The sequence below is a fragment of the Quercus robur genome, chromosome 4, assembly GCF_932294415.1.
Source record: "Quercus robur chromosome 4, dhQueRobu3.1, whole genome shotgun sequence".
Taxonomy (NCBI): Eukaryota; Viridiplantae; Streptophyta; class Magnoliopsida; order Fagales; family Fagaceae; genus Quercus; species Quercus robur.
In genome coordinates, this window is record NC_065537.1 from 66,232,192 (window position 1) to 66,304,280 (window position 72,089).

General features: G+C 37.2%; 1 protein-coding gene, 1 long non-coding RNA gene and 1 pseudogene across 17 annotated transcripts; 2 read left to right on the forward strand and 1 right to left on the reverse strand.

Moving 5' to 3' along the window:
* Positions 1-12,898: 12,898 nt before the first annotated feature.
* Positions 12,899-18,191, reverse strand: LOC126723413 (protein ACCELERATED CELL DEATH 6-like). 3 transcript variants are annotated; one of them, XM_050426802.1, is made up of 6 exons: positions 17,400-18,191; positions 16,934-17,177; positions 15,508-16,317; positions 15,365-15,412; positions 14,183-14,727; positions 12,899-13,808 (listed from the first exon to the last, which is right to left on the reverse strand). In XM_050426802.1, the coding sequence occupies exons 1-6, from the start codon at positions 17,610-17,612 to the stop codon at positions 13,143-13,145; spliced, it is 2,526 nt and encodes an 841-aa protein (XP_050282759.1). In that variant the 5' UTR covers positions 17,613-18,191; the 3' UTR covers positions 12,899-13,142. The 3 variants fall into 3 exon arrangements, with proteins under 3 accessions (XP_050282759.1, XP_050282757.1, XP_050282758.1); XM_050426800.1 differs by having other exon boundaries at positions 17,289-18,191; XM_050426801.1 differs by lacking the exon at positions 15,365-15,412 and having other exon boundaries at positions 17,289-18,191.
* An 18,283-nt stretch (positions 18,192-36,474) lies between these two features.
* LOC126723414 (uncharacterized) lies at positions 36,475-41,001 on the forward strand. 14 transcript variants are annotated; one of them, XR_007654276.1, is made up of 5 exons: positions 36,485-36,865; positions 37,716-37,871; positions 38,010-38,527; positions 38,830-38,879; positions 38,959-40,369. It is a non-coding gene; the product is annotated as an uncharacterized LOC126723414 (long non-coding RNA). The 14 variants fall into 14 exon arrangements; XR_007654280.1 differs by having other exon boundaries at positions 36,487-36,865; positions 37,716-38,527; positions 38,959-39,202; positions 39,845-40,369; XR_007654282.1 differs by having other exon boundaries at positions 36,487-36,865; positions 37,716-38,527; positions 38,959-39,025; positions 39,115-40,369.
* Positions 41,002-49,287: 8,286 nt separating this feature from the next.
* LOC126722422 (wall-associated receptor kinase 2-like) lies at positions 49,288-61,991 on the forward strand (annotated as a pseudogene).
* The last annotated feature ends 10,098 nt before the right edge of the window (positions 61,992-72,089 follow it).

Genomic DNA, 72,089 nt, shown 5'->3' on the forward strand with positions numbered 1-72,089 from the left:
ACTCTTTTGGCAGTTGACTAGATTCTATTATTTCTTCTTTTGCAGCTTGCTTGGACCTGCTACAACTTCTATCAGTCAACACCAACAAAATTGGCTGGGGAGAATTATTTCCTTCATTCTGGGTAGGTGAGTTATCCCTATTCTTGTGATATACAATGTTTTTGTCTTTGTGTGTGTCTTACATTACATCCATAAATACCTGTTTTAGGACATGGCTGTGGGCTTCTACATAAGTAAATGAATGCACTTTGGATGTTTGTTGTTAGAATCCCCTTGATCTCCCATTATTTGATATTTACTTATACTATTTTTGGACTGTTCTTCTTGTCTAGTTTCTGACAGTTCTTAGCAAGTCACTTCTTGAAAAGTTTTGGTATCATTCTCTCTTTTTCAGAAACTTGAGGGCACCCATAATGGCTGAAATGTTCAATTGTACTAGCTGATAACTTCTTGCTTTGGAGATGATGATGAAAAATAAAATGTATCAAAACTTTTAACTCTTGGACAAATTTGGTCTTTGTACAAAGTGTGGTTGTTGATATCTTTCCTCTTAAACAATAATTGACATATTGGCAGTTTGTTTGCGGTCCCTAATCTGTTAATTTATAGGTTTGAGTTTAGAAATCAAAGAAAGTGTAATTGTAGCGATATACCACTTTTGCTATACATCAATATCATAGCATATCATCTCAATTGTGAATTTTTGTGTGTATATATATATATTGTGCTTGATTGTGGGTTTTTTTTTTTTTTAATAAAATAAAAACTTATTTTGATGGTCAAGAGACCCTTTAAATAACATTCTTTATCAAGGGTTGTAAATATAAATCTTTTAAACCTTAGTAAAATGTTATTTAAGGGTCTCTTCGACGGTATATGTTTCAAAGGTTATCAAGGGTCAATTGGACTCTCAAAATAACATTTTTCAAGGTTTTTTAATACTTTTTTTAAGGGTTTTGACCCTTGAAAAAGTCAGATTTGTTGTAGTGTTAGTAGATTTATTTGATGAGTGGATTTATAGTTTTTACAATGGTGACTATCTAAGTGGTGAAGATTTTGGGGTTTTGACTTTTTAATGTGAAATGGATGGTGAATATAATTTTTATCGATTATTTGGACTTAGTTAAAGATTCAAATTGTTTGTCTTGGAGGATATTATGATTTTTGGTATCATGGATCTCTTGTTGATGTGGTGTAAACTTTGTGGCAAGTACATTTGACGTGTTGAGGTTTTGATGTTAGAGATAATACCTTGAATGATTTATGAGTGTAAATTGGAGTCTATGCCTTGTGAATTAAATTGTTGAGAAATTTTGGAAGTGGAATACATTACTTGTGAGGTTAAATACTAGGCTTGCCTAATTAATTGGTTATTTGGCAATTCCTAATTTGCAGCTAGATACAATTTCAAGCTTTATGCTTATAATGATAGGTTTGCTTGATATTGTTTAGATTCTTGCTAATCTCCTTTGGAGTTTGGAGAATTAGGTTTTTGTGGGCTGTGAGGTTAGTTGATTTTTAATGGGATTTTTGGAAAATGACCATATTGCATAAAACATTGTTTTTGGGTTAAACACATTTTGAAAAATTGTTTATGGAAACTATATTTTCCTAGAAAGCTTTATGTTGTAACTTTAATGTATGTGATTATTTGTGAAAATGGCATCATATTTGGTAATGCATATGGGGAAATGCATGATTTGTTAGCTTGGAGAAGATAAGCATCTTTTATAAAATTCTTGGGAATAGATTTTGTGGATTTATTGCATTATTTGCAAATTCTAAAGATGCTTTATCTTGGCTTGTATTATTTGGGAAATTTATGCAAAATATCTATGACAAGAAATGGTTTTGAGGACTTTAAGAATATTGTGGATATTTGGTTGTTGCAATATTTTATAAAACTGCTTGGGAGTGAACTGTGTATTTTAAATGCATTAACTTGTGAGGTTTGATGTGGTTTTGCCATTGTTCCTTGATATTGGTGACTGCCCCGTCTTTGTCACGATCAGGGGCGTAGTTAGGAATTTTTACATGAGGGGGCCAATTCGAACCATGAAGGTTGAAATCGATGACGATGAGTATCATCGTTATATGTATAGTCTATATTTTTAGGTTGATATGGACCTTCTTTGAGATAAGCTCTTTGGATTTCATCTTGTTTATTGATAGGAAATTCACATATTTGTTTATGTGATCCTGAATCACGATCTATCTCTTCAGATTGAATTCTTGAACATTTGGAGGGGTCAGGGTGTTCATCAGGCATTGAAGTATCAACATTTATTTCTACAGCCACAGGTGTCCTAATTTTTGAATTGCTAACATCTTTTTTCTTAAAGAATGCATCAATTGTTTTTTGTTTGCTCATAATTCTTTTAGCTTTAAGAATATGACTCAAAAATTAACCTGAAAAGAAGTTTAAAAAATAAAATTTTAATTAGAAATTTTTACTTAGTTATATGGATGTTATTCATACTCAAGAAAAAACAAAATTTCCACTATAATTTAAACATACAATCCATTTTTAATACGACTTTAATTAATAATAAGCCCTCAAATAAAAACAAAAATTAAACACCCAAGTATTGGTACACAACATAAACCAAACAATTTAACAACACCCACAGCCACATCCACAGCCATATGATATCTAACTAATCAAAAATAGGTAATTAATCAAAACAATTTTATCTTAGAAACTTTGTCTTCACAAAGTGCAAAGATGGGTCACCCGTGTGACAATGCCTACTGCCTCTGCCTGACTGCCTCCAACTTTAGATCTTCTCTTCAAGACTCATCACAAATAATCTCCCGATGCCTTCAATCATGTATTTCTCTAAAAATCTATGAAAATATAAAGAGCATATGAATATTTAGGTGTAGATAGTTGAGAAAATAAAAATAAAAATAAAAAAGACACTAAAAAGAGATGAATGTCTAATGCTTAAGAAAGAGAAGAAAACTCACCAGTCACCAAGTTCCAAAACTAAACCTGATGAAGAAAGAAAAAATTGGTCATGAATTTTTTTTTTTTTTTTTTTTCGAATTGTGAGTACAGAGGACTGGAGTTTTCGGGGCTGGTAGGTAGGCAACGGTACCAGTGGAAATGAAAGTGTATCAAAGAAAACAAAACAAAAGAATAAGAAGTAAAAAAAGGGATTCCGTGGGTCAGTGGGTGGATTTTTTGAGATGAAGAAAAAGTGAAGTTTTGTTTTTTGTGTTTGGACTTGACGGGCCAGCTTGTTTTATTTGGAGTACATAAGGTGATAAGGCCTAAAACTAAAGCCAGGCTTGGGAGAATATTTGAGCTGGGCTTGGGAGAATAGTTGAGAGTGGGCCATGGGGGAGTCGGCTGTCCAATATTGGGGGGGGCCTAATTTTTTTTTTCTATCTACTCTAATGGAGAAAAAAAAAAAAAAAATTTGCAGGGGTCGGGACCCCCCAAGCCACTATGTGGCTCCGCCCCTGGTGACGATGTCTGTGTGACGACCCCGTCTGTGTAACAACTCGTCTGTGTGATGACCCGTTTGTGTGACGACCCCATCTGTATAACGATCTAGTTTGTGTGACAACCTTGTCATGTGGCCTTGGGTGAGGTTTCTAGTTTTAAAATGGTATTGGGTATTTTATGGTTCACATTGACTAATATGTAGTTTCATAGTTATTTTGTGAAGTTTGGTGTTACATCATTTCTATCATTCTTTTCATGTTGTTAATGAAGTTAATTTTGCATAAATTAAATGAAAATTCCCAAATTATAGCATGTTTTGTGAAATGCTCATTATCATGAGACTTACGTTTCCCACACCCTCATTAATTATGCTACTTATTAGGCTCTGTCTCATTCCATCCTTTCACAAACTTTTTCAAAGTAGGCAATGATCATTTTGAGAGTTTTTATGGCTAGCAGTAGTTAGACTAACTACTGATGGAGGCTGGACTTTTATGATGTGATCTTTAGATGTTGTACAACTTAGAGAAAGCTTGACTCATTCTTTTGTATCTAATAGTAGTGGTGATGACTTTATTCCCATTGATGGGACAAGCTGATGATGTGTAATTATATTTATTCAGACCCTCACTTGTTTGTGGCTAATGATCCTTGTAATTATCGCACGTATAGAGCTCTGACTTATTTTGGGAGTATATTTAACGAAATTATTATGAATATTCTTGATGTTGGTACTTGGTATGGACTATTTGGATTGATTTGTCAAAAAGGAAAAATATACAGGTACCTTTGCGTTGTATTTCTCATGCTTTGGACCCTTTGGGTTTGGAGCATGACAAAAGCTTATTGGACTAAGTATGAAAAATGCAAGGAAGTTATCCAGGATATATGGAATATTTTCTCAAGTACACAATCAACTATTGTGCTAGTTGAAGGTCTAAAAGAATGCGAAGCTGGTTTAGCTGGATGAAATTGAATAGATGTTAGCTACTATCCTCGAAAAATTCAAGAGAAAAGGAAAACCCTCCAAGCTTTGATTCAAAAGAACAGGGATGGCAGTAGGGGATTAGAAATAGATGGGCTTTGTAAAAAAATTTGTTGGGTTAAAATGAATTGCCCCTTTGCAAATTAATTAATTACCCAAGTTAATTAATTAGTCAAATTACATGCAATTCAATTACTTGCAATGGCGTGGTAGTACAAACAAATCACCAAATAACTAAATACAGCGGAAAATAAATTTGACACAGGTAATTTGTTTATGAATAGGGAAAACTACCAAGGCAAAACTCCACTAGGTGAATTTAAGGTCACCACTCCCGATGGCGTCGTAGCACAAACAAATCACCAAATAACTAAATGCAATGGAAAATAAATTTGACACAGGTAATTTGTTTATGAATGGGGAAAACTACCAAGGCAAAACCCCACTAGGTGAATTTAAGGTCACCACTTTTGAGAATCCACTATTATCAATCATAAGCGGTTATAAGTATAAGGAATCCCAATACCCAATATCAACCTATAGTTGAGCCCTTACTCCAATACCCAATTGGACTTGTATTGTAACGGTAATCTCTCCGTTCAACGAACGAATCCTAGTTAGACTAACACACCAACTTGAGGAAGATGTTGGCTGCAAAGTTCTTCAATTCATCAACAATGAAGATCAGGAAGCTCCTTGGTCAAAACCTTTGGCATAAAGATGCAGTAACTTCTACAGAGATAATGATGAACTAAAGTAATTTCTGCCTCCTGTCACAATATGCATGTATATTCTTTTGCATCACCTTACATCCTTGTGATGGCTCTTAAAATAATCCTTATATATGTCCAGGGTTATGAGAAAAGAAACCCTACACAAATACTCATGGATATGTGTGTAATCAGATTTGGAAAACCTGATTTCGTAATTCTCAACAGATACAGCCTCTGTCGAGCTTTAATAGTAATTCTCGATAGAAAGGATTCTTTTAAGATTTTTGTTGAGCTTTAATGACCAAACTTCCTCCACTTGTTTATTGGCCAGACTTGCATGGTTTCAATGCTTAACTTGAACACTTATTTCTTGAAGTACTAAACGCATCTTAGATCTATCCAATAACAAGTAAAATGTGTTTTGTTAAAGAATTAGCCAATTACATAAATATGTCCCTAATAATCTCTCCCTTTGGCAATCCGTGACAAAACCACAACAAAACAAATAATCATGAGAGAAGACTTAAATCACTAAACTCATAACCACTTGTTGAATTACAAAATAAATCTAACCCTAACAAAAACTCTTGAAAAACTTTGCAAGAAGAGAATTCATGGCATGGTAGACTTTCACAACCTGTCTTTCTGAAGTACTTAAACAAAACTCATCAAGGCATCATGTGTGAAACAGAAATAAAAATTGCATACATAAAGAAACATGTGTATAAAGAGAGAAAAGAAACAACATATGTAGAGATAGGTGAGAAAAACATACATCATCATACATATGAAAAATAGAGTACAATGTATGTCATAAATAAATAGTCACAAGACCGGTATACAAGAGGCTAATGTATAAAGAAAAGAAAAGTACATAAGAACCTCACTACATCCCTCAAAAAAGTATACACACTCCCCCTATCAAAAAAAGGTTCTATACTAACTCTCACCTTACATACAAGACTACTCTTAACCCAAAACTACTCCCCCTTTTTGTCACGAATGACAAAGGGCAAGTCACTGAGAGATCATCAACTCGTCATCACTGGAAGAGCATCATCATCCTCATCATCACCAGCATCATCATCCTCATCTGCCGAAGCCTTTATAGAAGGAGATGGAGAAGGAGCAAAATCACTAAGGCAAGCCTGTTGACGGGCGATGCGACCGACTCGAGTGTTTATCTGACACATCTTATTGGTGAGATAGTCAAGACGACCACCAAAGTCAGCCACCATCCGCTAAAGCTACACCATGATGGCCTACAGGGTCACACCAACTACCGAAGAAGAGGTACGAATAGTAGTAGGATCAATCGTCTCCATTCGTGGCCGCTTCGGTCGAAGTTGGGCCTCACTCCGTTGAACAGAATCGGCACTGATGGCACCCATGGTGGTGAAGTAAGAAGAGCCAAGAATGGGGATGGAGAAGTGTCGAAGGATTCGCGTAATAGTCAAAGGAAAGATGAGTTTATCACGTGTAGCCGTATCTAAATACACATCTAGAATAGATGTGCTGAAGTGAGAAGGGAAGTCAATAGAGAGGTCCTCAAGAAGAGACAAAAGAAAGTGAGCACGAGGCTCAGTAATGGAGTTATAGGGAGACAACAGAGTAAAAGTAAAAGTCATCACCATGTTAAGGAACCTTGGGCCTTTGGCAAAAGCTCGAGCATAGGGTGTTTAGCTTACCACCCCATATGGAAGGAGTCTCACAGAAGTGAGAAAGAAGCTCGTCTTTGGACACAATCCAAAGACATTCATAGCCGAGGTAGTCAGGATGCGCTACCCTTGAAACGTGTAGTACCACGGATATAAGATCCGGGGTAACTATGATACGTGTACTTCGGAATGCAGTAGCAAACTAAGGTATAGAGGTATCAATATCGTGTATATTGGAGTAAAACTCCTATATAAACACAATGGGACACCTCAAGGGTCTCTCAAGAAGATATTCCCAACCCTAAGTCCAAATGACAATGGGGAAAATCCCGACAGGATAACCTAGTGTTCCGGATGAACGCCACATTTCTGGAAGTTCTCTAAGAAGTCCTTTCAGGCCTTCCCATTATGGAACAGAACTTGGACGGGAGGGATGAGATCAGAGGAAGAAGACTCGGAACCTTGAAGAGGATTCCGAGCTGGAGTGGATTTACGCGCTTTGGGTGCCATAGCGCAGTCTATGAGAGAGAGAGAGAGAGAGAGAGAGAGAGAGAGAGAAAGAACAGAACACATCACAAACCAGAATTAGGAATGAAAGGAAAATACATATGCATGAAAAATGCATGAATATGTGTCATGCAAAATTTAAATGCATCATGGATAGAACCCAATCCAAACCTACCAACACACAATCAACAAAAATCAATCACACATCTAAAATGCATGAAACATTGTTATAATGCAATTAGAATGCAATGCATGAGCATATAACATTAAAACAAAAACACCCAACCCAAAAATTTCACAAAAATCTCAAAAACCCCAAAAATTTTCAAAAACCCCTAAACCTAGGTAAAAAAAATGCATGAATTCATGTAAAAAGAGGGTTTAAGAACACTTACCAAGTGATTGAGGCTTGATCTAGGCCGAAAATCTCGTGGGTAGAGAGATTTTAGAGAGAGAAGAGTGTTTGGGGTGAGAGAGAATTGAAATCTATCGAGGGAGAATGAGAAAAGTGAATCTGAAATTGCGCCTCAGCTATAAATATAAAGCACAACTCAATGGATCAAGGTATCTATCAAGATTTGTCGAGTACTAAATCTCAACAGAAATGAATCTGTCGACGGCAAAAATCACCTCAATGGATCGAGAATCTATTGAGAAGCTATTGGGCAGACAAAGAGCTCAGAAAATTGGCTCAATGGATCGAAGAAGCCATCGAGAATCTATCGAGAAGAATGAAGCTATTTCCATAATCTCATTGATTTTCTCTGGACTTATTATTTGGAATTTATGAAACTATATTTAATTCTAGCTATATAAATGAAGAAAATATTGAAAAAGAAAATGTTTTATGAAAATGAAAACAGAATGAACAAAAACATACTTCAACAATAAATTTCTTAATTAGAGAACATAAGAATATTCGACCTTCTATTTAAAAAAAAAAAAAAAAAAAAAAAAAAAACTATGTCTATAATATTTTCACAACAAATTTTAAGTAGCAGATTGTTATTGACTGTTATAGGTGGGCAAAAAATAATTTAAGTTGTGAATTTAAATTATGATAAAAACTTACCACCTATGATTTATTGTAAAAATGTTTTTAAAACATTGTAGTTAGAGCACTTCTCTAAAAAAAAATAGAAAATGTAAGAAATTAAGAGTAGGTCGAGATTTAAAAATTAGGTGATATTATGTTAATTAAGGTTGAGAAAGAGTTTAAAAAAAAAAAATTAAGGTTGAGAAAGGGAGTACTCTAAGATGAAATAATCTAAAAGGAAAACATTGAAAAAAAACTTCTAAGCTATTAAAGTGTTAATTTAAAAAGAAAACATAACGTGATTTACGTCACAACAATATAATAAATTTTCTTTTTCTTTTATGGTATGGGTAAACATTGGAATCTTATTTATTTAGAGAAATGCTACGTTCACAACAAATTCTAAGTAGTAAATTGTTACTAATTCTAACTTGAACTCATCACTTAAATTACCTTTTTGTCCATTAATAGCAATTAGAAACCAATGACAACCTGCTTTTTATGATTTGTTGTGAAAATGTTGTAAACGTAGCATTTCTCTATTTTTGAAGATTAATATATTAAAACTTAGAGTAATGCTACAGTCACAAACTATTTTACAATATTTGTACAAATTGTTGATGTGACGAATTCTTACTGGTTCTCATTTGAGCCCACCACTAACATCATGATAATAGACTAAAAATTCTCGCATAATTTTACTAAAACCTATTTGGTTGCTTCCATAATAATAATAATGGTAAGGACTAGAATCATGGCCCAAGCCTACTTAAAACAGTATGACTTAGTACAACAAGTCCAAAATAATAGATTTGTAAGAGAATGAGTTTTATGAGCCAAATACAATGCAAAGCAAGTACAAACTTAAGAATAATTGGGCTAGCAATATTAACATAAATGCAAGAGATGCAAATTTAGTATAAAAATCTTCCTCAAGCAAGTCCAAGAAGGAGTTGTTCATTAAAGATCAACGTGGTTGCTTTTACAATGAGATTCTATATTATTTGCCCCCTCTCTCTCTCTCTTCATATCAGATGTCTATCCCCTATTTATGTGGGGATCTTTTCCTTATACAGTTCCCTCTGTTGCATCTCAGCCCTCCACCTGTATGATTTAGGGAAACCATTTGGATGCTTTTCCCATCAAGACCCTTCTGAACGTGGTAGAAAGGGCTGTGAGCTGTGAAGTCACTGTTTAGGTGTCTTTTCCTCATAAATGTAGTTAATTCAGTTGGTGCAGTGCATTAAATGTGAAGGTGGCAGTCACCTTCCCAGATATTTCCTCATTTCATTGCTTACACGACTCTATTGTCTTACCTGAAGATTTACTTTCCGGTGTGGGCAATTACTTAAAGTATTCCCGACCTGTCTTTGTTCCTCAGGATCCTCGGTCGGTGGACTAGTTCACCCTTTCTCCTCAGAACTCTTATCCACGTGTCAGATTTTGGTTCACGCATATGTGGCTCTTTATTCATCCTCAGACAGAGCCCATGGCCCAAAAATGTGCTTGGATCATTTACTTCCATTATAGCCCCTCAAAACTCCACTCATTCCCGTTTTAGAGAAGATGGGGTTTTGACTACATTCAGCAATTCTCACACGTTTTGGGAGTGTTCACACGTGGTGTGTCTTTTTGCTTGCTCTGCGCGCGTCCCTGACGCTTCGGCATTCGCAACGCTCCATTTATTGCTTAGTACAACGCTATGTCTCCTACGTTCTACAACGCGATGAAGATCCAACAGTGGAGATCTTTTATAGGGTTTTGAGCGGGAGTTTTCCCGCTCATCTTTTCTCCCTATATAAGAGGTGGGGGGGGGGGGGGACCATTTTTCCCATTTTTCTCAACCTTCAATCTTTCAAAGAAGCGGTCCGAGGTGCTTTGTAAGTGTCTTTTGGTTTTTACGTAGCTCTTAGAGTTCTTTCTTCTCCTTTTTTTTCTTTATTACCTTTCTTAGTGAAATTGGTAGATTTCTTAGATTAGTTGACACGCCCAAGAAGATGCAAGCTTTTAAAGTCAAATACAACATTCCTACTGGGGTAGAATTAGAACACTGCCACTTAGGGGAGTGGCATACCTAAAGACCAAAAGGTGTCATGGTTATACCTATGATTGCCTTTATAGAAGGCGGGATGCAGATCCCCATGGGTAAAGTCACAAGGGATTTTTTAATTTTCTATAGGCTCTGTCCGACTTAGTGCTCTCCCAATTTAGGATACTAGGTAGTGTAGACATGTCAAACCATAAGATGGGAGTTAATCTTACCCATCACGACGTCAATTGGGTGTATAATTGCCAAAACCTCAAGGGCATGGGATACTACTTTAAAACCAAGGTTCCCTCAGTCAGGCTGATCTCCTGCCTTCCTGAATCCAATAAGGGCATGGACAAGAACTTTTTGATCGTCTCTGGAGAATGGCACAATGTCTTATATTGTCTTACACGAAACGGGGAACCAGATGGGATATTCAATAGGCATGAGCTATTCATCTTACCCCATTCGGTTCTAGCGTGTCATTTCGTCCATTTTTTTGTTATTTGTCTTCTAGCCTTTTACTCACTCTTGACTTCTCTTTTCTTTTGTTGTTGACAAACTATTCACTACCCCGAACCTTAATTTAGTGAACCAAGAAGATCATAAAAGAATTTTAAAGTCTAGGATCTTCTTGCACAAGGACGGCCAGTTGTGAGCTGCCTACATTGTTCTCGGGTACACTCCTATCTCCTTCAGTTTCTAGTCACTCAAGTACATGATTAAGACTAAGGATCCTAAACTGGTTCAAATCAACGTTGCTACTCTTGGGTTTGTTGCTGGTCCCTCCCCCCTGAAGGGTACCCACAATGTTGCCCTAACTGATCATCAAGTAGCTGAAATTCTTTAAGCCAAGGAAGATTTTATTCTGTCAGAGGAGGAGTGAGAAGAAACCATCTGTGAGCCAGTTTCTACTATTCCTGAAGAGGATTTCAGCGTGTTTAACCAACTTGAGCTTGCCAAATCTTCAGCTACTAGCTTAAGGCCTCAATCTACAATTGAAGTGAACAGTGACAAAGGAACCACTGATATACCCAAAACCATAGTATGTAGTTTCATGTTGAGATATTTTGAGAAATATATACTTATGTTGCTTCACGTTGAGATATTTCGAAGAAGCTTTGTGTTATGTTGTTTCAAGCATTTTTGTCATGCCATTACTGAAATATATTTTTTAGAAAGCAAATTGAAATTCCCAAAGTATAACATGTTTTGTAAGATGCTCATTATTATTATACTTGCATTTCCCCCACCCCCATTAATTATGCTACTTACTGGGCTTTAGCTCATTCCACTCTTTTACAGTTTTACAGATAAATTAGCTACACATTGGGAATGAAGCTTATCTTATTGGTGGTGATTGGTGTTTTATGCTGAATTGGGAGACTGACATTATTATTGGTTGGTGATTAGACCTGGTTGTTTTTAAGGAATTAGTAGTTAATTCTATTAGAAGTTGGGCTCTCTTGAGTTTTGTTAGCCCAAGAATTATGTTGGAGTTAAATATTTTTGAGAATAATGGAGTTTTATGTTAAATTGTTTGTTGTTTGGAATATTTGTGTAAATTTTGGAGGCACATGATTTGTAGTTTGTATTGTATGTATACCTGTTATAGAGTTTTGACTTATATTGTGAAGAGATCAATATGTTTATTTATTTTATCATATGAAAAGAAGGAAAAAAAAAATCCCTTACAATTTCTCTTAAAGGTTTGGTTTTGCATGCTTTGAACCATTTTGGGTTTGGGGCAACAACACCTTCCATACTCCTCCACAATCAATCGATGATTTCAGATTCCGAATATTTTCTATTATATCAGTTGTACTTGTGGTTTTCCAATAAACCTAATAAAGAGCCTATATAAAGGCTCATTGAGCACAAAACATAGGAAGATTGTAGAGACAAAAACTCTAAACTTTTCCTGGAGAAGATCTTAGCCTCCATCGAGTGACCCATGAGTTCAGCAGAAATATTCTTCAAGTCACATCTTGTTGGTGATATCAAAAGAAGCCACAGAAAGCCTTTATCCCGGTACTCCTGCTATGGAGAAAATCTTCAAGTAGGTACCTGGAGTTGTGACTGGGTTCAATAGAGTTCACACACACAATTCTATATGAGGTAGTAAATTAGAATGTGATTGTTCTATTTGTAAACTTCAATTTTATATAGTGGATTTATTTTGCATTGGGGTTGGTGATTAAGCCCTCACAATTGTTTTTACTTTGGCATAGTTTTTCCATTGGTTTTTCCTGCATCACCATATGTTGTATTATTTGTTTGGTTGTTTATTATTTTTCATATGGCAGTTGCTTCGTGAGAATTAACCTAAAAATCATTCTGAGTTCATATAACTGATTAATGTAACAATTGATTAATATTGATGTATTTTCAACCAAGATTCTAAATTTCCTTACAGTAACCATAACGTACAACATCAACAGAGTTGTTAATATAGTGAGTCCTTAACATTTGTAACCAAAACATACGTCATATCAATGTGCCAAACAGTATGACAATGGCAGACTAAATACGCTATAGTTGTATATAAGAGCAACAACAGAATTTCAAGAAAAATACAATACTGGGCTTTTCGAGGAAACCCAACCTCCTTAGACATGATATTTGAACATCTTTATTTGAAGAGTTTCTGCAAATTTTGACAGACTAAACTAACGACCAACTTAACATAAATTAATGTTCTCAATCTCTGCATGCATGACCAATGCAAGGTCCGTATCAAGACAACATATGTAGAGGAGACTACGCTTCTTCGCTATCATCAGTGTCACACCATTCATCGAAATCATCAGTGTCACACGACTCACACCCAGCAAATTTAATCAGAAGGCGAAATTGATAGCGGAGGATGTATCGAATGACAGGATGGGGTGAGGAATTTGGTAAACAAAGTGGAAAAAATATGATCGAGAGAGTGAAGAGGAAAAATGAGCCAATGCTCAAAACTAGATAGGCAAGCCAATTGTGGTCTCTCAATACTAGGTAATTACCTGCCATGAATGCTAAGGAGACCATTGTTATAGCTAGTCCCAAAATTGGCACGCTGAACTTATAGGCAGCAATGAACAGGTTCAAATCATCTAAATGGGCCCAAAGGAGAGTAACAACAGCGGTAATGGCACTATACATAGCTATGAAGTTGCTAATTACAAATACGTGGAACATGGGCTTTTCTAGGAATTTTGCCATACCTCCAGACTCCTTGTAGCCACCTGGCATGGTGAAAGCCGCAGCAAAAGTTACAGTGGATACAAGGGTTGCGACCAATAAGAGAGTCCCAGTCCTCTCCTTGTATTGATCTGTGCTTAGAGTCATCCCAACCTTTGAACATTGCGTGTTCTCCCCACTATCGCGTCGAGGAGGAGCTTGTGGGCCACTGACATATCTCAAGGCTTCCCATGTCAATCGCTGCATGGTAAATGAGAGAAATTTTGTCATGACCCTGTTAATTTCTCTAAAAAAGATTTAAATTAAAAAAAAAAAAGTCTCTCCATTGCACACAAGCATGAATAGTAGAATAGACTGTCCATACTACACACAAAATATTAAGACCATCATAGAAAAAAAAAAAAAAATTAAACTTGTAATATAACTGTAGAATTTCAAAAATATTAATATATATATATATAACAAAGGTACATTTGGTGTAATTCTAGTGGTGAGATCATATATAACTATGATATATATATATTGTTTGGTGCAAAATTTTCTACTACAAAAGGGGGGTTTAAATCAATTGATAGAGGATTTTCAATTGTGTCAAGCTTTCAATGTTCACATACCTGTCGAAATGAGGGATTCCTCCCACGGTAGTTCAATGCAATGTCAAGCGCTCTCTTGCCTTCTTTATTCAAAGCCTTAAAATCAACTCTTTTGTCCCATGTCAAAATGCTAACAACCATAGGATGCCTTCTCATGGCGGCCAAATGTAAAGGGGTGTTTCCATTTCGGTCTTTATGATTGATAAGCATTTCAACTTTAAGATCATGCCTTTTTAGCATATAAGCTACCATTTTGGCTTTCCCATTCATAGCAGCTACGTGCAAAATGTTTTGACCCGCGGCAGTGAGTAACTCAATCATATCTGGATATTCATGAAGAAACTTTTCAACTACCTTAATATGACCTTTCCAGGTTGCTATATGAATGGGATAATAGCGCGTATGTTCCCCATATACACAAGGTATTGTACTTGTTCCTAGTAAGCTTTCAACACCTCTAAGATAACCGATTGATGCTGCATACATAAGAGGAGTCATCCCTTCATCGTCTTTTAACACCTCTAGGATAAAATTTGGCAGGCTTTCTAAAACAGTATCTAAGATATCTGGAACACAAACAATTACAATTGAAATAGACATAATCAGTCAACAATGAGCTAGGAAGATGAGACAATTGTACTCCCCTGAATATATCTTTCCATGATAAATTGGTTAATTTTTTTATTCAATTCCCACTTTCTACCGGGCCTCGTGGTCACTTGAGTTTTTTCTTCAAGTTTTTATTTTTATTTTTATTTTTTATAATGTCAACATATTAATCTTAATCAAAAAAAAAAAAAAAAAAACTGAACCACAAATAGTAGTGTGTATAGTGGGTGAAAAAAATAAGGAAAAAATTAACGTAGGCTAAGGGCATTGATTTAAGAAATATTTTTAGAAACTTGCTATGGGAAAATAAAAAATCAACTAGTTTTTTTCACAATTTTTTATAACTTCCATGAAAGAGATAATAATTTTCTTAAAAAAAAAAAAAAAAGTCCATTAACTAATGCCCTAAGGACACCCATTAACAAAATGTGTAATAAGACACCCCGAAATTGAAAATTACGTATTTTCCTCATGGTATAGGAACCAAATGCAAATAGTACTTAATCAATGTTTACCTGTATATGTATTGAAACACATTAAAGGGTAAAAGAAAAGGAAGTATGTGTATTGACATACCCTAAAATTGATAATTACCTCTTTTCCCATTTGTATAGGAACCAAAAATGTTCACACCCAGATGACCTGATCAATGTTTACTGGTATGAGACACAATGACGGTGAAAGGAAAACAGAAGTAAGTGAATTGACTATTGAGATACCCTGAAATTGAAAATTACCTTGTTTTCTCGCAGTAAAGGAACCATAAATGGCAGCGTGAGCAATTGATTTGCCATATGGCAGGTTGGTAGTTGTCATGAGATAATAAATGGCAGCGTGAACAAATGATTTGCAATCTGGCAGGCGATTGGTAGTTATCATGTGCCTCATGAGCTCCTCATCTCCTCCTTCTGCCGCCAAATAGAGAGGAGACTTGCGTTCCCTATTTGGATAAAAGGACACATCTGGACATTTGTCAACCAAGAACCTGGCCACCTTATTGTACTCGGCTTTCAAAGCCAAATTAGGACCCACTTGGAATTTTTTTATCAAGGCTAGGTGCAAAGGAGTATTCCCCTCCATATTTTTCTCCATTATTAGTGGTACATTTGCAGCTAAGAGTTCCACTATTTGCTTATTCCCAGCACTTGCAGCTACATGAAGAGGAAGATCGCCATTGGAGTTCTTTTCCGTGACAAATTCTTGGCATGGTTGGATACCTAGGATTTCTTGTACAAATTGATTATTGTCTGAGCTTGCAGCAGCAAGATGAAGGATTGTATTTAATTCGGTGGTTTTGTACGAGAGAGTAGGATGTTCCGTATCTAGAGCACTTTTTTTGATGAAATCAATATCCTTACTCATTACAGCCTTATACAGTATAGGATCCATACTTGTAACTTTGTCTTTTGACTTCTGGAGACCTCTCTCCAGCTCAGGTTTCCTTGAGTTAATGGAAAATTTCTTCATTTCAGCGTCACAGTCTATTGCGGCATGTTGGACAAATCTCCGAAATTTGCGAACTCGTTTCTTTCTCCAAGATTCGTAATCTGTTTTCATTTCAGCGCCACTCAGATCAATTCTGATTTATGGTTGAAATTTTTCAGATTCTAAGTGACAAATTATTGTTGATGGATAAAAGAAATGAAGTCTGTAATGGGTCCAATTCAAAACTATAATTTTGCATATAATTTTTTGGGCATATAATAATCCAATTAGTTTAAAAATAATTATGCATATAATTTTTTTTACAAATAAAAAAATATATTTTGGGCACATCCTGAAATGCTTATGGTGGGGCCCCTGATTGCAAGACCATCTGGAACCATTAAAACCATGTAACATTTTATTAATTCATTTTTTAGTCTTTTTAGATTTAGATTTTATTGTATTTCTATCGAAATTACATGTAAATTAAATGAAGGGTAAAATTCTTCCTGTAATCAAGAGATCGAAATTCCATTGCATTACACATACCATTCATTCAGCTAACAAAATAAGGTAACCTAATCATAAAGTGTTTTATGCGTATAATTTCTAGCATCGATATTTAAGTGTTATAAAAATATGTATAAGTAAAAAAATGATGTAAAAATAAGTATTGCGGTGTTTGATACTAAAAAATATTATTTAAATAATCCTACCAAACAAGCCTTGATGACTTACCAAATCCAGACTCGAATTCCATAAGCTCCCCATCTTCAGCTTCGCGCCCTGTCTCAATTAAAAGCTTGGCCACCTCAATGTACTTGTATTCCGAACGAATACATTTTTTAATCAAGGCCAGGTGCAGAGGAGTTTTCCCCTCTTTATTTTCCTCCTTTAGTAGTTTACAGCTACATGAAGACGACTTGAGCAACTGTTTAACTATAGGCAGATGCCCAGCATTCACAGCTACATGAAGAGGAAGGTCGCCACTGGAGTTCTTTGCCGTTAAAAGTTCTTCGCACTGGTCAGACGACTTGAGCAACTGTTGAACTATAGGCAGATGCCCAGCATTCGCAGCTACATGAATAGGAAGGTCGCCACTGGAGTTCTTTGCCGTTAAAAGTTCTTCGCACTGGTCAGACGACTTGAGCAACTGTTGAACTACAGGCAGATGCCCAGCATTCACAGCTACATGAAGAGGAAGGTCGCCACTGGAATTCTTTGCCGTTAAAAGTTCTTGGCACTGTTGTTTCGACAGGATCGCTCCTACAATCTGATCATGGCCTAAGCTTGCTGCAACATGAAGAAGTGTGTTTGAGTCGAAGAATCTTGTTTCACGGAGAAGAGAACATTCTGCATCTCGCAACTTTTCTAGGATGAGAGGAAGGCCCCAAACATCATTATGTTGTGTCTTCATTTCAGCAATGGTTGAGCGGTCGGAGTCGTCGGGTGATTTCAGGTTTGAAGAACAACACAGCAGAAATAAAACCCAAACCTAAAGAACACTGCTCACAAGTCACAACCACAATCCAAAACTAGTGAAATCAAATAACACCAAAAATACCACAAATCCAAATCTGAGATTGAAACCAAATAGCACCAAATCACTACAAACCTAAATCTAAGACCGAAAGAAGAGATGAGATTCGGATCTGAGATGAAAGAGAGAGAAAGATGAGATTCGAATCTGAGATGAAAGAGATAGAAAGATGAGACCCAGATCTAAGATTGAAAGAAAGAGAGAAAGAAAAGAAATAATCACCATAACGGCACCACCACCACCCCTCCTCCCAGTTCCGAACATCACTGCATGCATCACAATCAGTACATCGACCATCAAATCGCACAAGATCAAAGCAGATTAGAGGCGGCTTTACAAAGAAGCAAGTCTAGGGCCAGTAATTTGAGAGAAGCAGGGCTACGGCGACAGGAAGACAGAGGCAGGAGCTAGGGATTTGACACAGAGAGAGATGAAACTTGAAAAAGAGAGCGTGGAAAATATAGAGAATGGTAGAAACTAGAAAAACACAGAATGTTTCCTTTTAAATTAAATTATTCTTTTCTTTGAAAATAAATTAAATTATTGTTAAACATTATCTCCATGCAATCTCTAATGATCCAATCCAATGGCCCCATGTTAGCTATTCTTATCTCCTTTCTCGCTAACCTTCCTCTCTGACTTTGAGACCAAAAAAAAAAGCCAAGGACAACATGCTGAGTCTTAATTCTTGATCTTTTCCTCATCAGTCATTCATTTTAAGTTATATTTTTTAATCTTCTTGATTAACAGGACAAGGATAACACGCTGAGTTTGCTCTCACACTTGCACAACCTACTCACACTCCACAGGATTAATGCCACTGTACAGTGACACTGCACACTGTACAAAGTTTGACACTTGGTAAAATGACAGAATTTAGCACCGCACAGGCACAATGCAGCTGTTGAGTATATAATATTTTATAATCTAAAAAAAGTAGAAAACAATTTTAGGCCCCCACCAACACAACTACAAACTTCCTAACCCACCCCCACGGGCTACACCTAATGTATACCCACTCAAATTAAATTTCTTTTTTTAATTCAAGCTTTTATTTTACCAATTATTATAAATTATTACACTAATTAATAATTTGATATATATTATTGTGGGGCCCGGCCCAAAATAATGGGCTAGTTAAATACAGGCTGGTCCGAGAAGTATCGTGTCCGAGGAGAAGTCATAGCCAAAACATTATTCAAGCCCAACTGCGGTAAAAGAAACTTGTCCGAGGAGTAACACCTCCTCGGACACTACGAAGTCCAGACCAAAAGCTCGCCCCAACCACTGCAACTCATCCTCCAAGCATATAAAAAAAGAATAAAACCCAAAATATCTCATGGAAAGCTGTTACCGCCACATTAAATGTGTCACAATCACCCTCTTAGCCGCATTAATGAGGAAAAGACCCCTGAACAGTACTACCTTGTCCACTGCAACTCACAAGGGAGTGATAAAGGTGTCTGATAGGACAGGTGCTCAAGTGGGGGCTTAGATGATCAACAAGTGTAAGGTTCAGATAAGAATGAGAGAGCTATATAATGTAATGGAGTCCCTCAAAGAAGGGGGACGGAAAAATTGTATTCAGCACTCAGGAAATAGAATCTTCTGTGGAGTATCCATTCTGGTGTTTTTATTCCTACAACAACATTTTTCATACCTCAGGCCGACTAAGCTCACTGAGGTTAAGTTCTTTGACCCATCCTCTACAAGTATTTGTTGTGTGTTGTGCCTTGGGCCAGGGCCTGATCAATAGGGTTTGGGCCAGGAAAATCGTGCAACTACAATTGGCGCCGTCTGTGGGAAGAACTAGAGCATCAGCTAGCACAACAGTCGAGTATGGCAGAACTAGGCCCACACCAGGAGAATCCTCACCAGGCAAACTCCCAACAGACACAACCCGCCGAGTCCCAGAGCCAAAATAACCCCACCAACCCAGACGGCAGGGGGAATCGTGAGGGAAGTGTGCATACTATCCGGACGAGCCAGAGTCACACTCAGACAGGTAGTCACGTGTCCCAGAGGCGAAATAGTCATCAGGCCATGCAGCGGGAGATAGATGACCTGAAAAGGGAGTTACGACGTGTGCGGCGAAAACGATCCCCCTCTGACTCAGACGAGTCTTCTAATGCGGAGGATGCGAGTTACTGATGGAGGTCAAGGACCCCCCCAAGTGAAACCTTTTCCTACGAAAGGGAACCACGCCCTGTACGGAAACATGAGAACCCATCCAGTAAGGGTTCAGGGAACGATGTTATGAAGAAGGCGCTGGACCAGGTTTCAAGATCACCCTTCACGTATAGAATTGAAGGGGCTAAGCTGCCTCGACGCTTCAACCAACCGGCGTTCGCCATCTATAACGGCCGAGCAAACCCGGTAGAGCATGTGAGCCAGTTTAACCAGAAAATGGCAATCTACTCGCAAAATGAAGCCCTAATGTGCAAAATCTTCTCATCCAGCTTGGGATCAATGGCGATGAGGTGGTTTAACAGCCTGAAGACAAATTCCATAGGCTCCTACAAGCAGCTCACTCAGGCTTTCTGCTCCCGTTTTATCACAAATACCAGAGTCCCTCGACCCCTTAGTTCATTATTGTCCTTATCCATGCACGAAGGAGAAACCCTGAAAGCATACTCGGATAGATATTGGGAGGTGTATAAAGACTCAGATGACAACCATGATGATGTTGCTATCAGCACATTCAAAAGCGGCCTCCCCACCGAGCATGGCTTAAGGAAATCCCTCACTGGTAAACCAGTTGCCGACGTTCATCAGTTGATGGATAGGATCGACAAGTACAAAAGGGTGGAGGAAGATCAGCTGCAAGGAAGGGGAAAGGAGAAGGTCATTCCCCCCAAAGCAAATGACTTTAGGTCGGAACGATATAACCCTAGTCAGCCGAGGAGAGATTTCTCGCGACAGGCTGGACAGAGCCACCCACAAACAGTGAATGCCGTGTTCAGGGAGCCAGTACAACAGGTGCTGGAGAAAGTAAGAAACGAGCCCTATTTTAGATGGCCAGGAAAGATGGCCAGGAAAGATGGCCAGAGACCCTTCTAAACGTAACCAGGACCTATACTGTCACTACCATTAGGACCATGGGAATACCACTGAGGATTGCAGGAATCTATGGAATCACCTAGATCAGTTGGTCCGAGAAGGGAAGTTACGTCACCTTCTGCACCCCTCGAGCGGACATCCCGGTCAAGCAATACCAGAGTCTCGAAAAGATGTATCATTAAGACCCCTTACTGGGACGATACATGTCATCCTCGCTGCACCAGGAAGAACTGGGCCACCCATCCCCAGGGTACTGGTTGTTGATCGGCTCCACTCCGAGGACAGGCATAGGGAACCCAAAAGGTCGAAAAAGCAAAGCTCTTTGATACTGGGATTCTCGGATGAGGATAAAAGGGGAACTATTCAACCTCACGACGATGCCTTGGTGGTTACGTTAAGAATTGGAGGCTTCGATGTGAGAAGGGTGTTAGTAGACTCAAGAAGTGCGGTGGAGATAATGTACCCTGATCTATACAAAGGGCTGAACCTGAAGCCGGAAGATTTAGCAGCTTATGATTCCCCTCTTCTCAGCTTCGAAGGGAGGATGGTTACACCGAAAGGGCAGATCCGACTACCCGTGCAGACTGGGTCGGAGGTGGTGGAGGTAAATTTTATCGTGGTCGACGCTTACTCCCCCTACACCGCAATAGTTGCCAGGCTATGGATCCACGCCCTAGAAGCCGTATCCTCCACGCTCCACCAAAAAGTAAAATACCCATTCAGAGGACAAGTAAAAGAGATCCGAGGAGATCAGGCCGTAGCCAAGAAGTGTATGGTTGCCGCCATCTTACGTCGGCCCGTTGCCGAGTCCTCGGCCCCACAGAGCTCATAGCAACCAGCCTCCTCGGCCAGGCAAGGGGACGGGCTAGCCGAGGAGATAAGGTGTGAAAGTTTAGATAAGATCGCTGTCAACAACGACTCGGACAAGTTTTTTTAGGTCGGCTCTGAGTTGCCTTCTCAAGAAAAAGAGGAACTGGTCAGATTTCTCAGAGGAAATGTCGACGTGTTTGCATGGGACGCCTACGACGCCCCGGGAGTTTATCCTAGCCTTATTTGTCACCACCTGAATGTCAACCCCTCTTCCACTCCGAAGAAGCAGCCACCCCGACGCCCTTCAAAGGAGCATGCTAGTGCCGTAAGAGACGAGGTGACAAAACTGAAAAAAGCAGGGGCTATTAAAGAGGTCTTTTACCCCGAGTGGTTGGCAAACACGGTGGTGGTAAGGAAGAAGACAGGGAAGTGGAGGGTCTACGTGGACTTCACGGACCTGAACAAGGCGTGCCCAAAGGACCCATTCCCCCTACCCTGAATCGACAGGTTGGTGGATGCAACCGTGGGTCACCCTCGGATGAGCTTCCTGGATGCCTTCCAAGGCTATCATCAGATCCCCCTTGCGCCAGAAGACCAGGAGAAAATGGCTTTCATGACGCCCATCGGAAATTATCACTATAAGGTGATGCCGTTTTGGCTAAAGAACGCAGGCTCAACCTACCAAAGGATGATGACCCGGATGTTCGAACCACAGCTGAGCAAGATCATTGAGGTTTACATAGACGATATGGTTGTAAAGAGTAAAAGGGTGTCCGAACACGTAAAAGACCTCGAAAAAATCTTCGCTATCTTAAGGGAACACCGGTTGCGATTGAACGTTTCCAAGTGTTCATTCGGGGTCGGGTTGGGGAGATTTTTAGGGTACATGGTAACCCACAGGGGAATAGAAGTGAGTCCCGACCAAATCAAAGCAATAAACAGCCTACAGGCTCCTCAGAACCCGAAGGAAGTGCAGAATCTCACTGGTATGATTGCAGCATTAAACCGGTTCATATCGCGGTCAGCGGATCGATGCCGACCTTTTTACCTCCTGATAAATAAGTGGAAAGGGTTTGAATGGTCGGAGGATTGTGTTCGGGCTTTCCAGCAGCTTAAGGAATATCTATCACGACCCCCCATCATGTCCAGCCCTGAGGCAGATGAGGTGTTGTTTGCGTACATCGCTGTAGCTCCCCATGCCGTAAGCCTGGTACTGATACGGGACGATAATGGGGTGTAGCGACCGGTGTACTATGTGAGCAAATCACTACATGAGGCCGAGGTGCGATACCTACCTCTAGAAAAGGCAATTCTGGTAGTAGTACATGCCACCCGGAAGCTCCCTCATTACTTTCAGGCTCATACGGTCATCGTTCTAACTCAGCTTCCCCTTCGAGCAGTGCTTCGGAGCGCTGACTACACAGGAAGGATCGCCATGTGGAGTGCGTTTTTGGGAGCCTTTGATATTAAATATATGCCCAGATCCTCCATCAAAGGTCAGGTACTCGCAGACCTGGTAGCGGAGTTTGCTGAACCCTCTATAGAAACAATAGCCGAGAAGAAAGACATGGATGGAAAATTGGTTGGCGTAATTTCAGCAGGGGGGGACCTTGCATTGGAAGGTCTACGTGGATGGCACGGCCAACCAGAGAGGATCTGGAGTTAGGATAGTTTTAATATCACCGGACGGTGCCGTCATTGAAAAATCGTTGAGGCTCGGATTTTCGGCTACGAACAATGAAGCCGAATACGAGGCCTTACTTCAAGGGATGACAATGGTTCAAAGATTGGGCGGAAGAGTAATAGAAGCATTCTCGGACTCCAGGTTAGTCGTCGGACAAGTGATGGGTGAGCTGGAAGCCAGAGATGCCAGGATGCAAGAGTATCTAGGACAAGTTAAACACCTGCAGACGAGTTTTGAGTCATTCAATCTGACGCAAGTTTCCAGAAGTGTAAACACTCATGCAGACTCTCTGGCCACTCTTGCCACGTCCTCGGCGCATAATCTGCCACGAATGATCCTTGTAGAAGATCTAGTCAGGGCGAGTCCCATCAGCAGAAACCCGGCCCAAGTCCATCAGATTAGACAGAGTCCCAGCTGGATGGACCCCATAAAGAACTTCCTCCAAGACGATATCTTACCGGAAGAAAAACTAGAGGCATAGAAGATACGTAGAAATGCTCCTCGGTTCTAGCTATCAGACGACCACAAACTATATCGGCGCTCCTACTCTGGACCGTATCTACTCTGCGTACATCCAGAAAAATCCGAGTCTCTACTTGAAGAGTTACATGAGGGAATTTGTGGAAGTCACACCGGAGGAAGGTCACTGGCGAACAGGGCACTCACCCAAGGATACTGGTGGTCGAACATGCAAAGAGAGGCCCAAGAATACGCTAAGAAGTGCGATCAGTGCCAAAGATTTGCCCCGAATATCCACCAACCCGGAGGGGTTCTCAACCCACTCTCTAGCCCATGGCTGTTCGCACAATGGGGTCTTGATATTGTCGGACCATTCCCCAAAACTGCGGGGAACAAGCGATACATAATAGTCGGAACCGATTACTTCACTAAATGGGTGGAAGCTGAACCTTTGGCCAACATTAGGGACGTGGATGCCCAGAAATTCATCTGGAAGAACATTATCACCCGCTTCGGAACTCCACGTACACTCATTTCCGACAACGGTCTTCAATTCGACAGTAAGAGCTTTAGGGAGTATTGCCGCGAGTTTGGGATCATTAATCGATATTCCACCCCCGCATACCCCCAAGGAAATGGGCAAGTTGAGGCCGTGAACAAGGTCATAGTGAACGGACTGAAGAAAAGACTGGATGAGGCGAAGGGGAGATGGGTAGAAGAGCTCCCACACGTCTTATGGACCTATCGGACAACGCCGCGACGTTCAACCGGTGAGACCCCCTTTTCGATGACTTATGGGGCTGAGGCCGTGCTTCCAATCGAGAACAAGTTCCCCACACTGAGGTCTAACTCGTTTACCCCAAACGGTAACGACGAGTTATTGGGAAGAAGTCTAGACCTAGTCGAGGAAAGAAGGGAAAAAACCACGATTCATATGGCCTATTATCACCAGAAGCTGAGACAAGGGTATGATGCCAATGTTAAGCTGCGACCTCTAGGTCCAGGTGATCTCGTGATGAGAAAGATTCTCGGCAGCGCAAAAACCCCTATTGGGGCAAGTTGGGGCCCAATTGGGAAGGACCATACCGTGTCACATCCATGGCCGGGATAGGCGCTTACTACCTAGAAGATTTGGATGAAAAAACCGTACCTCGACCATGGAATGTAAATAACCTCAGAAGATATTGTTATTAATGAAAATGGCTTCGCCCATGCTTTGTTTCGTGATTATCCTCTGCTTGCTGATCTATCTACATTTATACAAGTTTTAAACAGAACCTAAGTCCTGCATGGCTCCTCGGACCACAGACTTAGGGGAAATTATTACTCATGACAATTTATACAAGTTTTAAATAGAACCTAAGTCCTGCATGGCTCCTCGGACCACAGACTTAGGGGAAATTATTACTCATGACAATTTATACAAGTTTTAAACAGAACCTAAGTCCTGCATGGATTCTCGGACCACAGACTTAGGGGAAATTATTACTTATGGCGACCATTCATAGTTTTAAACAGAACCTAAGTCCTGCATGGCTCCTCGGACCACAGACTTAAGGGAAATTATTACTCATGACAATTTATACAAGTTTTAAACAGAACCTAAGTCCTGCATGGATCCTCGGACCACAGACTTAGGGGAAATTATTACTTTTGGCGACCATTCATAGTTTTAAATAGAACCTAAGTCCTGCATGGCTCCTCGGACCACAGACTTAGGGGAAATTATTACTCATGACAATTTATACAAGTTTTAAACAGAACCTAAGTCCTGCATGAATCCTCGGACCACAGACTTAGGGGAAATTATTACTTACGGCGACTATTCATAGTTTTAAACAGAACCTAAGTCCTGCATGGATCCTCGGACCACAGACTTCGGGGAAATTATTACTCATGACAATTTGGAAAACTATTACCTAAGGGAAATCATTTTAAGGTGTGCGCGCAGTCTAGCACCATTGTAACCCTCATTCAAATTCGCTACATGACATCCTCTTCACCTTGACCGTTTATATCGTTATTAGCGTTAAATAAAGGGATGATGCTAGCATAAATCCATAAAAACGAAGGAGACATTCTATATTAATATTCCGAGATCAATACAAAAAGAGAGGTCCTTACAAAAGAGCGCAAAAGGAGGACGACTCTCATTCAAAAAATAATAATAATAAAGAGAGGAAGGAAATATAAAAATTAAAAAGCCTAAAAGCTAAGCTTTGGCAGGAGGATCTTCTTTCTGCTCTGGCTGAGGAGGAGGAACCTTGATGGTAGGGTCCGCAGCCGGATCCTTTGATTGGTCAGGCACGGGGGCGGCATCAGACACCGTCAAATCCTGCTCAGAAACTGCTTGGACGCCGTCAGGATTCTCTCGGATCTCTTGAGGGTAGAAAACGTTCTCAGGCAGTCTTAGCACCGAATCCGCAGGAACTCCTGCAGCATCAAGGGCCTGAGCCCATGAGATGCTGCAGTAGTCCCTGCACACCTCGGGGATCTCCTCGGATAGCCTGGCCTCCGTTTCCTGGACCCCGAGCTGGCGAGCAGCATTCTTTTCAGCCTCCGTAGCCTCTCGGATCAGCTGAGCCTCCTCTTTGACCCGCCGTAGCTCACCCTCGACTTTTTGCAGAGCAGTCTTGAGATCCAGTACTGCCTGCTTCTCGGTGGCAAGGTTGATCTGGGTCAAATATAGCTCTTTGCGCTGGTCCTCCGCCTGGGTCTCAGCACTTTTCAAACCAGCCTCAGCACTTTTACGCCATTTCTCCGACTCCTTGAACTTCTCCGTGAGTTCGAGGTGATCGTGCTTGAGGGACCCCAAGGCTTTCTCCATCTCCGTCCGAGACTGAGCCTCAGCCTCAGCCCGACTGCGATTGTCACGACAAAATTCCTCAGCCACAAATACCTGCTGAGTAATCTGCGAACGAAACAAGATCAGTTCAGAATTTAACAGGGTTAAATAAATTAATAAAACAGTAAAAGGATTACTTACCATCGCAAGATCCCTTTTGAGGGATAGGAAAATCTCGGGCTGAGAGAACTGCCTATAGGCCTCCATATCCCGAGGAAGCAGTAGGGGTTGCTCTAAGGCATCAGCCACGTACCCTGCTCGGCCCCGGTTGTACTCTCGGATTGACGAGTTGTAGGGGATGGCAACCCCATCTAACTCTAACTTAGGGCTCCATGTACGCGGAGTAGCCCGCACCTCAGCACGATTCTCCTCGTCCCTGCTCTCCAAGGAGTTTGCCCTCTTACTCCCCTGTCCCTTTGTAGCCTTTTGCTGCTTAGCAGGTCGGGAAACCAGTTCACCCTCCTCAGGGATGTCAGCCTGCCTCTTCTTTTTTAGGTCGGGGATAGCCTTGAGGCCAGGACCAGTAGGGACCTGAGGAGCGATTGGAAGAGGTTCCTGGGTTTGTGCCTTGGCAGGAGCCTTTGAGGACTGACCCTTCCCTCGGCTGGACATCAACTCCCGCAAAGACTTTCCCATATCACCTCCTTCTCCGTCCGAGGATTCGTCCGAGCAGGTTATTATGATTGGACCACCAGCCACGGAATTGCGGTCCTACTCTCCTTTAGGATCAGAAAGCTCAACCACGGGGTCTTGCTGAACTTCCTCCTCAAAATAAAACTCGTCTATTTCTTCCTCAAGGGAAAGACGAGATGATTCGGTTTGCCCCTCAACTGGAACAGCAACACCAGGCTCGTCTGGCGGAGGTAGTTGCTCTGCAAGATAGGGATGTCGAACGCCGGGTAGTACGACTGGTGGAAGATCACGTCGAGCTAGGAACCCGGTCTTGGACACGTCAATCCTAGCCAACCTCGGACTGCCAGCCCTTATGGCGTGACCAATAGCTTGGAAGGAGCGGCTTAGAGGTTGATAGCCCAGAACCAGATGAGCCGCACGTAACTGTCCGTCCTCAGTGACGTAAATTTCCGACCTCAGAAGGTAGTTCAGCGCCGGTACATTCACGAAGTTTATCCGAGGAGCGACGTGAACTTTATCTGCAAATATCCAAGAGAAGTGGGATTAGTTCATGAAATTCTCCAAGTGTAAAGAAAGCAAGAAAAATAACCCCCCAACACTAAACCCTTTCCCCAAAAGGATTGGCCCTAAAGACGCCGCACCTGGGATTCCTGCTCGAGTCGGACAATGAATACGATCGAACCACTCCCCCGAAGCAATAAGGAAATCATTCTTCACGGTCTTATTGGATATTGGAAGACAAGAGATCAATCTAACAACCTCGGATCGGGATTTAAGATAATACCCTCCGCTCTCGAGGCGGTGACAATCGTACAGATGAACCACGTCGTGCCAAGTAAGGCCTAGATTCATCCGCTCGTCTAAGACATCTACACAACCTAGTATCTTGAACATATTTGGGGCACACTGATGCGGCGTCAACCTATGGTTGGACAGGTATTCCCTTGTAATCCTACGCATGGGAAGTGTCATCCCTCCCTCTATGAAAGCAATCATGGGGATAACAACTTCTCCCTCGCCTCTATCTGTCAATATTCCTTCAAGAGGACAGTACTGCAGCCCCACCCCCGGGGGAATGTGGTATTTTGCCCTAAAGGCCTCCATAGCGGCCGGAGTATTTACTAATTTTTCGAATCTACCCATCTAAGCTGTACTGGAAGAATGAAAATAAAGACCAAGGGAAAAACAAAGTCCGAGGAGGAAGTCAAAGCGAACAGAACTTACAGGATTCTTCTCAAATGACCGATGAGGAGATCGGAAAGCTCTTCTATGGAGGGTGCTTCGCAGAAATGACTATGAAGATCTGAAGGAAGGATGTACTCAAGGATTTCTGGGCGCTGGAGTTCTCTGGAGGTCTCTATTCTGATGTGCGGATAAAAAAAGAAAAAGGGAGCCTGTCTGACGTCTTATATAGCCGGGAGGAGAGAGAAAAGATCGACCTCGCCTAAAAAGTCGAGAAATAATGATGGCCATTCGATCCATGTCTCACCGTTGGATGAAGGGGACAAGAAGCCTCCGGAAGTAAATGGCCGCGCCTCGTAAATTGTAGCGCGTCCAAAAGTAACTGCCCGCACGCGCGCCCCAAGCCTTCCTTACTTCCATCCTCTCACTGACACCAAAACCCCGCTTTTCTCCTCGGAAGGAGAAAAAAACCTGAGTTTTGAGGGGCTATTGTGGGGCCCGGCCCAAAATAATGGGCTAGTTAAATACAAGCCCGTCCGAGAAGCATCGTGTCCGAGGAGAAGTCATAGCCAAAACATTATTCAAGCCCAACTGCGGTAAAAGAAACCTGTCCGAGGAGTAACACCTCCTCGGACACTACGAAGTCCAGACCAAAAGCTCGCCCCAACCACTGCAGCTCATCCTCCAAGCATAAAAAAAAAAGAATAAAACCCAAAATATCTCATGGAAAGCTGCTACCGCCACATTAAATGTGTCACAACCACCCTCTTGGCCGCATTAATGAGGAAAAGACCCCTGAACAGTACTACCTTGGCCACTGCAACTCACAAGGGAGTGTAAAGGTGTCTGATAGGACAGGTGCTCAAGTGGGGGCTTAGATGATCAACAAGTGTAAAGTTCAGATAAGAATGAGAGAGCTATATAATGTAATGGAGTCCCTCAAAGAAGGGGGACGGAAAAATTGTATTCAGCACTCAGGAAATAGAATCTTCTGTGGAGTATCCATTTTGGTGTTTTTATTCCTGCAACAACATTTTCCATACCTCAGGCCGACTAAGCTCACTGAGGCTAAGTTCTTTGACCCATCCTCTACAAGTATTTGTTGTGTGTTGCGCCTTAGGCCAGGGCCTGATCAATAAGGTTTGGGCCAGGAAAATCGTGCAACTACAATTATATTAACTAATTTATATTTTAGTAATACTAATTTATTGAATCATGTAATATATAAAAATAAAAAAAAAAGATTTTAAATAAAAAATTTAATTAATATTATTTAATTCCTATTTAAATATGCCAGTAATTATTAATTGTTTGAAAATAAAATAAATATGTTTATCTGCTCATCATCTGTTTGTTTGTTCACACTTAGGTTAGGCACACACTAACTTGAAATATGGACTATGATAATATAGATTATGATGAAGGTTATAGCATAAGAGACATAAACAATGACTGGTTAAATAGTAATATAGATTATGAAACAAATTCTTATTATGATTGTGGGGCCAGAAAATTCATGGCCCAGGCCCGCTCTATATCAGGGTCCAGGGCCTGATCTGAGGAGACCTATTGTCAAGGATGGGTTTAATACAGGGATAAGATAAGTGAAAAGACTGCCAATACTGTGGTAGAGAACTCTGTGCCTGACAGACCCCTATTCTTGACCAGGCTATTCAACCTTTACGTCTACTCCCAACCACTTGAGGTATGGGCTGATAGGACAAGTCCTCTGCCCAGAAGGTAAAGCTTACACGTGGACCCTAAAAGGAGGGAGGAATACGGGTATAAAAGGAAACGAAAGCCAAGAGAAGTAGGGTGGGGGGGGGGGGGAAGAACTTGATGCTCCTCGGACTAAGTCCGAGGAGTCCAACCCCTCAGGCTACAACGCAGTAGGGCTTGGATGTTCAGGCCGAACCCTTTTCTACATGATCCCCCCTAAAATCAGGACCGGACCATCGCCCCGTGATCAAAGGCAAGCCTTTTAAGCCCATTCTCTACAAATCATATTGTGAGGGATCTTTATGTATGAGCCCAACGTCATTCTTGGGCCGTTAAATAATCGTGTCCCTACAATGATAATGATATGGATAATTGTAATTATAACTATAATAATAGCATAAATAATTTGAGTACATTAATAGAAGATAAAACCAACCGACAGATTAATAAACACAATAATAGTTTTTTAGACATAATTAATAAAAAATTAGAATCTTTATAAAATATTGAAAGATCCATTACAGTAGAAAGAAAAAATGATAGGTTTTTTGGACCTTCTAGAAAAATTGGAAGCTTTAAATTCAGAAAGATAATTTGAACCTCATCATAAATCACCTTTAACAAAGACCATGAGAGATAATTGGCATAATTAAAAGAATAGTGTAATTTCATTATCTTGTTTCTTTGATAATTCTTCTTAATCCTTCAAAAGATTAAATCCGTACATAAAATTTAATTATTATTATTTTACCTTTTTTTAGCTATTAATCGGTTGACATCCTAAGAGCATTAGTAGCAGTGGAGCTAAATAGCTATAATGCTATTTTAGCTCCACCAAAATACCAAAAAGGGCCACGCAGCAATGGAGGCATAGCAATAATTTTTAGCTGAACTACTACAGTGCATATCTATCTATAGATGTGCACTGTAGCAGTCATCTAAAAAACAAAAAAATTATTCAGCCCTCCGGATTAAAATAATATTAGGTTGTTTATTTTTTTTCATTCTTTTATTCTTCATCTCATTGTCCTCTCTCTCATCACTCTCAAGCTCCCATCTGAGAAATTTCTCTCAAGCTCTCACCTCTTTGAAACTCTCAAGTTCACTCTCACCATTTCTCAAGCTGACCGACGTCGTCCCAGCCGAAGCTCGACCCATCGCCGTCCCAGTTGCCGATCACCTCAGACTGAGCCATCCTAGCCGCCCATCTCTCTCAAACCGCCTCAGACCTCGTCGTCCCAGCCGATCCACTTCAAGTCAGTGAATTTTTTCATCTTTTTATTTTTATTTTTTTTTTTATTTTTATTTTTATTTTTTTTTTATGAATTAGTGAATTTTTTTCATTTGGGTTCTCGTTGTTTTGGCTTAATTTCTGGGTTTGTGTCATCATTTATGGTGTTATTTTGTGGTGAAAAATGGTGTGTTGTCGGGTTAGTGAATTTTTTCATTTTTTGTTTTTGATGAATTAGTGGTGGCGGCGGCGGCAACGGCGACGGCAGTGGCAATGGCAGCGGCGGTAACGGTGGCGGTTGAAGGTGGTTGTGATTATTGTTTATTGTATAGGATATATTATTTTATTGTAGTGGATATATTATTTTATTGTAATGGATATATTATTTTATTGTGATGTTTATATTATTTTATTGTGTTAAAAGCTAAAATAGATTCACTGTTGCAACATGTACGTAGGTAAAATAGATAAAGTAACTTTTGGTGAAGTTAAAAAGCTAAATTTTTAGCTCCACTTCTGTGGATGCTCTAAAGGACCTAAACATTCTCTATAATTTCATAATCCATTGACTAAGACCATTTTCATCCAATAATACGTAGACAATTAAATTTCGTAAATGGCAAGGTTGAAGGGATAGGGTAAAAAAAATAAGCGGTTATTAGTTGGTTAAACTAATTGAGATCCAACTGAATTTCTATCAATTTTTGTATGCAATGAAAAATATTTTGAACATATGTCATACAATTTAAGCAAGTTCACTTACAATCAGTATGTAAAAAAATATACAAAAAGTTAGGAAAGTGAAATGATCAAAATTAGTTGACAACATCTAAGGCCTCTGGTGAGCAAAATTAAGCTTTAATAATCACCCATAAAAAAAAAATCAATAATCATCAATTTTTTTCAAGCGTATAATAGTGAACCTTTGTTGTGCTGCATAAACTAAGTTTTTTTGTTTCAGCCAAAGTTTTGTATACCAAAACTAGTAATAAAGGATGCACTCTCTATCAAATATTACACAAGCTTATTAGTGAACTTGAACTTAATAAAACCTTGCTCATAGGTCATGTAACAAATCCATTAAACTAATATGAATATATTGATTTTTCAGTTTACCTTTTCAATATGTAGTTATCATAAAATACATAAAATAGTTCTTGACAATATAATAAACCACATAAAATAGTTATAGACAATGTCATAAACCAAATAATTTAAACTAAAAATTCCCAATAATGTTTTCTTTTTTCCTAAACGCCATGAGCTTTCTCTTTGTCCCATCCGCAACAACTTTTAGGCATTTGGGATACCTTTTGGATCTACAATGCAACAATTCACATTAAATTATATTATTGATAAAATATTGGTTATCCCAATTGCAATTATCAATACAATAATGGAAGGTTAAATTGTCCAAAGTAATGTGGAGTACAATTAAAAAGTTTATTACTGGCCTCATTCTAGTGCAATTAGACCTTCCTAGTGTGCTACCTAGACAGTTTATTGTGATTTTATTTTTATTTTTGCTTATTCTCATAATTTAATTTCCTAGGCTTATCATCAAAATTTTTCATTCTTAAGTTGACACTTAAAGAACATAAAGATGTTTTATGGTCAGTGTTATTTGGTTTGTTAGTTTTGTGACTCTAGATGGTATTTGGATTGTTTGTTAGTTCTCATAACAAACATCTCAAGCCTTTTAATTGCCTTTTTGACAATATCTAAATCACCCAAGCTCTACAATCAGGCAAAGCATTTTCTATATCATACATGGTTCATGTAATAGTTATAAAAATTTAGACCAAAAAGGAAGAATATGCAAATGAAGTCTTGAAATACCTAATTGGCAGATCTGTGTAGAAATTTAGACCAAAAAGAGTTTAGGAGCACCTAGATTATAGGGAAAAAAAAGGAGCAATAATTACTACTTCAATGCAAGGACATTGAAGAAAATGAGAAATAAGTATAACATCCAAACTGAGGTGAATAGTGCTTAATAGAAAGTTAAATTTAAAAGTGTAGATTTAAAACTGAGGTGAATAATGCAGAATCATTATCTTTTGCCAATTGAGAAGATGAGGGAGCCAAGGAAGACAAGGGCAAACTCATTTAATTTTTCAATTTACTATTATAGAGGAAAGGGCCAATGAAAAAAATGATAATATTAGATATTACACGGCCTAAGACATTACCTGCTGGCCATGTTGTCAAATTGTGCATAGGTTGTTTCACAACACTTTAGTACAATGATAACAACCTATTAAGGATTATTCCAAAAAAAAAAAAAAAAAAATCAGGAATTAAACGCACAAACAACAAAAATTAGACAATGGAATAAGAGGAAATTGTGATTTTCATAACTGTTCTATCTGATTAGTTAAGTGCATGCAAAGAGAAAATGACTGTACCCAAGATCCAAGTTGTTAATTTTCTCGCTTGTGTGCATTACAGATCACTGCCATCCAACACCTGAAGAGATTGAACATAAGTTTAGTTATTCTCATTATTTTTATTTAAGATTAGGCGCTTAACAGAGCTCTTTGTAAGGAAAAAAAAGTACATACATATGTGGTCATCCATTAGGCGCTTAACAGAGCTATTTCTTATCACACCGCAGTAAATTTAACTGATCATCCATTTCTTTTAGAGTTGTGTTCACATAGTTTTAGAAGTGAATTGTACAAACCCATACCCTTTTGATCTCCCACTAATGTGGTCACATATAATTTTAATTGCCAAATATGATAACATAATACCCTCAAGTAAATCTAAGGTCATCTAAACCTAAAAGTATAAGTTACAAAACCTAAGTAATCTACTACAATACCTTCAATTATCTCACCACATTGTCCAAAAGCATCCTTTAGAATAACTTCATCAGTATTAGAAGAAAGTCCTATAATCCAAAACACAACATATAAACCGAGTCTATCTTTATGACACCCCTAGGTTTTTTTGTGATTGAAAAATGTAATAATCCCAAATTATAATAGATGTAAATTATTAACTTTTTCCCAAAAAAAATAGAAGAGCCTTTAAACACGCGCATAAGCTAGTTATTAGTACTTATCTTTAATCCTAACATTTAGCAACTTACTACACATCCATAAAAAAAAAAAGTACAAAATTTTAATCGTTTTTATTTATTTTTGTTACTATAAAAGGCTGCCATTTTTTTGTGTTAGTATTTTTTTTTTCTCTTTTATTTTTGTTAAATGAAAAGCATCCAAGATCGACGTTTGTTTTTGTTTCGGTGTTGTTGTAGATATTCTTTTTTTTTTTTTTTTAATTTAATTTTATTTAAAATGTAGTGTTTTAATCCTAAAATTTAGCCATGTACTACAAATCCAAAACAAAAAGTTAAAAAGTGCTTAAATTTAAAATTTAACAAATATACATTTTTATTTTATTTTTTACGGTAAAAGGCTGACATTTTCAACTGGTAGTGTTTTTTTTTATAATTTTATTTGTGACAGTTATCATTTTTTATTTAATCCTAAAATTTAGCCACTTACTACACATTTATAAAAGAAGTAACATTAGAGAACTTGATAAATAATTGAGACTAAAGCCTCATATTTCATATGATATGACTTAATTGAACTTTTCCCACAACATGACCAAGTAAGAAAGTTAATTTGGAAAAAAAATTGTGGGACAGGAGGCTATAACCACTATGAAATCAATACATCTTAAGCAAGACCTAATGACCAAGCATTTAGTCAAACATATAGAGGACACTTCAATTCACCCAAATAAATAAGTGGAGAATGATCCGATATTCCATGAGATGTATCCAACTGATGTAATTGAATTAACAATATGTGGTTTAGATTTTTTTTTTTTGGAGAGGAATGTGGTTTAGGAATTAAATGCAAAAAGTAAAATACAAAAATTAAGCAGAACAGTTAAATAACTGTATATAACAACACTTCATATAGAATCCTATTCATAATTTTTTAAGAAAACAATGAACGAAATCCAAAGCGGCCAACTTGTTTCGTTGTTTCACATTAGTGTTGCTCCTCCCTATATTTTAATAATATGGATGCTTTAAGTTGGCAATTGGCTGCCAAACACAAAAATCTGCATGTACGAAAGAGTGTAAAAATAGACATTTTCAAAAGTTCTGCTATATGTATAGGGTGCCTTGTTCTTGTGCGCTATAGACAAATAGAAAAATAAAATAACATACAATTTTACATTCCAAACAACAATCATAGTTATAATAAGAAAAGGGCAATACAAAATAAATAGTTGGTGTGCAATACTCAACCCAGTTTGGAATATTTATCAAACCATAAATTCAACATTGACACCCAAACCAGTAGATATGAAAATTTGAAGAAGAAAAAAATGACACCAAAATCAAAAGGAATTATAAAAAATAAATACAATTTAGAGAATGAAATTGAAATAAGAAGAAGAAGAAGAGAATTGAAATTGAAAACTAAATACAATATAGAGAAGGAAATTGAAATGATACCAATTTTTATTGTTTAAAGATACCTGTACCGGTAGTGGTTCAGGTAGTATATATTGGTGGCAAGAGGCTGGGTTGAAGGTGAGAGATGGTCAGACATGGTGGCGGTCCTCAATCTCTCCTTCACAGTGCCTTGCGACTCTCTCCCTCCCCCTGTCTCTTGTGAAATTAGTGATTTCATCGGGTGTAAAAATAGCCTCTTTGGTTTTCACATTTAATAGCAAAATCAAGAAAAAACTTAATTAGCACAATAACTCATTTGACCTAATACACATATAGAAGTTGTTTTAATGAGAATGGCCCACATACATTTAGCCCTTTGGAGCAAAATTGAACTCCAATTTTAGATTCTAATTGAATAATTGAAAGGATAATCTATATATATAATAATAGGTGAAGCAGAGAGAATCTTAAATTACAATTTCAATTAGAGTTCTAATTTTATGCCAAGTGTCTAGATTTATCTTTCTAATTGTTCAATCCAAATCTGAAATTGGAGACCAAATTCACCTCCCCTTCTAGAAATCTGTGTTCTACATTTAAATGTTGTGCTCTTTTATTTATTTATTTATTTTGGCTAAATAAAACCTTCTGCTCCTCTTTATATATCAAACACTCTTCTTTATATCCTATCAAAAAAAAAAAAAAACACTCTTCTTTATATATCAAACACGCCTATTTTACAGGTTCACCTCCCCTTCTGCCAAAGCCAACAACGACAACAACACCGATCTCTTCACCTCCTTGATCTCAGACATCAAATCCTACTCTGGCAACGACCCTCTTCTCGCATGGCTCCAATATGTCTCTCTCTTTCTTTGTGGGTAGCTCTTTTAATGGTTTTAAAAAGTAAGATTGTTTGGCATTTTGTATATACAGAGGGATCAGAAAGATGAAGGATTCGCTGCCTTCGCAAGTACTGAACGAGAAGCTGCCACGGTTTTTGCAGAAGTGCGCGCAGACCTTCGATTCCGATCGCCGTTACAAAAACGACTTACGGTACCTCCGCGTTTGGTTACTGTTGGTATTTTACTATTCCATCGCTTTTTCTTTTTTTCTTTTTTTCGTTTTCTTCTTGATGATTTCGATTCTGGGTCGTTGGGTTTCTTAGAAGTTGTTTGTTTCCTGTGGAAATGAAGGGGAAAGATGTGAAAATCAAATTTGGATGCTCTTTAGATTTTTTTGGTTATCTTAATGTTGTGAATTTATTCATTTATTTTAGTGTGTAGATGGGTTTTTGTGGATGGTCTGAGAGCGCCTTTTTTTTTCTTTTCTTTTTTTTTTTTTTTTTTTTTTTTTTACATTTTCTTATTGTTGATTTTGATGCTGGGTTATTCGGCTTTTGTTCAATTTCATAGCCTTTGTTTGGTTCCTGAGAGAAAATGAAGGAAAAGTTATGAACATCAAATTTGGAGTTTTAGTAAACAGAAGGGTTGTTTTGGGCTAAGTTCACTAGCTTTTTTTTTTTTTGTTATTATGATTCTCTTTTGATTTATGACATATCATCTTCATAGAAGCGAGGGAGTTGATCGGAGTTAATCGTGAATTGAAAAATGCCAATTTCATTGTCTGCATCATAATTCATAAGTAATTATTTATTTATTTATTTTGTGAGTAGATGGAGTTTGCGGATGATCCAAGAGTGATTTTCATTATCTTATGGATGATTTTGATAATGGGTCATTCATTTTTTGTTCAATTTCATAACCCATTCCCTTTTTTTCAATGAATGCTATGAAATTTGAAAGGCATCTCTCAGGATCAATGATGAATGCTTTTCAATTGTGACTATTCTTATTTAATATTTTCTGGTTATTCGGATTTTTTGATTTCAAGTATTTTGGATTTATATCTGTCAATTCCTTTCTCTACAGAGATGAGGTGGGTTCTTTCTAAAATCCTTGATAGCTCTTTCTCTCGCTGTCAATGGCAGACAAGAAATTAGGGTTCTTCACTATAAAAGAAGAGGATTATGGAGGCATAAAGAGAGGGGAGGCACGTACTACTACAGAAAGAAGGAGCACCAAAGAGTAAGACCTTTCTTTTATTCTGCACTTTTATTTAGTTGCTTTTCTGAAATTTAATAATTTGTTAAGATAAAGAGAGGCTGGAACCACTACCGGTGAGTTTTTATCTTCAATTTAAATTTGTTTATTAATTGTGATTAGGTTTTGATATTCACAACCAACCCAATATCAGATCGCTGGAACTGCTACAAGTAAAATCGTTTATGTTAATTTTGTGCGTTTAATTGGATTTAGGTTTTGCTATTTTGGTTGGTTGGTTTTGATTTAAGAAATTGGTTTAGATTTTGTATAGTCAAAACCTAATATAGATTCCTTTCAATATATAACCCTCTATATATTCCCATCAGTGGTCATAGAAGAGTGACCACTCTCTAACAAACTGATTTTATTTTGGTTTATTTGGAAATATCTCATGTCTCATTCTTTTAATGTGTTGTGGCTTATAAGAGAAGAGCCAGTAGTGAGGAGAAGTTTGTTGATTCTATGTAGAAGAAAGCTAAGGTAACAATTCCTTGCTGATTGTTCTCTGCATAATCTGCCATCTAATTGGTTATCAATCATAGAGTTCAAATACTTTTCTAGGTTTTGTTTTATAGTTCTCAAGTTTCCTTTGTTGTGGCAGGAGGAAAAAGGTTGAATTTGCATCAAAGAGATTCTTGGTCTTCTTTCGTGGACTTACAGATTGATTAATTTTGATAGCAACCAGATTCCAAGATCCTTCAAAGGCAATGATTTTTTAAGATATAATATTTGGTTCCGGTAAATTAGCCTGTTTTCTATTGAAACTAACAGAATTTGTATTGCTCTATTTATTTATTTGGTTGGTTGAGAAATTCTGTTGATGGGTTTTGTTGATGAGAATTTCTACGCTGAATCTAAAATTTAATACTAAATATTAAATTTGATGTTCACTTCTTACTTTTTTTTTTTTCTTGTCCTAATTTCGCTGTCTCATTGACAGGCTTCAAGCGTAGGAATGGTGCACACAATCTTTCATTAATAACTATGCAAGTTTGTATTAATTTCATTTGATTTTTTTATTTTTTTTTTTATTTTTATGATAGTTAGATATCTATTTGCTTTATTTCAGATTACGTTTGATATCTATTTGCTTATGAATGATATCAGATCTGACCCTCACTTAAACAAAGCATAAGGTATCACATTCACAAAACTTAACGTAAGGTATCCTATGCTTTCTTGCTTTCTGAGAAAATTTCATTTCCATTCCATGTGTTTGTCTCAGGTTTTTGTTTTGTGTGTCTTTGGGTTAATAAGGCAACAAGACTAAAGTTTTTAAGGCTGTCTGAGACTGTCAACAACATCACATAATGGTAGCTTAAATTCTTCTTTCATTGCTGATTTTTTTCATTTGCTTTGATTTGTAAATAAGGACTGTGTTTTTGGAGAAGTGAATAATGACTCTAAGTTCGTTACATTTCATACTGATTGTACTGTCGATTGCCTGAATGGAAGTATATAAGTAAGATTTCCCTAATTTAAATGCCATTGTGATTTTTTTGTTTTTTGTGATGCACTTGAAGCATAGAGTTTCTTTATTAAAAAATTGATAGTTGATACTAGGTTAATATTTCTTCTTATTATACTCTATGGGTTTTGTTTTCCCTTTACTACACAAACACAAACAAAATTCCAATATGTTATTTATTTATGTAGTTATCCCAGATTTTTTAAAATTTGGGTTGCCAAACATAGGTGTATATGATTTAGACTCAAACCTTAAATAACTACCATTTGTTGTGATAAGATTGTATAGAAATTATTCACCATAAATGTGTATTATCCATACTTCTAAGAGGATTGGCTCTGTTCCTTCTATGCCTACTTAGATAAAGTGGATGTGGTTTTGTAAGGTGCCATCATCAGAGGTTCATTTGAGACCAATTGTGAGAATTTGTGGTATAACAAAATTTGAAAATAATTATATTGAAAGTTAACACAAATCTATCTTTTAGATTTATTGGTTGAAGAGCAATTTCTTCAAAATTGGTTGGCACCGATAAGCAAGAGTTCAATGCAGATGTTGGTCATTTTGGAGTAGGAATTTGTCATGATATATGCTTCTCTAAAGTTGCTACATTCCTGTCAAGGTAAGCAAAATACTAAAATTTTGAACTGTTGTAGAGATTATAAACAAAAGAGACATGCCAAATCTGCCTTCAATTAAAACGTCAGGTTTTTAGGAGTTATCTTGCAACTATACAAAGTATTTTCAACCTTTCATTAGGTTATCCCACTTGGAAGACCATTTTTTAGTTATTATTACATGCGTTTTGTGAAATTTCATTAGACATGTGATATGTAATATTTAGTCTCGATTCCCACTTTATCTCATCCTATTATAGATTTGCATCTCCTCTATAGGACTCAAATATCACATTGGATTCTTGCTTATCACAAGTGTAGACTATGTTGGTAAGGTATTGCTTGCTTTGCTGAGCTAAGTTCATTTTTTGGAGTTCATGTAATTGTATTTTTTTTTAAAACTTCATCAGTCACAATTCTGCATTGTGTGCTATCCGAACATTTGAGTTAAATAGTCAATATTATCTTGGTTTGAGAAAACCCAAGACCTAATCAGGGTGGCCAAGAGCTTCCTTAGTCTCTGTATTATTAGGTGCACCAAGAGCTTTCATGTCCTTTTATTTCTATTTTTGTAGGGATCACTATTTTCATTCTTTAGATTGTATTATGAACTTTCATTATTGTTTTAATTATTTTCAGGTGTGGATTTTGAGATTAAGTTGCTCACAATTGGTGGGAGAAGATTGAAGCTTACAATTTGGGACATAGGCAACTGCTGGAATTATTTTGAATTATAGTTTCATTTTAATCTTTGATTAATGATGCTTTTGGAAGTGATAGTTTATGCTAACATGTAATCTTTCTCTTCTTTCAAGTTAGTCATTGCTTTTGGTGCATAAATAGATTGTAGAGCTATTAACAATAGATGAAAGATATGTATATATGATTTTTAGTTAGGTGAACTTTTGGATTTTAATAGAAACATTTAACCTTCGGATGTTGAAAAAACAAGAAGGTAAAATGTTCTGTAAATTTTAATTTTGTGAAACTGATCAATGGCAATTTGAAGTGTTAGAAGAGACAACAATATTGACTTCGGCTTGAAACGTACTCAAAATAAACTCAAGGACAGCATATTAGACATGTCTATAGAGGAAAAGTGCTATCTGATGGCATCTCCACTAAAAACTGTGAATTGCAACACACTTCTGATTCCAATATGCTATTCATGTCCAATTTTATTAGAAACTTTTGAAGAAAGTTCCATCAATGTCCCTTTATATATTTTAAATAATAAAATGCAATATCCTCTCTTTTCTTCACTGTAGCATCACTTAAATAATAAAATGTAATATTCTCTTTTTTTATTCATTGTTTTATCTAATGCTATCCTATGTATGATAAGCCAAAAAAAAAAAAAAAAAAGACCAATAGCGTTACTTAGATAATAATATGCAATATATATTTATTATTGTTTTATTTAATTCTATCATCTGTGTGATAAACCCAAAAAAACAAAAACAAAAACAAAAAAAAATTGGCCAATAGCATCATTACAATTAACCAGTCCCGTGCGGTAGCACGGGGTTACATACTAGTTATGATTTAATTTCCACATAAATGTAGACACATGGCATAAAATTGAAACTCCAATTTAGAATTTTAATTTGAGTTTCTCTCAATTGCATTTATTATTATATATGTAGATTAGCTGCATTAGCCAAAAAGGCATGAGATAAGTAACTCTTCTAGATTTGATAACAAGAAAACTGTTGCTTATTATCCAACACTAGGGTTTCATACATGGGAAGTAGGCCTTTATTTTCTCCATTTCAGTCAAATCTAAAAAACTCCTAGGCCTTTATTTATTTCTTCAGTACAAATGCATGTATTTCTGAGACTAAGAAAAATCCTATTCCTAGGACAATGTAACAGCTTCCTGGTTTTACAAGTTTACTTACCTTAACAATTTTTTTTTTTACCTCATCAAATGATTCAATTGTTCTTCCTGTACCAGCCACATTCTTCACAGCTCGCATAACAGTTATTGCAGCTGGTCTTGTATCCAAACCTGTTGTTGGTTCAACCATGAAGATAATAAACGGGTTGGCAACAAGCTCCACAGCTATTAATTGTAAGCCTCTTGCGCTGCTCATTTGATGCCTACCAAGGCATCCTTTATTCCATCAACCTCAATGGTCGCCAAGACTTCATTCACAAATTCCTGCATGACATGCATGCCACTCTAGCTTTCACGTACAAAATATTATCAAACGCCACGTTTTGGTTCTGTTCTTTACGAACGCAATGCTTCGTTAAACTCAACGCACCGTTTTGTTGAAGGAGCACGGTGTATGTTAAAGAGCACGAGCTGGTCACGTGTATCATTAAAATAGTTGTTAAATTGTAGTAATTGGTTAAGTTTGTTTGTTTGTTTGTTTAATTTTTAGGGCAGTAACGGCTACTAAGTGCTAGTTTGTTAGAAAAATTTACTAACAATGTAGATTGATGAATTTACCAAAAAATTATAAATTGGAATTAGAGTATTAGCATTAGTCTTTATAAATTTTTTTGTTTATTTAAACATTAGAACCTATTTTTCTATTTTACACAATCACCTTTCAACAACACTCACACCAATTAATTTATTTTACAATCTATTGTATTTAAATAATAATATATATTTCTTCAATTTTTTATTATTATTTTATCCTTTTCTTTTATCCTTATCTTTCTATCTCTTTACTTTTACTAAATCGTCTCATCTCTCACAGATCAAAACATCTAAAGCTCTCTCTCTCTCTCTCTCTCTCTCTCTCTCTCTCTCTCTCTCTCTCTCTCTCTCTCTCTCTCGCTCTCTCTCTCTCTCTCTCTCTCTCTCTCTGTCTCTCTCTCTCTCTCTCTCTCTCTCTCTCTCTCTCTCTGAGACATCAGTCCATAAGCATTAATCTCCGTCGACCCACAAGCATCGATCTCCACTACCAACACCGATCCACAAGCATCAAAACCTATTCCCCTCAACCCACAAGCACCAATTACCGCCGCTAGCTAGCACCGATCCACAAGTGTATCAAGTTCACAACAGTGCTCTCTCTCTCTCTCTCTCTCGCTCTCTCTCTCTCTCTCTCTCTCTCTCTCTCTCTCTCTCTCTCTCTCTCTGAGACATCAGTCCATAAGCATTAATCTCCGTCGACCCACAAGCATCGATCTCCACTACCAACACCGATCCACAAGCATCAAAACCTATTCCCCTCAACCCACAAGCACCAATTACCGCCGCTAGCTAGCACCGATCCACAAGTGTATCAAGTTCACAACAGTGCTCTCTCTCTCTCTCTCTCTCTCTCTCTCTCTCTCTCTCTCTGTTGGTTTGTCTATGTGGGTGTGTTTGTGTGTATCATAGGAAGCAAAAAATGATGAGAGAGCACAAAAGTTTGAATTGGTTTTGTAGATAGAGAAGTGAGAGAAAAAAAAGAGCGAATTTGTGAAATTAATAAAATATTAGGATGCAAAGCTACAGTAACCGTGTATATTTACACAGTCACTGTAGCAAAAATGTAAATCTATAGTGATTTAGAAGAACTATGGAGTGTTTTTGAAGAAAAATGTATAAAATTGACTACTTTTTATATTGTGCAACAATTGGTGTGATTGCTCTTAGGGCGGTTTGTTGTTGTGTATATGCCTAAGTAGCATACCATGATGCGGTTGCTTGCTTGATAAGGTTCGATTAAAATCCTCAAATAATTTTAAAATAAAATATTAGAATTTTGGATAGTCTAATCAAATTATCGTATCACCAAATTTCACTCATTTGTGTATAAATAAATAAATAAATAAAATTTCAACGCCTACCTTTTTTCTAATTCATTTACGGTTTAATATTTATATTTGTCTCACTCATTTTCTTGATTTTTGCTACGTATATACTAATATTAAATAGCTCATATGGTTTTGTTTCGGGTGTGTAGAAGAAATCATAAATTTTCTAGATGTGGGGGATTTTTTTTTTTAAAAGAACCCAGACCAAATGCTACTGAATCTTTTATTATTGGCATATGGCCTTGCCATTTAATATTTCTATTTTACTTTATTTTATTTGAGGATTTTCTTTTGTCTAAACTTAATACCATTCCTACATCTCATTTTATTTTGCTTTTGTAAGTGATGCAGAAAATGCTGTCCAATTTTGAAAGAAATGTGAAATTTCCACTACTATAACGAAGTTATAAATTATATATGTATATATAATATTTTTTGTAACTTATGTTCTCTTTTATTCCTAGGTATTTCCATACACTCTTATTTATCTTTGGCAAAGAGATGATTTTAATTTCTTACTGTTTTGTCCATCTATAATAATCTCGTGCTAAATATTTGTTGGCCTTCTTTAAACCAGAGGTCAAATTATTGTTTTCAACCTATTAATGCCCTAAGAATATTTTGCTCTCATTCAGTCTTGACACCATGCAAAATATTTCTTACTCTTTGGCCTCATTCAATCTTAACATCATATCATTGGGTTTTTTTAGAAAGATCTGTTATGACTTCAACGATGCTAGTAACATTTGTTCTTTATTCTTGTTTAAATTATTATTTCTCCATTCTACTAGTAATACTAGAAGTTAGACCTAGGTGCAATGGCAAGTGCTCTCCGTCCAAATAATGTGTAGTTGGCGTGGAAGGAGCCTTGTACATTGGATACAACAATTCTGAGTAATACTACTATAAAGGAGAAAGAGAGGAGCCTTCAAAGATTCACAATGTTTTTGTTAGTTCTCAAGTTTTAAAGTTATATGGCTAGATACTTGCTAGTTATCAATTTATAAAGTAATATTATATGCTTGTTTCTTATCTTAGAGTTTGAAGTATTTTATTACATGGAAGTGTGTGAAGTACATGAGGTAATCATCAGGCAAGAAGAAGCGACGAAATACCTTGGCTTTGTTAGTTAGATTATGAATTCTTCTACTGTAAGGCTTGTCTCGATAATTACCTATCATTTTCTCCGTCCATAAAAACCTCATGCTGAATATTTAATTCTCTTTTGGCCTTATTTCAACCAAACATCAGAGTTGGGGAAGTACATTTTGTGATGGAGCAAATTTTCACCCATGGATGCACATTTTAGAAAACGCTACATAAGAAACTCCTATATTAGTTCATATGGCAGGAAGGAAGTGTATCATGACCAATTCCTGAGTAATTCATATTATACGGTGGCACATGAAATTAAGGTGAGCTAGGTAGTTGACCAATATTTCTAGACTTATGTTTTATGGTATGGAATTTAGTTTGCTAATTTTTATGGTTTAGTGTTACAGATTTAGGAGATCAATTACAAAGGTGTGTAGAGAGAGAATGGAATGTTACCACCAGCAGTGGAGGGGATGAGTTGAGAAATGCTTCTTCTTTTTTTCTTTCCCTGTCAATGCTTGCCCAATTTTGGAATGACATTCAAAATGGACAAACTTGAACTAGTAACTAATATTTAAAAAAAGAGGGGGGGGGGGGGGGGGGGGGAGAAGAAGAGGCAATTAATGGAAGTGTATTACAAGCTTTTGTGGTAGTGTCACTGCAAACCCTCACGAGAGTAAACTCGTTCTCCAGGAGTGATCTAGCGGTTCAAAGACTTGTTGCACATGGGAAGTGCAGTCGTGTAGCTTATGAAAGTGGCTTGTATTTTAGTTTTAATTTTTCACTTTTAGTAGACATGGGTGCTTTGTGGATTGCTAGGGACTAGCAAGATTTATGTTTGGGGGGGGGGGGGTTGTGATAACACCTTAAAATGTATATTTGTTATATATTTATGTGGGTGTTATCTCATTCTTACTATACTTAATTTATATAATTAAGCCATGATTTGTATTAGTCCTTATTGTTTATTTTTACATAATTTCTTGAATAAGATGTTATTTATTGCATGTAATTTTCTACTTTTAGGAAATCATGTGAAAAAGATAAGTTTACAGGAGTTTGTGAGAGAATGGAGACCAAACTAGAATTAAAGTGGAGCTAAAGGACCATGCTTAAATGTATAAGGAGGTGAAGCTGGAGTGCTTAAGTCATCTACCATGTTTGGAAGCTTCAAATAAAGAAAGAAATCAAAGAGGTAGAATCTGAGAAGGAAAAATCAGATTTAGCACTGAACAGTATTTTAGGCGTATCTCTCTCCTCAAAAGTCCAATTGACACAAGGATAGATGATTTGGAACCATGACTTAAATATCTACAACTTTTCAGTTTTGAGTTTTTCAAAATTGACAAGTTTTGAAGGCCGAAATTAACTCACAAGTTACTGTTGTAAATCTGGATGGAAATTAAAATAGTAAACGTTTTATTTTCTTTGGACACTTTTGACATTAGGATTTTGAAGGGAGGCTGTGTAGAACGACTTTTGGGCAGAGAAAAACTTGTATTTTCCTTTCTCTAATGGAAGCCTAAACTCTTTGCTAGGCCTAGGGGTTATGTTTTTTTTATAAGATATGAATATTCAATGTGATTTTTTTTAGGATTTTATCAACAACATATTTGATTGTTCAATTAGATTTCTTTTGATATATTAGTTCTTCCGTGCTTTCAATAAGTTCAATAATGTTTTTCTTATTATTTAGATGAATTTCTAATAGTTTCAAATAGAAATCAAGTTTTAAAGTGAATGAGTTTTTCTGAAAACTTTTCTATCTGCATTATTAATCTAGGTTATCATGTGCTCTTGAATTGTCTCAGTTCAACCGAATCATAAGTATTTAATTGTATAAGAACAATCAATTATGAAATATATAATTTCTTAGGTCACAAAGAATATCATATCGATAGAGGGAAACACCCCGATGCCTTGGTATTTACATTATTAATTTAAATAAGTTTTTATTATTATTCTTGTTAACAATCACCAAGCAAAAATACTTTTTTTTTTCACCCAAATTGTTGTTTAATTATGTTGTCTTTGAATTTACCCTGCTCCTTGTGATTCGACCTTGGTACTCCGAGAATTATATTACTACGATCTCTTGCACTTAGGAGTGAGCAAGCACTTGGATTTCTACTATGCTTTTTTTTTTTTTTTTTTTTGGTAGTCCTCTTTTTTGGTTTTCCTTGGTTCTTAATCCTTTTTTTTTTTCTAAGGGAACCATGGTTCTTAATGTGTCACATATTAATTTATATGATCTTATGGATTATGTATTGTTGTCTTTTGATATCAAATACTTATAAACATATGGGTCTTATGCATACAATTTTTTTGGGGGTTTTTATTCCATAAATAATTGAAGGGGTTATCTCTAATATTGATTGCAGTTCTAATAACACCCCTAAACATTATATTTGGGCATTAACCCCAAAGGAAGCTAAAATATTTATTTTAAAAGAGGAAAAAAAATTCATAGATGAAATGTGTCTCTCATGATTCGATATCAAATTTATTACTAAGGTTTTGAATTCATCTCTTCCATTATTGTAACTATTAAATTATTATTAAAAAAAATCTAAGGGTGTAGAACCATTTTCCAATGTTTTAGTTTTGAATGTGTCTAAAAACAACTAGAAAATTTATCCAGTAAAGGTAGAAGATTGAGCACACCTATAATGTAGAACCATTCAGTTTGACTTACGTTCTACACAACCCATCTTGTAGAACGTAAGTCAAACTGCCAAATTAAGCCCGTAACGTATAATGACTCTCTCTCTCTCTAAAACTACTTGTTCAAATTTTAATCTTGGAGACTAAGCTAAGGCCAAACTGCCAAAACCCATAACGTATAATGACTCTCTCTCTCTCTCTCATTATACGTTATGGGCTTTGGCAGTTCGGCCATTGCGTAGACCAATTAAAATTTGAACAAGTAGTTTCAAAGAATATATTTCTGTTGTTGGGAGATTACGACTCTTACAAAGTTGCACATCATTTTGGGAAGGTCGAAACTCATACTGTGCTGAAGTTCTTTCAATAAAATTTAATACTATTTGCTCGTTTGAGTTACTTGAGAATTGAGATGTAACTATTAACTAAGGAGGTGTCTGCTGACTTCCCTGCTATGTTCTTTTCCAGGTAAATATGCATTGGTAGGGTAGTGTGTTAATGGGATTTGAACTCCTCTCCCAGTACACCTTCATTGTATTATTGACTCGATCGTTCTGACGACTTTATCTAAGTCTCAGCATCATGGCCTCTAGAAGTTCTGACGGTATGGTTAACTGTTGCATCAATACAAACGTAAGAACACCGGTATATAATTTGAACGGGTTAAGCATATAAAATTCCATACATTAAATAAGATTCCAACATGGAATTTGAAGGGAATTAACACGAAATTCCCATCCTGTGAAAAATAAAAATAGAGAAAACACACATCAAAAAAAAAAAAAAAAAAAATCATTTGCGTGGTTCGGCAACCACGCAACATTATTTCGGATCGGATCGGATCGTCATCCGGATCAAACATAATTAGGCTCCACAAAGCCTAACAAAATTTTCTAATGCATATAAAATTCCAGCATCTTCTAAAATTAAGGGTTAAGCATGTGTTTAGTGCATCAATACATTAAATAAGATTTTGAAACGTGTTCAAATCCCAAATTCCACGGTGTATGGACATAAGCCGTGTCCTAAAATAAATAAATAAATAAAATCTAGCATCTATTGTTGGGAAAAATTCTATATAAGTGAAAATAAATTTTAGCAAGCATAACCATACAAGAACACAAAAATTTATGTGGAAACCATTTCTCTTTGAAGGGAAAAATCATGGGATAAACTCCGAATAATTTCACTATATTAAATTAAGATTAGAACACTTTAAAGATACAACTTGAGTAAAAAAACTCTCATTTTTTCTTTACACTCACTACTCTCTTTCTCACTATGTATCTCTCACAATTTTCTCTTGCTCTTCTCTTTTGCTTGCTCTTACTAACGCAATTCTTTGAGACTGCACTATCGTCAGACTCACTCGCTGGTACTTCTCTTCTTCTTGCTCACTGGCCGAATGGTGTACTTTATATTTCTTCATCCTTTTCTTCTTTTCTTCCTTCAAAGTGTCTCATAAGTTTAACATCACGTCTTCATTTACGTGGCTTGACTTTTATACATCAAGTTTAACATCACATCTTCATTTATTGGCTTGACTTTTATACATCATCATAAATGTAGCTGGACTTTTGTACATCATTATAGAGAAAAAGATAAATGCCTCTCTTTTGGTCAAGCTACTCCAGCAAAACCCATTTCACTTTGCTGACTTCTCAGCACTTGTCCAACAAGCTCATTTAATGAGCTAAGCAAAAGGGTGGGCTGGACATGTCGGTGTCGGCACCCAACATCTATATATAGGAAGTTGTTTTGTACAGAAACACATACAGTAAACTTTTCTTCTCAGAAAATATTGGGTGCTATATGGGTTTCCGATTCCACAAGATGCTTTTGCAAGTCACATGGGTTGGCGTGTTATTATCAGTGACTACTTCAGCCTCAGCTGTACTATCATATCCATCAGCCCTACCAAATTGTCAGAACAGTTGTGGAGGTGTAGAAATTCCATATCCTTTTGGAATGAATCAAGGATGTTACCTAGATGAAAGTTTTTCCATCACTTGTGATAACTTGACAAGCCAACCTATGTATGGAGATGTCATTGTTAAAAACATTTCCATCGAAGACCACAATATAGAGATCTCGGCCTATACAGCCAGGGACTGTCCCCATGGCCACCAAACTAATGCGCCTATGAATAATTCCGATAGCCCCAATGGTCCCACCCTCTGGACCCTTTATTTCACAATTTCTGACACTCAAAACGTGTTCATGGCCATCGGGTGTGACACTTACGCATACCTTAATGGTTTTAAGAACAGTGAATCTTTCTCCCTCGGCTGCATGTCGGTATGTGTAAGCGCTAGTAATGCGGTTAATGGCTCTTGCTCTGGGATCGGCTGTTGCCAGACGGAAATTCCTAAAGGAATGAAAAATATTAGTTTGAAAGCACATAGTTTTAATAATTATTTAGAAGTACAGAGTTTTAATCCATGCAGATATGCCTTTATTGTGCAAAAAGACAAGTTCAATTTCTCAGTTGATTCCCTTCGAAATCTTCCTAAGAAGATGCCAATGGTTCTTGATTGGGCCGTCGGAAATGAAACATGGGCGGTCGGAAATGAAACATGTGCAGTGAACACAAAGAATTATTCATGCGGAGGGAATAGCACTTGTAAGGGTTCCGAAAATGGAGGATACTTTTGTCTCTGCATAAATGGTTACCGCGGGAACCCATACCTCAAAGACGGTTGCCAAGGTATTCTTCTTGTACGATTTTTGATATGGTCAACTATAAGTAGTATATAATAACTTTTACTAACCATGTCAGAATTGTTATACAAAAATTGTGTTCACGTACTTTCTTATAACCCGTGCTTGTATTTATATTTCCTCAAATTAAGTTACTTAAAGATGGGCTTTATTTCCACCACAGATACTGACGAATGCAAAGAGGGCAATAACAACTGTACGGGCAAAAACACTGATTGTGTTAATGAACCAGGAAGATATTATTGTGTGTGCAGCATGGGGTACCATTTTGATGACAGAGGGGCATGTGTCCATCCATCATCCAATCTAGCAATTAAGCTCACCATTGGTAAGTATATTTAGGATGGGTTTGGCATTAGAGTTTTATTTAGCTTATTTTACTACTCAGTTTATTTTTGCTATTATTCATGAGTTTCAATACACTTTTTGATACTATTCATGGGTCACATTATACCATTTCAACTACCTTTTACCTTTATCTACAATACTTTCAGTAAGAAGTTTTCAATTTCATCTAAATAAATTGTTCTCAAACGGAGCCTTAATTACGGGAAATCCTTGTTGCGTATAAACTATTTTACACAATTTTATATAGAGTAAAAAAAATTAAAATTGTGACTTTAAGTCAAGGTTTTCAGTATTTTTGATTGTGTAAAACAGTTTGTATGTATTAAATACAACCCTTTAATCACTAATATATATTGTAGTACATTCTTGAACAACTATTATTGAATTTGCAGTTGATTTTCAATTACGACTGCACCATATATATATATATATATATATATTGTAGGGACACGATTTTCGTTAACCCGGTCCTGGACGATCAGGCCCTGGCTCAAGAAGTCTCACACAATGAAGTTTGTAGAGTATGGGCTGAAGAACTTGGTTCCAGTTGGCTCACACGGTTTGTTGCATGTCCTCTGTGGATGTAGAAACGTGAATCCAGAAAATGGGTGTCCAAAATGGAAGTTTTATTCATGGACCTACTTTCATAAAAAGACTTCTTCTTTCTCTCTCTTTTTCCTCTCTCCTCCCTCTTTTTCCATCCCCCTTTCTGGGGGACTCTTACATATAATATAGGCCCTTTCCTATCATCTGGGCCCTACACTTGTTGATCATCCAAACATCCACTTGAGCATCTGTCCCATCAGACGCCCTTACCAGTTCTTTGTGAGTTACAGTGACCAAGGTAACATTGTTCAGGGGTCTTCTCCTCATTAATGCGGCCAGGAGAGTAGTTGTGGTGCATTTAATGTGGTGGTGACAGCCTTTGCTGTGATATTTTGAGCCTTTTTTCTTTTTATGCGTTTGGAGTGAGGGCTACAGTAACGGGGATGCATCATTGATCTGGTCTTTGGGATGTCCGAGGAGGAATTACTCCTCGGACGTATTTTCTTTGCCCAGTTGGCTTGGGCAGGGATTTACGGGCCGCGCGTCTCTTCAGACAGGATCGTCCTCGGACGGGCCCAAGGCCCAGCCAACTTGTTATTCTGGGCCGGTCCCCACAATAGCCCCTCAAAACTCAGGTTTTGATCTCCCTCCGAGGAGAAAAGCGAGGTTTTGACATTTATGAAGGATGGAACGGATGACCTCTTGGTCCGCGCGCGTGGGCAGTTACTTTTGACGCGCCACAAGTTATGAGGTGCGGCCATTTACTTCAGACAGCTTTATGTCTCCTTCATCCAACGGCGAGATGTGGATCAAGCGGCCAGCATTGCTCCTTGAATTCGTGAGCGGGAAGGGTTTTTTCTCTCTCCCTCTTGCTATATAAAGCGCCTGAGAGGCTCCTTTTTTCTTTTTTATCCGCACATCAGAACAGAGAGCTCTAGAGAACTCCAGCGCCCAGAAATCCTTGAGCACCTCCTTCCTTCAAATCTCCATAATCGTTTTTGTGAAGCGCCCTCCATAGAAGAGATTTCCGATCACCTCACCGGTCATTTGAGAAGATATCTGTAAGTTCCGTTCGCTTCGTCGCTTCGATTTCCTCCTCGGATTTTGTTTTTCTCCTCGGTCTTTATTTCCATTCTTTCAGTTCAGCTTAGATGGGTAGATTCAAAAAACTAGTAGACACTCCGGCTGCCATGGAGGCTTTTAGGGCAAAATACCATATCCCGCCGGGGGTGGTTCTGCGGTACTGTCCCCCAGAAGAAGTACTGTTAGATAGAGGAGTGGGTGAAGTAGTCATTCCCATGATTGCCTTTATTCAAGGGGGAATGACGCTCCCCATGCGTAGGATTACACGGGACTACTTGTTCCACCATAGGTTGACGCCACACCAGTGCGCTCCAAACATGTTCAGGGTATTAGGCTGCATAGACATCTTGAATGAGCGAATGGGTCTGGGTCTAACTTGGCATGACGTGGTATGCATGTACGAGTGCCACTACGTCGAGAATGAAGGGTATTACCTTAAATCTCAATCTGAGATGGTTAGGCTGATCTCCTGTCTCCCCATATCCAATAAGACTATGAAGGATGATTTCCTCATTGCCTCAAGAGAATGGAGTGATGGTCTTCATTGTCCTACTCAGGCAGGAACCCCAGGTGCGGCGCCTTTAGGCCCAATCCTTTAGGGGAGGGGCTTAGCTCCTCGGACTTACTCTCTTTTCCACTTATTATAAATCTTTTATTTTAATTCTAATTTTCTTCTCGGCTGTATTGCAGATAAAGTTTTGGTTGCTCCCAAGCTAAGCCACGTGAACGTTCCGACCCTAAATTATCTATTAAGGTCAGAAATCTACGTCCATGAGGACGGGCAGCTGCGTGCGTGTCATTTGGTTTTGGGCTATCAACCACTAACCCGTGCTTTCCAACTCGTTGGCCACGCCATTAGAGCTGGTAGCCCTCGGTTAGCTAGGATTAACGTGTCTAAGCCTGGGTGTTTGGCCTGAGTAGATCTTAAACCAGTCGTGCTACCTGGAGTTCGGAATCCTCCACCGGTCGTGCAACTGCCTCCAGAAGATTTTGAAGTCGTCGCGCCAGCTGAGGAAGAGGCCAAATCATCTCGTCTTTCCCTTGAGGAGGAAATAGACGAGTTTTATTTTGAGGAGGAGGTTAACAAAGCCCCCGTAGTTGAGCTCTCGAACCCTGAAGGAGAGCAGGATCGCAACTCAGTGGCTGGCGGTCCAATCATTATAACTTGCTCGGACGATTCTTCAGACGAGGAGGCAAGCGATATGGCTGGTAAGGGAAAGTCTTTGCGAGAACTGATGTCCAGCCGAGGAAAGGTTCAGTCCTCAAAGGTGCCTGCCAAGGCACAAACCTAGGACCCTCCTCCAATCGCCCCTTAGGTTCCTTCTGACCCTGGCCTCAAGGTTAACCTTGACCTAAAAAAGAAGAGGCCGGCTGACATCCCTGAGGAGGGTGAAGTGGCCCCCCGCCTGGCCAAGCAGCAAAAGGCCACTCGGGGACAGAGGAGTAAGAGGGCTAACTCCACGAAGAGCCGGGATGAGGAGAATCGGGCTGAGGTGCACGTTAATCCACGTGCATGGAGTCCAAGATGGAGCTAGACGGGGTTGCTATCCCCTATACTGCCTCTGTTCGTGAGTACAACAGGGGCAGAGTGGGCTACATAGCTGAGGCCCTGGAGCAGCTAGTGCTCCTTCCTCGGGATATGGAGGCTTACAGGCGGTTCTCCCAGCCCGAGCTTTTTCTGTCCCTTAAGAGGGACCTTGCGATGGTAAGTCATTCTTGCACCCTTTTGTTAAGCCATCAATATTGTTGCATTCTGTCCTAACTCTGGTTTTGTTTTGTTGGCAGATCACCCAACAGATGTTTGTGGCTGAGGAGTTCACACTCCTGGAAATGTGCGTCAGATTGAAGGACTCAAAACTCGACTGTAGGCGTTTGACTTGTCCTAGACACTCTTGCATCCAAACGTCTCTAGCTTCCAGCTCACCCATCACTTGGCCGACGATCAATTTAGAGTCCGAGAATGCCTCTATTACTCTTCCGCCCAATCTTTGGACCATCGTCATCCCTTGAAGTAGGGCTTCGTACTCGGCCTCGTTGTTAGTAGCCGAGAACCCGAGTCTCAGTGATTTTTCAATGGCAGCACCGTCCGGCGATATTAAAACTATCGCAACTCCAGATCCTCTTTGGTTGGCCGCGCCATCCATGTAGACCTTCCAATGCAAGGTCCCCCCTGCTGAAATTGTACCAACCGATTTTCCATCCATGTCTTTCTTCTCGGTTATTGTTTCTATAGAGGGTTCAGCAAACTCCGCGACCAAGTCTACGAGGACCTGACCTTTGATGGAGGATCTGGGCATATATTTGATATCAAAGGCCCCTAAAAGCGCACTCCACATGGCGATCCTTCCTGTGTAGTCAGCGCTTCGAAGCACCGCTCGAAGGGGGAGTTGAGTTAGAACGATGACCGTATGCGCCTGAAAGTAGTGAGGGAGCTTTCGTGTGGCGTGTACTATCACCAGAATTGCTTTTTCCAAGGGTAGATATCGCACCTCAGCCTTATGTAATGATTTGCTCACATAGTAAACTGGCCGCTGCATCCCATTATCATCCCGTATCAGTACCAGGCTGATAGCATGGGGGGCTACAGCGACGTATGCGAACAGTACCTCGTCGGCCTCAGGGCTGGACATGATGGGTGGTCGTGATAGGTATTCCTTAAGTTGCTGGAAGGCCCGAACACAGTCCTCCGACCATTCAAACCCTTTCCACTTGTTTATCAAGAGGTAAAAAGGTCGACATCGATCCGCTGATTGCGATATGAACCGGTTTAATGCTGCGATCATGCCAGTGAGCTTCTGCACTTCCTTCAGATTCCGAGGAGCCTGTAGGCTGTTAATTGCTTTGATTTGATCGGGACTTACTTCTATTCCCCTGTGGGTCACCATATACCCTAAGAATTTCCCAGACCCGACCCCAAATGAACATTTGGATGCATTCAGCCGTAACCTGTGCTCCCTTAAGATAGCGAAGATTATTTCAAGATCTTTCACGTGCTCGGACACCTTTTAACTCTTCACAACCGTATCGTCTATGTAAACCTCAATGATCTTGCCCAGCTGTGGCTCGAACATCCAGGTCATCATCCTTTGGTAGGTTGACCCTGCGTTCTTTAGTCCAAACGGCATCACCTTATAGTGATAATTTCCGATGGGCGTCATGAAAGCCGTCTTCTCCTGGTCTTCTAACGCAAGGGGTATCTGATGATAGCCTTGGAAGGCGTCCAGGAAACTCATTCGAGGGTGACCCACGGTTGCGTCCACCAATCGGTCGATTCGTGGTAAGGGAAATGGGTCCTTTGGACACGCCTTGTTTAGGTCTGTGAAGTCCACGCAGACTCTCCACTTCCCTGTTTTCTTCCTTACCACCACCGTGTTTGCCAACCATTCGAGGTAAAAGACCTCCTTAATAGCCCCTGCTTTTTTCAGTTTTGCCACTTCGTCTCTTACGGCACTGGCATGTTCCCTTAAGGGGCGTTTGGGTGGTTGCTTCTTCGGAGTAGAAGACGGGTTAACGTTTAAGTGATGACAAATAAGGCTAGGATCAACTCCCGGGGCGTCGTAGGCGTCCCATGCGAACACATCGACATTTCTTCTGAGAAATCTGACCAGTTCCTCTTTTTCTTGAGAAGGCAACTCGGAGCCAACCTGGAAAAATTTCTCCGGATCGTTGTTGACAGCGAATTTATCTAAACTTTCACACCTTATCTCCTCGGCTAGCCCATCGTCCTGCCCTGCCGAGGCGGCTGGTTGCTATAAGCTCTCAGGGGCCGAGGACTCGGCATGGGACCGATGTATGATGGCGGCCACCATACACTGTCTGGCCATGGCCTGATCTCCACGAATCTCCTCTACTTGTACTTTGGATGGGTATTTTACTTTTTGTTGAAGTGTGGAGGATACGGCTTCCAGGGCGTGGATCCATGGCCTGGCAACTATTGCGGTGTAGGGTGAGTAAGCGTCGACCACAATAAAATTTACCTCAACGACCTCCGATCCAGTCTGTATGGGTAGTCTGATCTGCCCCTTTGGCGCAACAGTCTTCCCTTCAAAGCTGATAAGGGGGGAGTCATAAGCTGTCAAATCCTCCGGCTTCAGGTTCAGCCCCTTGTATAGGTCAGGGTACATTATCTCTACCGCACTTCCTGAGTCTACTAACACACTTTTCACATCGAAGCCTCCAATTCTTAACGTAACCACTAGTGCATCGTCGTGAGGTTGGATAGTTCCTCTCTTATCCTCGTCCGAAAATCCTAGTATCAAGGAGCTTCCCTTTTTTGACCTTTTGGGTTCCTTTTGCCTGTCCTCGGAGGGGAGCCGATCAATAGCCAGTACCTTGGAGAGAAGTGGCCCAGCTCTTCCTGGTGCGGCGAGGATGACATGTATTGTTTCGGTGGGGGGTCTCAATGACACATCCTTTCGAGGCTCTTGCATTGCTTGACCGGGATGGCCGCTCGATGGGTGCAGAAGATGGCGTAGCTTCCCTTCTCGGACCAACTGATCTAGGTGATTCCATAGATTCCTGCAATCCTCGGTGGTATGCCCATGGTCCTGATGATAGTGGCAGTACAGGTTTTGGTTACGTTTGGAAGGGTCTCCAGCCATCTTTCCTGGCCATCTGAAATAGGGTTCGTTCCTTACTTTCTCCAGCACCTGTTGTACTGGCTCCCTGAACATGGCATTCACCACTTGCATATTACTCTGTCCAGCCTGTCTCGAAAAATCTCTCCTTGGCTGGTTATGGTTATACCGTTCCGGCCTAAAATCATTTGCTTTGGGGGGAATGGCCTTCTCCTTTCCCCTTCCTTGCAGCTGATCTTCCTCCACCCTTTTGTACTTGTCGATCCTATCCATCAACTGATGAACGTTGGCAACTGGTTTACCAGTGAGGGACTTCCTTAAGCCATGCTCGGTGGGGAGACCGCTTTTGAACGTGCTGATAGCAACATCATCATGGTTGTCATCTAACTCGTTATACACCTCCCAATATCTATCCGAATATGCTTTCAAGGTCTCTCCATCATGCATGGATAAGGACAGTAGCGAGCTGAGGGGTCGAGAGACTCTGGTGTTTGTAATGAAGCGGGAGCAGAAAGCCTGAGTGAGCTACTTGTATGAGCCTATGGAATTTGTCTTCAGACTGTTGAACCACCTCATCTCCATTGGTCCCAAACTGGATGGGAAGACTTTGCACATCAGGGCTTCATTTTGTGAGTAGATAGCCATTTTTTGGTTAAACTGACTCACGTGCTCTACCGGGTCTGCTTGGCCGTTATAGATGGCGAACGTTGGTTGGTTGAAGCATCGAGGCAGCTTAGCCCCTTCGATTCTATACGTGAAGGGTGACCTTGAAATCTGGTCTAGCGCCCTCTTCATAGCATCGTTTCCCGAACCCTTGCTGGATGGGCTCTCATATTTCCGTACAGGGTGTGGTTCCCTTTCGTAAGAAAAGGTTTCACTTGGGGGGGTCCTTGACCTCCGCCGGTAACTCGCATCCTCCTTGTTAGAGGATTCATCTGAGTTAGAGGGAGATTGTTTTCGCTGCACACGTCGTAACTTCCTTTTCAGGTCATCTATCTCTCGTTGCATGGCCTGATGACTTTCTCGCCTCTGGGATACGTGACTACCTGTCTGAGTGTGACTCTGGCTCGTCTGGATAGTATGTACACTTCCCTCTGCCGCCTGGGTTGGCAGGGTTATTTTGCCTCTAGGGCTCAATGGGTTGTGTTTGTTGGGAGTTAGCCTGGTGGAGATTCTCCTGGTGTGGACCTGGTTCTGCCATGCTCGACCATTGTGTTAGCTGATACCCTAGTTCTTCCCACAGACGGCGCCAATTGTAGGGACACGATTTTCGTTAACCCGGTCCTGGACGATCAGGCCTTGGCTCAAGAAGTCCCACACAATGAAGTTTGTAGAGTATGGGCTGAAGAACTTGGTTCCAGTTGGCTCACACGGTTCGTTGCATGTCCTCTGTGGATGTAGAAACGTGAATCCAGAAAATGGGTGTCCAAAATGGAAGTTTTATTCATGGACCTACTTTCATACAAAGACTTCTTCTTTCTCTCTCTTTTTCCTCTCTCCTCCCTCTTTTTCCGTCCCCCTTTCTGGGGGACTCTTACATATAATATAGGCCCTTTCCTATCATCTGGGCCCTACACTTGTTGATCATCCAAACATCCACTTGAGCATCTGTCCCATCAGACGCCCTTACCAGTTTTTTGTGAGTTGCAGTGACCAAGGTAACACTGTTCAGGGGTCTTCTCCTCATTAATGCGGCCAGGAGAGTAGTTGTGGTGTATTTAATGTGGTGGTGATAGCCTTTGCTGGGATATTTTGAGCCTTCTTTCTTTTTATGCGTTTGGAGTAAGGGCTACAGTAACGGGGATGTATCATTGATCTAGTCTTTGGGATGTCCGAGGAGGAATTACTCCTCGGACATATTTTCTTTGCCTAGTTGGCTTGGGTAGGGATTTACGGGCCGCGCGTCTCTTCGGACATGATCGTCCTCGGACGGGCCCAAGGCCCAGCCAACTTGTTATTTTGGGCCGGTCCCCACATATATATATATATATATGAGTAATTAATTTTTTATTTAGTACTTCAAGAGTACATCTCTATGATATTTTCTTCTCTCACATAATAGTGAACTTTATTAATTAAATTTTAGTGAGAGCCATCATTTATGCAAGAGGAGGAAGTAGTATGAGTATTTAGCTGTACTTTTGATAGTATTATATGATTTCCTTATAGCATTTTATTGTGAATTTTGTTTTTTACTTAAGAATATTCACACAATAAAAGTCTTGTGACATAAATTTTTTTTCATAACTTTTCTTATAATGTTTGACATTGAATGTTATGATTGGTGGATTGTAAAAAAAGTGTTACATTGAATTTATCTAAAAGCAATGTTTCAATTATAACTTCTTAACATCTTATGACAAGGTTATCAAAAAATTTGAGTCTCTAGTATCACTTACATTATAGATTTATGTCATAACACCCAATATTATTGAAATTATATCTATAGGGTTTAACCTTTTTGCGTTTAGAGATGTCTTTTTATATCATATAAATTCTTTAATTAGAATATCCTTAATGTGCTATTTTTCTAACAAAAAAAAAATTCCATATGATTAAAACACTTTTTTTTTTCCTATACTATAATTATTTGTAGTTATATCTCAAATGGTTGAAACAATCAAATTAGGGGGGGGGGGGGGGGGAACCTCAAATGGTTGAGGTAAGTGCCATTACCTCCTCTCAACCAAAAAAAAAAAAAAAAAAAGGTGAAACTACATAAAAAAAATCTTAGATTTGTTTTTTGACTCTGGGACCATAGAGTGATTTTCAACGGTTGATTGCCAAATAATAATAACAATAATAGTAATAAAGAATGATGGTTGTCAGGAAAAATGAAAGGTAATTTGAACTGTAAATTTTTTTTGTTTAAACTGGTTTACATATAACTTCCACATAATATTGATATTTCTTTCTTCAACTCATTGTTGGATTGAGATTTATCAATTCAATTAGTTGGTATTATCGGGAAAAAAAGAAAAGTGGATTATTCAATGTGGTTGGGAATATTTTAAATTCACTGCCCTTGTGTTCACAACAAAATTAAATGAACAGTCTTAAACTTTTAATATCTGACTTAACTCAATTTGTTTACCAACCTAATTTTCATTCTATATTTATAGAATTAATGTATTCCATTACTGTTTGTATCTTTTTTATTTACTTTTGTTTATCATCAAATAAAAAGATTAAATTGAAATACTGTAATTATGATATATCTAACTGAAGTCTTGCCAATCTGGAAATATCTACATGGAATGAGAGAATGGAAAAAGAGAGTGAAATAGTCTCTCTCTCTCTCCTTTTGAAGAAAGCTAATACTCTCATTTTTTTTTTTTTTTTTTTGGAATGGCAATATTCTCAAAATTGATCAATTATATTGTCGAATTTTATTATATTTTATCTTTACTTTTCCTCGCGTCCTCGGTACCCTAGCTACAATTTTTTCATTGTTACTAACCTCTCTTGTTCTCTTCTTTATCATTTTAACTTCCAAATATAATATACATTTAAATTGACTTGATTCCCAATCTTTCGAAAAAAAAAAAAAAAAAAACTATACAACGTCACTTTGTGTATATATATGGAGTATTACATTTGTTCGACCAAAGAAATATAATGGATAAATTTTTGTACTTTCTTTAGAATAAAAAAATGTCAACTTTTGTAGTTGAATAGTGTAAATATATTCATTAACATCAATAAAATTATTATGAATTTAAATCTTACGCTCTTGCCTGCATCATCTCCTAACCAAAAAAATGTAAAAAAAAAATTTCATAGTGATCCGTATACTTTTTTGCCTATAGGGTTTAAGGTATAAACTATGAAGTCCATTAATAATATTTTATTTCTTTCAAATATAGGTATTGGCATATGCATTATAGCTATGCTTGTCTGTAGCTCTTGGCTGTACTTGATAATAAATCAAAGAAAGCTAACGAAGCTTAAGCAAAGGTTCTTTCAGCAGAATGGTGGTTTAATATTACAACAACAACTCTCTGGACAAGATAATTCATCTAACATGGTAAAAATATTTACAACAAAAGAGTTGGAGAAGGCTACCAACAATTATCATGAAAATTTAATCATTGGTCAAGGAGGGTTTGGTACAGTTTATAAAGGATTTTTAGAAGATGATAAAATTGTTGCCATTAAGAAGTCAAAAAGAGTAGATGAAAGCCAAATTGAGAAATTCATTAATGAAGTGGTTGTACTTTCTCAAATTAACCACACAAATGTAGTTAAACTATTGGGTTGTTGTTTGGAGACACAAGTTCCTTTGCTAGTTTATGAATTTGTACCTAATGGTACTCTCTTTGAGTACATACATCATGCAAGCAAGGTTTCTTTTGTACCATGGGAAACTCGTCTTAGGATAGCTATAGAATCAGCAGAAGCACTTTCGTATTTGCACCCTGCAGCTTCTCCATCTATAATCCATAGAGATGTCAAGTCTTCAAACATATTACTAGATGATAAACACACAGCAAAGGTATCAGATTTTGGAGCGTCAAAATTAGTTCCACTTGACCAAACACAAGCCATAGCTACAATGGTGCAAGGAACTTTCGGGTATTTAGATCTTGAATACTTGCTCACAAGCCAATTGACAGAGAAAAGTGATGTGTATAGCTTTGGAGTGGTTCTTGTGGAGTTATTAACAGGGAAAAAGGCAATTTCTTTTGATAGACCTGAGGAGGAGAGAAACCTTGCTCTGTATTTTCTTTCCTCTTTGGAAGAAAATAGATTGTTTGAAGTTCTTGAGAAGAATATAGCAAATGAAGAAAATGCAGAGCAACTGAAAGAAGTTTCGACTCTTGCAACGAGGTGCTTAAGATTGAAAGGGGAGGATAGACCTAATATGAAGGAAGTAGCAATGGAACTTCAAGGTTTAAGAAAGATGGAAAAGCATTCGTGAGACAATGTTGGTTCCAACTTGGAAGAGACAATACTTACTTTGTGAGCCATCTGATTCTCATGAATTTGATGTTAGTAATAAAATAACTATTGACTATGATAGTGCGAAACATCATGTAACATTTGTCATCAATAATGGGGGACAATCAAAGCTTGGTAACATAACTTTACCAAATGCTATATGCTAGTTTGTATAATTTCTTGCCTTTCAATTTATTTCCTTTCCTTGTAATTTTTTAGGAGTTTTCTCCTAAATGCAAGTGTAGGGATTAATAATGAACTGGAAACTTTAAAATTGTAATTTTATTATAATGCCTTTTTATTCTTATCTTACTTTATCTGTAAACACTTCACATAAATCTCTTACCGATTTCTTTATATTTGTGTTTTCGTATTAACATAAATATACATAATTCATACTTAAAAACAAAACTTAAACATGATATATATATATATATATATATAATCTTCCCTTACACAAGAAAATTTCAAAATAAAATTTTTAATTTATAAAATAACACACACACACATACATACATCTATATATATATATATATATATATATATAATTTAGAGTACAAATATAGTTTCTAAGATATCGTATATTAAGGTCTCTAATTAAATTAAAATAAATAGTTGCATTAAATTTAATTGTCGTTGTAAAATATATCATTAATTGTGTTTTATTTGTCACGAATCATGTATTTGAATTTGATTGGGATAATCTAATACATGCATTGTATCTAAGAAACTATAACTAAATTTTAGTCATTGAAAATATGATTTGTTTTTTCTTTTTCTGGGGTCCTATAATACTAGAACTTGCTTTTATGTCCTCCCTACGTACCATATACCCTACAAAAACATTCATTTGAGGGAGAGAGAGATGTTTAATCACCATTTGATGGGGACTATAACCTAGTCTCTCCGAAGATTGTGGAGAGTAATAAAAAAGTACTTCAACAGCATCAATATTTATTTTTAGAATAAGATTTTTTAATTATTATTCATAAAATAGTTGGAAAAAATTTATTGATAATATTAAAACTCACTATAACGTTTGCACTTTACGCACAAGTCTTGGAGGAGATTAGATATATCCAGATTTGGTCATCAGTACAACAATCACATGCATACTTGTAGTGCTGAGTATAGTGTCGTTCGGTTCCGATGATCCTATCTTCGGTTCCGATCTCCCATTTCTTTAAGCCCAACAAACCATTTCATGCATTGATAAATCTTCTCCGGGGAGATGTTTGTACGTAGGACATGGCTTTCTTCTCCTTCAAGATATCTAATACCCCTAACTTCAGATGCTATGTATACTGTGAACGGTGCACAACTGCACATCGTTTTAATATAGAATTTTTTATTATAATTGATTGGATTTTTATAGGTAGTCGAGTCGTCTCTAATTTACAAAATATTTTTTTATTCATTTTTATTACTTCTAAATATAAATGAGATATTTTTAAAACCTCTTTAACTAGTACACTGATACCAATTAATGAATATATATATATAGTTTGTAGGGAGGTGGCAAGAAGAGCAAATTGCCCCGACCCCACATTATTTTTATTTTTCATTTTTAATGCTTTCTTTAAATATTTTTATCTGTCAAATTTAATTGAAAAATTTAGATTTATTTTCCTATTTTATAAATGTTTTGTAATGTTAAAAAGTTGTAAGATATAAATATAGAATTTAAAAAATACAGTATAAGTGGAATATGGAATATTATTTTAAGTTGAACTCAGAATTTTAGATGCACAAATGGTTATAATATGACTTAAAATGATTATAATTTGGTCATTTTATAAGTTTAACAAAATTAACATATATTGTACTTCAGGTTTGTTTAATTAATAAATCATTACATGAAAATTATAAGTAGAATTTCGACAATGAAAAAAATAATAACTACTACAGCCTTAGCTATAACATATCAATCAGGCTTACCTAATCTTTAGAACAAGTATAGTTCGTAAGATGTCACATATTAAGATCTCCAATTAAATTAAAATAAATAGTTGTATTGAATTTAATTGTTAAAGGAAAATATTATTAATTATGTTTTATTGGTCAACAATCATGTATATGAATCTGATTGGGGAATCAAATGCATTGTATCTATGAAATTATATATTAATTTTAGTCTATAATTTATAGAATGACCAATATATTATTTTCTCTTACCCAAGAGAATTTCATCAAGACAATTTAATCTAATTTAAACAAATATGTTATTTCTTTAAGTCATGTATAATTATCCTTTAAATTATATGATACATAATTAATATTCTTTAAAAAAATTTAAATCAAGGTTATTTTGTTAAATAAATTAAGGATTACACATTAGAGTATATGAATAAGAATAGTTTTAGAAAAGACAAAAGGTATACAAATATCTACAAGAAATTTGGTCTTTAGCGACGGCATATAGTCGTCGCTAATGCTTTAAATATCGTCGCTAATTATATTCGCGACAAAAAATGTCGTCACTAATTTTCGTTAAACGAATTTGGTTACAAAAAAGTTTTTTAGCGATGATATTAATGTCATCGCAAATACAATACTATTAACGACAACAAAGTTGTCGCTAATAGTGACAGTTGTCGTCATAAATAACTCGAGACCCCAAGACGAAATGTCGTCGCTACTATCTCATTTGTAGTGACAAATTTTTTTGTCGTCGCTAATAGATTATTATTAATGATGATATGTTTGTGGTCATTGATATATCTTTACTAGCGACGACGCTTGTTGTCGTCACAGATAACGATATATAAGTGACTACAAACATGTCATCACTAAAAATTTCATATTAGCGATGATATTTTTTGTCATCACTAATGATATGATAAAATATTAGTGACGACAATGTCGTCGCTAATAATATTTTACATTTTTTTTTCTTTAAAATTTACATTCTGAAATTTACATGGGTACCTAATGAGAAATAATAAAAAATCATAAACCACAATCCCACACATCACAAATCTTCAATCACAAATACTCATGTAAGCTTAACAACGGCTCAATCAATAACTACTAATAAGGAAAATCAATACCCAAGTTCAATATCATATACATAATTTAAATTCAAATCTACCATCTCAAATACAAATCAAATAATAACAAATTCTTCAAGAAGATATACAACCAAGCTTGCAATGAAAATGTATCTCCCCTCAAAATCACCAGTAGCCCAAGGCATGCGACATTTTAACCTGAAATAAAAAGAATAAACAAATGTAAAGGTCAAATAAAGTAAATGATAAAAATGCATACAAAATAGTTTTAATATCCAAATAAAACTTTAACATTTTTATTTTTCAAAAATACCATAGCTGAGAAGATATGAAATCTTTATGTATTTAACAAAACTTAACTTGCATCAAAACTCAACTTAATCTTCATCCCAAAGATCTCCAATAGATTCATCATTGCTAGATAAATTTTTTTCCTGATTTGAGCTTAAAACATTATCATCACTATATATTTCTTCTTCATGGTTGGAGTTTGTATCTCATTCCTCATTAGACAAGTCATCATTGATGAACATACTTTCATCAAGTTGTACATATATATCATCAACAACTATTAAGGCCCCCAAATTTATTGCTGTCACATCATCTCTATGTAACAAAGTTGAGTCTTCATCATTTTCTTGTTGAATTATTACATTAACCCTAATAAATTCACTTTCTTGATATACCTCATCACTATTATCTTCTTTATTTTGTTCATGCATCCAACTTTATTTTATCCATTTTTATGTTCCTATCATAATTTCAACAAACACTTTTTTACTTGAGAAGAAGTGGGTCAATGAGTTAAACAAGTTCTCTAACAATTGAATTTAGTAAGTTATTCTAGAGAATTTTCCATCATTCAAGTATTATCAACAAGAGAGTTTACATGCATTAATATTTCATGTTGTAACAATTAAAACAACTAATAAGATTATTAAAAAGCTAAATGATAATTCATAGATGTAATAGAAGTGAACTACTTACCAAGTATAACCCAACTTTCTTCACAAGGTTGCTACTTCTTGTAAACTAGCCCGCTTTATAGGAATACCAGCAATAGCTTTGAGTTGAATACAAATCCAAGCATCAAATGAAAAAGTGGGACAAAATAAAGGATAGAGAACTCTATGGTAGCTCCAAGAACCCAACAGTGAGTTAAAAATATAATATTTTTTAAAAGAAAAATTAAAATAATAAATGATCAAATGACTAAGCAATGAGAAGTGAAAATGAATGATGAAGTTTGGAATTTTTGGACCACAAGATTTTCAATTCAGACATACCCATTATTAAAAAAAATGTCAAGGTAAATAAGCCAATGCCAAGCATCATAAGGTCTTTTAATAACTACTGAGTATCCCAACTCCAGCGCATACGTGGATTTCAAACAAATTAAAATAAAATTATATACTAGTTACTATACAATGCTCTAGTTAATTAATTTATTTGAGACTTTCGATTATATTTTACACATCTAGGAACAAAGTTGTAACACCATAAAAGTGACTTCTTTTATAGAATTAATACACATGTAGTAACAAAGTTTTAACACCATGAAAATGATTTCTTTAATAAAATTAATTTTGAGAGAAACATGATCATACCAAATTGAGATAGTCAAGATGAAGGTAATGGCAAGAATGAGATTTAGCTATAGCTGAAAAATGTTGCAGATGTCAATGCCAAGCTCTTATAATGTATAAATTTCATCAAAAAAAAAAAATAATGTATAAATTTTGAGCTTATAATCCCCTGCAATATTAGTATGTCACTATTTTAGATCCTCATGTAAGTGTGAATTAATTAGGGGAATCAATATAAAAAGAGGATGTATCCAATTACTACCTTAATAGTGCACACAAAGACAATTGGAAGAGTACTGCCCAGGTCAGCTATGGAATGCTTTTCCTGCCAATAGTCAAACTATATATTTATTGTTAGGTGCATCATAGCACAATGGGTCCAGCCCACACCTTATCAAAGCTCTAAATGAGCTTGTCTTGCAAGCTTGTAGAAAAGTCAGCCTTCATTAAATGAGACATGACTTGAGGTGGGACACGTTGGTTTTTGGCTGAAGCAAACAAAGGCCACTTGGCTAGAGTGTGAGAAGAAATACACTGAGAGAGAGAGAGAGAGCTGAAGTATTGTGAGTTCCACAGAGCAAGCAAGAAACACATAGAGATATTCAGCCATTTGAGGTGCAGTCTGAATGAAGAAATATAGAGATACACAGTGAGAATATGAGAGAGTGAAAAAGAAAAATGTGACATTTTTCTTTGCTCAAGCTACACACATAAGGAAGAAAAATTGGTAGAGTTCTCTTGGAGTTTTTGAGTGCTACAATTAGGGAGAGTGAGAGTATTCAGAGGAAGATTTGGCTACTGATTTTGTGGTGAGATTATATTTATCCTTGAGATTATTTGTCATATATCCAATTTATTGTGGACTCAAACTTAGCACAAACTTTAGAGTTGTAATTTCTATTTCACAATGAATATTTTTCAGAGTTGCCCCATGATTTTTCCCTCCACACTAAGGTATTTCACGTAAAATTTGGTATTCTTTGGTGGATGTGTTCATGTGGTACTTGCTAGAATTTTTTTTGTTTCCATAATATTGCTATTACTTAATAGTCACTCATTTTAATTCACACATAGACGTTAAGGGGATTTAAAAAATTTTCCCCAACATTTACATTAAGGGTTTTAGATGGTACAAAGGCAGAAACTTTAGTCAAAAAATTGTGCCTTTTTTTATAAATAGTTATCAAGTTCTGGAGTTTCTTGAAATTTCCACACAGTGATGAATACAAACACATTTTAAAGGACCCAAGCACATTTTAAATGACCCTGTCAAACAACTTTTTTTTTGGGGTGCAATTGTCAAATATATAAGCAATTGTTTTTTCAGAGTCAATGAAATATATCAGCAGAAGGATTCAGTGACTTGTCTAGGCCTAAGTTGGAATGAAGCACATATTCGTAGTAACATAAGCATTAATTACCAAAAAAAAAAAAAAAAAAACCATTAGCAATTAAGGCATGTAGTACGGTAGCTAAATCCCAACTCTATCTTTGATTTATTATATTATATATTTATTAATTTAATGACAAAAACAAAACAAAAAAGGAAAAGTCATACCTAAGTCCCACTGATTGGAGCAAACTTTAATATGAAATCTGTAAAAAAATTGAAAAGCGAGCCAACATTACTAACACTAATATGAACAAGAAGTAAAGGGAAAAAAAAATGAAAACACAAATGAGAGAAGAGAGAAAGAGACAATACCTGGAAAGTGGCTAAGAGATGGTCAACGGCAGTGGATCTACAGGTTCTGCAGGTGTTAAAGAGATGGTTCGCAGTAGGCCTATAGGTTCATTGGGTGTGTGAGAGGGATGGAGAGAGATGATGAGTGATAAGTGGGTAATTGGGTACTGACCGAGAAAGAGTTGGAGATCATGGCTCATGGGACTTTAATTCAGTTACTTTATTATTATTATTTTTATTTACATTTCATGAGTTATTGTGACAAAAAAACTATATGTTGTGACATTAACTTGTCACAATAGGCCATCTTTTTTTTTTTTTTTTTTTTTGAGGAACTATCACAATAGGCCATCTATTGTGAGAGACTTAGGTTGCCTTCGTTAAAACACAATATTGTGACAAACTATTTGGTTTAGTCACAATATAGTTTTATATTTTACTAATAAAATTTTTGGTGGAGATACAATAATTTATAAATTGACAAAATTGTCCAAACCAATAAATTTTATTTTACTCTTGAAAATAACTTAAAATTTAAAAAACCAAGAAACCTCTAAAATACCCCGAAACTACTCAAATGAAAAAAAAAAAAAAAAAAAAAAAAAAAAATTGGAACAACCAAAATGACTAAAATGTACTGCGAATGTCTAAAATACCCCTAAAACCTTCAAAATGACCACAATACCCCCAAATTTTTTTAAATGACCAAAAAAACCCAAAATCACTAAAATGACCAAAATACTACCAAAATTTCTAAAATGACCCAAAATACTCTCGAAACTTCTAAAATGACCAAAATAACCGCAAAAATCTAAAATGACCAAAATACCCCTAAACCTCTAAAAGGACCAAAATACTCCTGAAACATAAAAAATAATCAAAATACCTTCGAAACCTCTAAAATAAGCAAAAATACATTGAAACTTCTAAATACCTCAAAACCACTAAAATGACCAAAATACCCTTGGAACCACAAAAATGACTAAAATGTACTGTGAATGTAAAAAAAAACTCCTAAAACCTCCAAAATGACCAAAATACTCTGGAAACAACTAGAATGACCAAAATGCACACAAAACTACTAGAATACCCCTAAACCTAAAAATTTACTAAAATAACCTCAAAACCTCTAAAATATCCAAAATACCCTAAAACCTCTAAAGTGACAAAAATGCCACTGAAACCTCTAAAATGAAAATTTTGGCCTTTTAAGAGTTTAAGGAGTATTTTTTTCATTTTAGTAAATTTTGGTCATTTTAGATATTTCAAGGGTATTTGGGTCATTTTAGATATTTCAAGGTTTCAGGGTATTTCGGTCATTTTAAAGATTTCGAGAGTTTTTTTTTTTTTTTTTGGTGTCAGTTTAGAGGTTTTAGGGTATTTTTAGTTATTTTAGAGATTTCGCGGGTATTTTTAGTCATTTTAGATATATCAAGAGTATTTTGGTTATTTTAGAGGTTTAGGGGTATTTGGGTCATTTTAGATGTTTTGAGAGTATTTTGGTCATTCTAGTTGTTTTGGGGGTATTTTGATCATTTTAGAATATACTTACATAGCCTTGGGGGCATATGTCTCATTATATCTTACATGCATCAAGAATAAGACGTGTTTAGATTGATGGTTTTGATTTTAGAGGAAAAAAACAAAAATAACTTTAGTTTGAAAACCATTTGAAGACCCCACAATTAGTAAGGGTTAAAGTCAAGATAAATTGGAAATCTCATGTTTGATCCAAGGGAGAACCTATTAGTATCTTCCCATCAAAAATGAATTTTTGAAAATTAGTATTTTTTATGGAAAATATAATTTTAAAGGTAGTGCTTTGAACTAATACTTCTGTCACTCCAATATGTGATTCAAGGGAAAACATAACTTTAAGGGAAGTAATTTGGGGAACATAATTTCAATCGGATGGTTAAATTATGAGAACAAGGATAACTGAATCTTCATAGGACCACATGGCATGTGACCATCATGCTCCAATTCATATTCAAATCTTGATCATTGGATTTCAAGAGTATGATGGTAACATATTGGTGTTGGTGAAATTTGAGACCAATTAGATGGTCAGATTGAGATAACAGAGCCATACAAGTATGCAACACATGTCCATCATGCGCCATAATTAGATCTAGAATTTGATTGTTGGATTTGAAAAGTGTAATGAAAGGTTAATTCTAGCAAATTATGGTCACAATCGAACAGTTGGATTTAGAGAAAGGTGCGGTCAAAGTTTAGTTAAAGTTGGTCAAACTTGGTCAAACTTAATAGATGGTCCTGAGACCGTTGGAAACTTTGATGGTATTTTGGTCATTTTAGAGGTTTGGGGAACATAATTTTAATCGGATGGTTAAATTATGAGAACAAGGATAACTGAATCCTCATGGGGCCATATGGCATGTGACCATCATGCTCTAATTTATATTCAAATCTTGATCATTAGGATTGAAGAGTATGGTGACATATTGGTGTTGGTGAAATTTGAGACCAATTGAATGGTCAGATTGAGAGAACATAGCCATACAGATACACAACACATATCCATCTCATGCCATACTTATATTTGAAATCTAACCGTTAGACTTGAAGAGTATAATGAAAGGTTAATTCTAGTAAATTATGGTCACAATCAAACAGTTGGATTTAGAAAAATGTGAGGTCAAAGTTTAGTTAAAGTTGGTCAAACCCGGTCAAACTAATTAGATGGTCCCGAGACCACTGGACTTAGTGAAATTCATATTCGAATCTTAATTATTGGGATTGTAGAGTATGGTGACATATTGGTGTTGGTGAAATTTGAGAACAATTAGATGGTAGATTAAGAGATTATAGCCATATAGGTACACAACACATGTCCATCACACGCCATCCTTAGATTTGAAATTTAACTGTTGGATTCGAAGAGTGCAATGAAAGGTTAATTCTAGTAAATTATGGTCACAATCAAACAGTTGGATTTAGAGAAATGCACGGTCAAAGTTTAGTTAAAGTTGGTCAAACCTGGTCAAACTTAATAGATGGTCCCAATACCACTGGACTTGGTGAAATTCATATTCGAATCTTGATCATTAGGATTGAAGAGTATGGTGACATATTGATGTTGATGAAATTTGAGAACAATTGGATGGTCAGATTGAGAGATCATAGCCATAAATGTACACAACATATGTTCATCACATGCCATCCTTAGATTTGAAATCTAATCGTTGGATTCAAAGAGTGTAATGAAAGATTAATTCTAGTAAATTATAATCACAATTAAACGGCTGGATTTAGAGAAAGAGGCAGTCAAAGTTTAGTTAAAGTTGGTCAAACCCGATTAAACTTAATAGATGGTCCTGTGACCACTGGACTTGGTGAAATTTATATTCAAATCTTGATCATTAGGATTGAAGAGTATGGTGACATATTGGTGTTGGTGAAATTTGAGACCAATTGAATGGTCAGATTGAGAGAACATAGCCATACAGATACACAACACATATCCATCTCACGCCATACTTATATTTGAAATCTAACCGTTGGACTTGAAGAGTGTAATGAAAGGTTAATTCTAGTAAATTATGGTCACAATCAAACAGTTGGATTTAGAAAAATGTGCGGTCAAAGTTTAGTTAAAGTTGGTCAAACCCGGTCAAACTAATTAGATGGTCCCGAGACCACTGGACTTAGTGAAATTCATATTCGAATCTTAATTATTGGGATTGTAGAGTATGGTGACATATTGGTGTTGGTGAAATTTGAGAACAATTAGATGGTAGATTGAGAGATTATAGTCATATAGGTACACAACACATGTCCATCACACGCCATCCTTAGATTTGAAATTTAACTGTTGGATTCGAAGAGTTCAATGAAAGGTTAATTTTAGTAAATTATGGTCACAATCAAACAGTTGGATTTAGAGAAATGCACGGTCAAAGTTTAGTTAAATTGGTCAAACTTAATAGATGGTCCCAATACCACTGGACTTGGTGAAATTCATATTCGAATCTTGATCATTAGGATTGAAGAGTATGGTGACATATTGATGTTGATGAAATTTGAGAACAATTGGATTGTCAGATTGAGAGATCATAGCCATAAATGTACACAAC

Excerpts from the sequence above, each read along its gene's own strand:
- LOC126723413 (XM_050426800.1), bottom strand. The coding sequence starts at position 17,612 with ATGAAGACACAACATAATGATGTTTGGGGCCTTCCTCTCATCCTAGAA. Across the intron at positions 17,178-17,288 it reads CAAAGAACTCCAGTGGCGAC|CTTCCTCTTCATGTAGCTGT; the intron begins CTTCCTATTCAT and ends TCCAGTGGCGAC. Across the intron at positions 14,728-15,364 it reads CTATACAAATGGGAAAAGAG|ATATCTTAGATACTGTTTTA; the intron begins GTAATTATCAAT and ends TTTGTGTTCCAG.